General features: G+C 48.3%; 12 protein-coding genes and 1 long non-coding RNA gene across 16 annotated transcripts in view; 7 read left to right on the top strand and 6 right to left on the bottom strand.

The window, feature by feature from the left end:
• Positions 1 to 2296, top strand: part of LOC120673559 (NEDD8-activating enzyme E1 catalytic subunit-like) — a 10705-nt gene extending 8409 nt beyond the window's left edge. Inside the window, exon 10 of one of the 2 annotated variants that reach the window (XM_039954451.1) lies at positions 2254 to 2296. The gene's annotated coding sequence lies outside the window, so the exon portion shown is untranslated. Of the gene's footprint in view, positions 188 to 2253 lie in introns of those variants that run through there. The other variant, XM_039954453.1, reaches the window with a different exon arrangement.
• A 923-nt stretch (positions 2297 to 3219) lies between these two features.
• Positions 3220 to 5460, top strand: LOC120674417. The gene is made up of 3 exons (XM_039955605.1): positions 3220 to 3569; positions 3695 to 3747; positions 5002 to 5460. Exons 1-3 carry the CDS (start codon positions 3479 to 3481, stop codon positions 5119 to 5121), a joined length of 264 nt encoding a protein of 87 aa, XP_039811539.1. The 5' UTR covers positions 3220 to 3478; the 3' UTR covers positions 5122 to 5460.
• Positions 5461 to 6552: 1092 nt separating this feature from the next.
• On the top strand, positions 6553 to 9393 carry LOC120676805 (hydroxyproline O-arabinosyltransferase RDN2-like). Its single transcript, XM_039958131.1, has 8 exons — positions 6553 to 7082; positions 7419 to 7486; positions 7713 to 7914; positions 8082 to 8179; positions 8287 to 8356; positions 8446 to 8517; positions 8664 to 8777; positions 8935 to 9393. Exons 1-8 carry the CDS (start codon positions 6645 to 6647, stop codon positions 8998 to 9000), a joined length of 1128 nt encoding a protein of 375 aa, XP_039814065.1. The 5' UTR covers positions 6553 to 6644; the 3' UTR covers positions 9001 to 9393.
• Positions 9394 to 12879: 3486 nt separating this feature from the next.
• Positions 12880 to 13958, top strand: LOC120676678 (early nodulin-like protein 1). Its single transcript, XM_039958006.1, has 2 exons — positions 12880 to 13228; positions 13353 to 13958. Exons 1-2 carry the CDS (start codon positions 12994 to 12996, stop codon positions 13736 to 13738), a joined length of 621 nt encoding a protein of 206 aa, XP_039813940.1. The 5' UTR covers positions 12880 to 12993; the 3' UTR covers positions 13739 to 13958.
• A 128-nt stretch (positions 13959 to 14086) lies between these two features.
• LOC120673159 lies at positions 14087 to 16963 on the bottom strand. Its single transcript, XM_039953880.1, has 7 exons — positions 16460 to 16963; positions 16175 to 16228; positions 15874 to 16083; positions 14997 to 15136; positions 14799 to 14896; positions 14584 to 14708; positions 14087 to 14502 (listed from the first exon to the last, which is right to left on the bottom strand). The coding sequence occupies exons 1-7, from the start codon at positions 16946 to 16948 to the stop codon at positions 14350 to 14352; spliced, it is 1269 nt and encodes a 422-aa protein (XP_039809814.1). The 5' UTR covers positions 16949 to 16963; the 3' UTR covers positions 14087 to 14349.
• A 179-nt stretch (positions 16964 to 17142) lies between these two features.
• On the bottom strand, positions 17143 to 21143 carry LOC120673160 (protein DELETION OF SUV3 SUPPRESSOR 1(I)-like). Its single transcript, XM_039953881.1, has 3 exons — positions 21009 to 21143; positions 20821 to 20932; positions 17143 to 17518 (listed from the first exon to the last, which is right to left on the bottom strand). Exons 2-3 carry the CDS (start codon positions 20918 to 20920, stop codon positions 17391 to 17393), a joined length of 228 nt encoding a protein of 75 aa, XP_039809815.1. The 5' UTR covers positions 20921 to 20932; positions 21009 to 21143; the 3' UTR covers positions 17143 to 17390.
• Positions 21144 to 25697: 4554 nt separating this feature from the next.
• Positions 25698 to 26916, top strand: LOC120672709 (ubiquitin-conjugating enzyme E2 20-like). Its single transcript, XM_039953248.1, has 3 exons — positions 25698 to 26257; positions 26364 to 26423; positions 26526 to 26916. Exons 1-3 carry the CDS (start codon positions 25810 to 25812, stop codon positions 26567 to 26569), a joined length of 552 nt encoding a protein of 183 aa, XP_039809182.1. The 5' UTR covers positions 25698 to 25809; the 3' UTR covers positions 26570 to 26916.
• Positions 26917 to 27541: 625 nt separating this feature from the next.
• Positions 27542 to 31040, bottom strand: LOC120672708. Its single transcript, XM_039953247.1, has 8 exons — positions 30873 to 31040; positions 30701 to 30767; positions 30535 to 30592; positions 30352 to 30410; positions 29151 to 29380; positions 29006 to 29039; positions 28800 to 28928; positions 27542 to 28069 (listed from the first exon to the last, which is right to left on the bottom strand). The coding sequence occupies exons 1-8, from the start codon at positions 30909 to 30911 to the stop codon at positions 27894 to 27896; spliced, it is 792 nt and encodes a 263-aa protein (XP_039809181.1). The 5' UTR covers positions 30912 to 31040; the 3' UTR covers positions 27542 to 27893.
• A 102-nt stretch (positions 31041 to 31142) lies between these two features.
• LOC120672707 (BSD domain-containing protein C22A12.14c-like) lies at positions 31143 to 33456 on the top strand. Its single transcript, XM_039953246.1, has one exon. It carries the CDS (start codon positions 31178 to 31180, stop codon positions 33026 to 33028), a length of 1851 nt encoding a protein of 616 aa, XP_039809180.1. The 5' UTR covers positions 31143 to 31177; the 3' UTR covers positions 33029 to 33456.
• A 1936-nt stretch (positions 33457 to 35392) lies between these two features.
• Positions 35393 to 39191, bottom strand: LOC120675594. Of its 3 annotated transcripts, none has more exons than XM_039956793.1 (6): positions 38930 to 39191; positions 38680 to 38823; positions 37239 to 37494; positions 36556 to 36633; positions 35843 to 35944; positions 35393 to 35703 (listed from the first exon to the last, which is right to left on the bottom strand). In XM_039956793.1, the coding sequence occupies exons 1-6, from the start codon at positions 39005 to 39007 to the stop codon at positions 35663 to 35665; spliced, it is 699 nt and encodes a 232-aa protein (XP_039812727.1). In that variant the 5' UTR covers positions 39008 to 39191; the 3' UTR covers positions 35393 to 35662. The 3 variants fall into 3 exon arrangements, with proteins under 3 accessions (XP_039812727.1, XP_039812726.1, XP_039812728.1); XM_039956792.1 differs by having other exon boundaries at positions 35393 to 35626; positions 35766 to 35944; positions 38930 to 39190; XM_039956794.1 differs by lacking the exon at positions 35393 to 35703 and having other exon boundaries at positions 35806 to 35944; positions 36530 to 36633.
• A 1055-nt stretch (positions 39192 to 40246) lies between these two features.
• On the bottom strand, positions 40247 to 41871 carry LOC120676230 (phosphatidylinositol 4-kinase gamma 1-like). Its single transcript, XM_039957461.1, has one exon. It carries the CDS (start codon positions 41809 to 41811, stop codon positions 40474 to 40476), a length of 1338 nt encoding a protein of 445 aa, XP_039813395.1. The 5' UTR covers positions 41812 to 41871; the 3' UTR covers positions 40247 to 40473.
• Positions 41872 to 49014: 7143 nt separating this feature from the next.
• On the top strand, positions 49015 to 50140 carry LOC120676403. The gene is made up of 3 exons (XR_005675801.1): positions 49015 to 49134; positions 49506 to 49708; positions 49937 to 50140. It is a non-coding gene; the product is annotated as an uncharacterized LOC120676403 (long non-coding RNA).
• Positions 50141 to 61981: 11841 nt separating this feature from the next.
• Positions 61982 to 65315, bottom strand: LOC120674291 (cationic peroxidase 1-like). The gene is made up of 2 exons (XM_039955456.1): positions 64871 to 65315; positions 61982 to 63016 (listed from the first exon to the last, which is right to left on the bottom strand). Exons 1-2 carry the CDS (start codon positions 65147 to 65149, stop codon positions 62267 to 62269), a joined length of 1029 nt encoding a protein of 342 aa, XP_039811390.1. The 5' UTR covers positions 65150 to 65315; the 3' UTR covers positions 61982 to 62266.
• Positions 65316 to 66123: the final 808 nt, after the last annotated feature.

Genomic DNA, 66123 nt, shown 5'->3' with positions numbered 1-66123 from the left:
AAAAATTTGGACATAACCATTATTTTTCCATTTTCTAAGGGGTGCATTAGCACCCGCTAATCATCATATAGCTTTTTCCCCTAGCCCCACCGCTATATCCGTTACTGATAAGTGCATGTTTCAACACATTTATGCATGTAAATATGTATTTTGTATTTGTGCTATAAGTATTATTTATCTTTGGACATGTGTATGTAGAATTGTATCTTTATTTTACCTCACTTCTGCGTGTTTAACTCATATTTTCACCGTTAGCTCACTTACACAGTGAAAGTTTAAATAGTTTTTTTAGGGGCGAAAGTTCAAATAATTAAACTTGGAAAATAAATGATATGCCTTTTTGGAACGGTTTTTTTTTATAAAACATACCTGTATTAACCATAAAGATACCGTACAAAGACGAGAACGCTTATAGGTACATTCTGGTAGAATACGGAGGACAGCTGTACCACCAGACTACTTGCACAAAGGCCCTTGTAAAAAAGTACAATTACAAAGAAGCCCCTAGAACCTTTGGACGCCAGATTCCGCCGTCGTCTGCACCTCCGACGAACATCCAGCACGATTGCCTCCAACCCCAGATCAGCCGGAACTCCATCGCAATGAAGCTTTGAAGGGCTGCAGTAGACACTCGTCGTTGTGGACGAGCTGAAGCTAGCGCTGCACATCCATCGACCGCGGACACGCCCCGAGCTCCGGAGATCCTGGAGGCAGATCCATTGGCGACGACCGGAGCCACCACAGGAAGACTGGATCTGCAGCTCCATCCTCCAGACCACCGCGAGACCCCAAGCTGCCTCTGTACCCACGAACCAAAAGCCAATCGAACTCACCTCCCTCACGGGTCGACGAGCTGACGGTGAAGATATCCTGTACATGAGCTCCACAGCGGGAGCACTACCTCCACGAGCTCACCGATAGCGCTGGAGAGAAGCACCACCGGGGCGAGGAAGAGCCCGAGAGGACTTATTCCGTCGCAGCATCGCCGCCGCCACCACCTCATCGGCGATGCCCGGAAACTTAACCCTAGATGTACTAGGACCTAATACCCCACAACCTCCACCCACCGGCAAGAGGCCGGCGGTCTCCGCCCCCTCCCAACGACACATAGGCCATCGGAGGCGGAAGAGACCACCGCCTCTGCCGGGGGCGACCAAATCGCCTTTCCGCCTCTCTCTCTCAATTGTAGCTGTGCGAGAGAGTTCGAGAGAGCGCACGAACTGCATGCCTCTGCCTTTTTAAATTTATGCAACTAACACTGACCTAGTGTTAATCCCAGACAAGTCCCGGAGCATGTCCTATTTATTTTAAATTTATGCAACTTATTGTTATTTCTATCTACTTGCGCATTTAAGTTTATAGGAGTTGCTTGGAACCTTAGCTGCATGATCCTAGGTACCTATGCTTGAAGCTAATATGTGTAGGTCGCTAGTTGGCTAGGCTAATGGTTCGGTAGAAGTCGAGTGATTTTCTGTCACTCGCGAGAACTATAGGCGTTGAATGTTTACTACATGCTGCAACTATAAGGCTCACGAGCGGGGCTGTGGTACTTATGATACCCGTCTGTTTAGTGAAAATGGATAAGGCCGCAGTGTGTGGTAGTGGTGGTTAAACGTTTGAACGTACTAACCACATGCCGAGAAATATGGTAATCAGTAAACTTAAGTACTGGATTGCACCGATGCCGGAACATACTCCCCACCGTCTTTGAACGTTGTTCTCATGCGGCCACATGTGGGTGCAAGGAGGCTCACGACTTGGCGTCGTATCGTGGCGTGGATTCTCGTAGTCGAGGGCGGTGGGCCTGTTCTGTACAACGGAAATTGAAGGGAAAAGTCGCGTGGGCGAAGCGAGACGTCGATCCCCATGCGTGTGTGTTAGATCTGTCTGGCCAGGTTAACAAATTCGATTCGAATCGTCCACTTCTCACGGTTTGGGACTGCTTGACCCTTTTACCACATAGAGTAAGAAGTGAAAGATGATGATGATGAATATGATTGGTTGGATGATAAAAGATAATTGTTTCCCACCATGTATGCTATTGGATAGATGCTCACTTAGAATGGTTAATTGAACTAGAATTTGGAAGCTAAAATCTGAAATTAAGGATCTACTCTTTACTGCTTTTCGGCAAAACAAACCCCTCAAGCCAAAAGCCTTGCATGTCTAGATAATGGGCTAAGTATACTCTTAGTCGGGTAAGTCTTGCTGAGTATTAGTATACTCAGCCTTGCTTGTGATTTTATTTTTCAGGTGGTACATCTGAGGATGTGATTGACGTCATGTACGGGCTTCATCATGACGTCTTCTATCGTCGCTAGACTATCATGTATTTTCTGCTGCACTTGAACTCTGTTGTACTTTTATAAATTCAAACTCGGTTTGTAATAATAACAATTCAGTTTTACACTCTGTATTGTAAAATTTGTGGAATGTTACATTCTCTGGACTGCTTTGTCGATTCTGTTTCAAGTGGTTTAATCGGGATTTTACCCGACAGCACTGCCGGATTACTCCGTTTTAAGTGCGTGTTAACCTTGGTTGAGGGCTCCTATGTGTCTTCCGGAAGATGGATAAACAACTTATCTATAAAGCACACTAAGGCCCAACTGATGACCCATTTAATATTTTTTTGAAAAAAATATATTAAATCATCATCTCAAAAATATTGAACCAGCATCTTAAAAATGTTGAACCAATATCTCAAAAATATTGAACTAGCATCTCAAAAATGTTGAACCAATTTTAAAAATGTTGCACAAATATTTTTTCCTCCGTCTTCTTCTCCGGTGCTGGCGGCTGGCGGTGGCGCGGGGTGCGGGCGACACGCGTGGCCCGCGGTAGCCGGCGGGGGTGCGGGAGGCGCGCGGGGCCCGCGGTAGCGCGCGTGGCCCGCGGCGGTCGGCGGGGGCTCGTGCGACGCGCGAGGCCGCGGCGACGCTTGGCGCGTGGTCGGCTGAGCACGCGGAGGCGCGCGGGGCCCGCGGGGCACGCAGGACGCCGGTGCGTGGAGCACGGCCGGCGTTGCGGCAGTGCGCCGGTGCCGCACAGGAGGAGCTGGGGAGAGAGAGGAAGGAGGAGGGAGGGAGAGAGAAGCTAGGGTTTAATTGGATCCAAGGACTATAGTTGTTTGCATGAATCTCAAACACTGGGAATTGGATATAGAAAAATTTTGTGGAAGATTATATGATTCACGACCCTGGTCGGGCCAACTGACAACGACTTGGGCCTGACAACGTTAACCTCTTTTGTGCTCCATACATCGCGGCCTTCTCCGGCCCACAGCCACCCACCCACCCACGCGGAGTCCCAACCCGAAGAGTTGAAAACCCTAGGCGGCGGCGGCGGCGGCGGCGGCGCAGCAGCAGCAGCAGAGGCTCCGGAGCAGAGAGGTGTTAAGGCGCGAATCGTAGGTTCCAGCGGGATCCCCAACAGCAGAACCAACACAGGCCGGGGCGTGCGACCGGAGGCGAGGGAGATGACGCAGAAGCAGACCCTGTTCAAGGGGCAGAGCAAGAAGAAGACCGTCCCTCCCAACCGCCACGGCAAGGCGCCCCACGTTCGCAAAGGTATGCGTGCCGGAACCGACTGCGGCGCCCCCCACTCCTAGATTGAAATTGGCTTTGTGTTGCTTTTCAGTGTTGATGCCGTCGATTGTTCGCTTGGATGATTGGTTTGTTACTTGGTGTTGCAGGGAAGAGGGTCGTGAAGCCGACCAAGTTCACCAAGGACATGGACGCTGACAAGGTATGCCTTGGGAGTACGAGTGTAGCATAGCGTAGCATTACCAGGTGCCTGTGTCAATCGACACTTGCCTTACTCAATTACAGCACAAGATTAGTCGAATTCATTGCTCTGGTTTATTCAAGTGTGAAACTAGGTGTTTGGATGGTTCAGTTTAATTGGGTGCTGGATATGACGGGAAGTCAGCTCAATTTGGTCGCCACGATTCTGTTCTGTTTCTTAGCAATAGCGTGTTTTTTTCTTGGTGTCGATTGAGAGGGTACTAATTTTCAATCATACATCGATTCCTTAAGAGGTTACTAGATTTTCAATCTCACAAAGTATAGGCTGCAGAATTTTGTAGAACTGGATTACTGTTTATGTTCGTGGATAACTTAGAAATCAACCCTGTTTTGGTTTCTTCCCTTGTTTCATGTAAATATCACTTGTGATGGTATTTTGGTTGAATGTCAATCAATGTTTTTCGTAGTATCATTGCTCTGAGCTTTCTACAAAGTTGTGCGGTAATTCTGTCCTGAGTTCTTGAAAGCTAGGACATACATTTTGATCAATATAGTCACATCTATTAGTATCTTGTACGCTACTCCCACTGTCATTAAATATAGGTCACCCTGGGGTACATGTGGTCAACATTTTAAGATCTTATATTTCCTGGAGTTTAGTACTAATGTACTATCATATGCCAGTACAGTAGCTAATGTGAATCCTATTATCCTGCAAGGGGCTTTGGCAGATAATGATCTAATCTTTCATAAATTGCTGCACTCTTTGTTGGGATGCCAAGTTGTTAATCAGATATGATTTAGTTTTGTTGTATTCTTGCAGTGATAAATAGCTTAAAAATTCGAATATTGAATCGAAATTACTATGAATTTATGTTCTGAATTTCCTGTGAGTTCGCCCAGCCTTTTATGGTTAGATTTATGTACTTTTTCCTATTAGTAGTGTGTACCGGTTATATAATGCAAGTACAGACATGAACTCAGAGCTTAGTTTACTTTTTTCCATTGAATTATCTGTATTGTGTATCATGTTCGCCATTGCTTTCGTTCACACTCGGAAACCCAGTATTACTATGAACTGAATTTTTTAGAACTAAATTTGATATGTACTGCAGCTTGCATGCCAACCCCTAAGTTTTGGTTGAAAGACACAAGTAGTGTCACGAAAGTTATGAAACATATTTAACCTCCTGCTGCCTGTCCTTATTTCAATTTTCGTGCCCTTAGCTCCTATGAAAATTTTGCATTGCTGCAGGAACTCACCAAGTTCATCGACCAGTGCAACGAAATAAAGGCTGCTAATCTTGCTAGCAAAGAAGGCGGTGACCTCAACATAGTGAAGGCGGACGGTGATCAATCTAATAAATCAAAGTAGGAAGCCAGAAGGTGACCAAAAACTGAAGATGATTGGGTGCAGTGTGATCTGTGGTAATGCTGTATGCTGGTTGCTGGGTTCCTGAATGCCATATGGCTGGGTAGAAGGGCATGTTTACTACAAAGCTTTGTTCTGTGGTGTAACTTGCCACATGGCATACAAGTTTTGTTCTTTAGCAGACTTTAAATTATGTTGAAAATGTTGGTATGTAATTATCCGATCGTTGCAAAATACTTTTTGTTTTTTTGGGCCGTGGGCCAATGCGAGCGTCACTGTAAAAGCAGTATGTTGCAATCATCGCAAGCATAGAAGCTTGTTCTATGCATGCCGTTGCAATCATGCCTTCCTTGCTTTTCGCATTGTACGCTATTCGAAGCAAATCGAACTGTGTGCTTGCTTGCAAGCAACAAACTCGTCCTGCCATTCGTTTCTATAGAAGCCCGTTGGACTCGCACTGCATTCTAAATTGAACTTCAGCTGTGATTCCATTTTCAATATTTTTGTGAGCTTTTTCAATGTACCTATTATGCTGTGGAAAAAAAAAGGAGAACCAAAGATCGTAAGAAAATGCTACTAGGTCAGGCTGTAGTTTTTTTGTTGTGAAAGTAAATCCACCTACTGTTAGTGTAATTTATCTGTCAACGGTTATGAATGCTACATGTACCAGAACAGTGGTTTACATTACTTGTATGGTTGATTGCTTATGAAGCTATGAATTTAAGGGTACAAATTTTCGGGAAAAGAATAATAGAGAACGGGTTCAAATAACCTGGTTATAATAGACCTGTGCAGATAAGACATTAATATACTTAATGTATTTTCCTTTATATAATTGGATTGGAAAAAAGAAGTAACTACTTTGAAACATACCCATTTTTAAAGAAAACGACCATTTGCCTGATTTTTTTCCAATCCGTGACTTCATAAAAGCAAGTGCACGGAACATAGCTCGATTTGTTAGACATTACTACTATTTATATTTAGTAGATTTATATTTTAAACTAACAACTTATTTAATTTAGTGATATACAACGTGCCGTCGACTTGGAGTCTCAACACCTATATGAATTGTTTTTTTTTGTAAAGTTAAAAAGCAGTTTGTTTCTCATATGAATTCGTGCTAGATCATTTGCAAACCCATCTCGAATAGGTAAATCAGCTCACCGAAACCAGTCAGAGGGCTAGGGCAGCCGCAGGACTTCGATAACGCAGCGGCGTCAAAGCTCAAGAGGGGGCGCCCGTTGACTCGACTCATTGACCATCTGGCTTCCAAGCCGGCCCCACGCCAGGGCGCCTGGCACAGACGGGCCCACCTGTCAGGGAGCGTCGCCGGCGCCGCCACGCTTCCGCCGCACTTCTCCGCAATTTTCTTTGAAGGATTCCACGTCATTAATTCTTGGAATTGCGGGTGCTGTGAATTCTTATTCCTCGCTTCCCTCCCAACCCGAACTCGCACGCCAAGAATTCTAGAATCTCCCTCCCTCTCTCTTCTGGAGAGAGAAGGGGAGAGAGAGACTGGAGAGATGAACGCGGCGGCGCGGAAGGCCGCTGCCGGCGGCGGCATGGGGCGCGCGCCGGCGCTGGTGCTGGCGCTGGTGGCGGCGGGGGCGTTCCTGATCTCCTACAACTTCTTCGCCATGCTGCTCCGCGGCGGCGGAGTCGGCGCCGGCGCGGCGGCGGGGGCGAGGGACCCGGTGGTGCCGATGCCGGCGTGGATGCGCGAGGCGGCGGGCCGCGAGGCGCGGCGGCGCCCGTTCCACGTGGCGCTCACGGCCACGGACGCGGCCTACAGCCGGTGGCAGTGCCGGGTCATGTACTACTGGTACAAGCGGATGCAGGCGCAGCCGGGAGGGGAGGCCATGGGCGGGTTCACGCGCGTGCTGCATTCGGGGAAGCCCGACGGGCTCATGGACGAGATCCCCACCTTCGTCGTCGACCCGCTGCCCGCCGGCAAGGACCACGTACGCAAACCGTAAACAAACAACAAAGCCACCTCTTTCTATCTCCTTCGCCCTGTTTGTTGTTCGCTCCTGCTCATCAACGTGGGGGCAATGTGGGGCTACAGAAGATTTTTATATGCATTTGTTTGATATAAAATTTGCTGCCGCCGTTGAACTTGTAGTGATAAACTGAGGGTAAAAAAAACTTTTTTTCGTACATGATTTGGCAAAAAACTTGCTCGCGGAATCAAATATCACGGTAGCATGTGCTCTGCAATCTGTCGGTTTCTCTTGATTCATTTGTCTGACATTTTGTCTTGATAGTTTGTGCCCTGACATTTCAATGTCCTTTTGCAGGGATATGTGGTCCTGAATAGGCCATGGGCATTTGTGCAGTGGCTTCAGAAAGCAAAAATTGAAGAAGAGTGAGTTCAGATCATCAGATGGGCCTATGTTTTTGTTTTGTTACTTTATGCTTCGTTGCAAGTTTAGCCTTCCACCCAAATCTCACGATTTAGCATCCAGCCAGGCATGACTTCAAAATAGCAAGTACTCCTTCAATAGTTTTCGTCCTCCATGCTTAAATAACAAGGATTTGTAATCTAATGTGTATAACTGTATATAACTGTTCTGCTTTGATGAAAATGGCAGGTATATACTAATGGCAGAGCCAGATCATATATTTGTCAAACCTTTACCAAATTTGGCCAATGATAACGAGCCGGCAGCATTCCCCTTCTTTTACATTACACCATCAGAACATGAAAAAATTGTAAGGAAATACTATCCTAAAGAAAGAGGTCCCGTCACAGATATCGATCCTATTGGGAATTCTCCTGTAATCATTAAGAAGGTAATTTCTCATCGCATATATAACATTGTACCTGCAAGTGTCATGAATTCGATAAACTTCCAATTGATGCATTTCTTGGCACATCTTTTTACTTTTTTTGTTTGGAGTTTGCAACTTCAACAGACCTGATTTATCTGTATCTCTTATCACCCGAGGGAACTTTTTAGACACTGCTTGAGAAGATTGCCCCAAAATGGATGAATGTGTCGATACAAATGAAAGAGGATGAGGAGACAGATAAAACATTTGGTTGGGTTTTGGAAATGTAAGAATTACCTTGTCTTGTATACAGACTATACAAATTCATCTGTTTACTACTTGTTACTTTGTTATGATTCCAGCTTTTCCTTTTTGTTTTTCTTTAACATTTAGGTACGCATATGCTGTTGCCAGTGCATTGCATGGTGTTCAGCATATCCTTCGCAAAGACTTCATGGTTCAGGTACTCCACTTGCTCAAGTTCTTATGGCCATAGTGTTATTCATTTCGAACGATGTGTTTGAGTGACATGATGAAAAATAATAAATGCAGCCACCATTTGATACGAAGCTTGGGAGCACATTTATCATCCATTTCACTTATGGATGTGATTATTCACTCAAGGTATTACAATCCCAAATTGCAGGATTTCTTCTATATATCTCTTTTCTATACGAAATTATTTTGTTCTGAGTGCATATGGTAAATAAATATGTTACTGCTCCTGTTATTCTACTGACATAAAGTATTCAACAATAATAATCTTTCAGGGTGAACTGACCTATGGGAAAATTGGTGAATGGCGATTTGACAAACGGTCATTCCAAAATGGGCCACCACCAAGGAATCTGACGTTGCCCCCTCCTGGAGTACCAGAAAGTGTGGTATGTAAATTGGAAAAATGGACAGCTTATTCGTTAGGATACAAATAAATGTATTATTAGTTGAGGTGTTTTTTATTTTCTCACCATGCAATTTTCTTGTGACTGCTTCTGTATTTGGCAATCTACTCTGGCCTTCCCTAATATTTTTTCATTGCAGGTTACACTAGTAAAAAAGGTCAATGAAGCTAGCGCAAACCTTCCTCGCTGGGATGATGGAATATAAGCTGTGGCCGATGTCAAATTATGTCCCTTGTTTTGGGAAAATGCCAAAGTATCAAGTGCACTCGGCCATTGGGGCTCAATCAGTTTGCACCCAAAATAGCTGCTCGCACTTGCATAGTTACATCATACATTATAGAAAAGATATATAATTTTCTCTTTATACAATAGAAAAGAAAAGTAAGTTAGCGCTCATAGTTTCCATTTAATTATCTTTGTAAGTGCTACTGACTGCAGAAAATCTCGGTACAAATTTTCGTGCGAGTGCGATTGTGCTTGCATTTTTGTGAGAATGTTATAGGTGATTTGGTTGTTCATATGGGGCTCCCCCTTCCATTCCAACTTTCTAGCTGTAAAATTCTGTGCTCAGTTGTAAGGAAATGTGTAATTTCGCCGACCCATGCAGAACATATCCCCAAAAAACAAGAACTTGCGAGTTCTGAATTTGGATCAACCAATTTTTATGAGAATTCGAATTGGCTCATAGATTGATGTCAGGTGATGCTGTTTGTTGGCTACAGGATCATGACGCTATAGTGGAAATTCTTGTGGAGTTATATTGGTCTTAAATTCAAAGATTCCTCTCCAAAAAGCTTCCGAATCCATTTGTTGCTTGGCAACTTGGCTAGGCATAACTAGGGGTGGTAATGGATCATCGTAACCCTAATGAGCAGATGTATGTCCCGGATAAGTATGTGCTTGACGACATTGATTGACCAGGAGGCGAAGGAGCAGGCATAGTGAGAGGCTGGCAGTTGCAAGCATATGGTCTGATTAGCACTCCAGCAAGGACTCCGCTTCGCATCATTAAGAACCTCAGGGTATGCGGGTACTGTCGCAATGCCATGAAAATGGTAATCGCTGTATTCGTTTGGCTTGTTAGTTAACCAGCCAGCAGTACTGTTCTCTCATACTAAATCAGTACCAGCTACCAGCCAGTAGTATTGTTCTCTCATAACAAATCACACAAGCCATCAGCCACAGCCAAACGAACACAGTGAATGTGATCATATCGTGGATTGTTGGGAGAGAGCTCATTGTGAGGGACAACAAGAGGTTTGACCATTTTAAGGATGGAAAGTGCTCTTTTTTTCGCGACCGTGCCTGAGCACGTATTTCATTAAGAAGGAAGCAGTTTACAGACATTTCTTGCAGTAGGCCAAATAGAGATTGACCTACCCAAGTACACAAAAGGACTAAAAAAAGAGAAAAAAACGAAAAAATGCCAGAAAAACAAACGGCCTGCAAATTAGCTGAACAAAGACCACAGAAGAGGGGGACTGAGGGGGACTCCACTCAACCCACCAAGCCAAACCAAGCGACAGAAAGCATCTGAACCTACACAAAATGCGCCATCACCAAGTCGCCGACTGAAACCTAGTAACAACATGAGGGTGGCAAGCATCCACCGGAACATCACCACGATGGCAAAGCATCCGTCGAAGACGACCAATAAGTAGCAAGCATGACGGCAAAGCATCCGTCGAAGTAGGAGAGCAACGGCGGCAAAGCATCCGCCAGACGAACGAAGCAAGGGCGGCAAAGCATCCGCCAGCACAACGACGGCAAAGCATCCGTTGTAGTAGTTGCAGCTCCAACGAACATGGTGATGATGCGTCGATAGAGCACAGATAGGTTATACAGATGATGACGACCACTCACGACAAGCCGCAAAGATATCAGATTGCCAGCAGCAATAGCATGAAGGAATCCAAAAACGATGCCAACATCGCCAATCCGAAGCATCGGACATAGTTTTCTCCGGGAATCCAACCCCAAGCCAAGGACCACTGAGAGCCGAACATGAAGCACCGTAGCCGTGCCTAGAAACACGCCGATCCGGGAGGAGGGGTCACCGGGCTGGGCTAGCAGAGGAGGCATGAAGGTGTCGCGTGGCGACGCCCCCAGCAAGGACATGACGCACAGATGCCATCGTCGCCGGTCCGGAATACTGGACATGGTTTTCACCGGGGAACAACCTCCATGCCACATCCCCGGCCACGGCGACGCTGTCGCGGCGAGCAGCAGCGTTGGCGGGAGCGCGCACCGACGCCACGGCGGCGCGCATCGAGTGGAAGCCCACGCACGGCGCCAGGGCGCAGCGCGGAACGCCGCCCGCCGTGGCGGGTGAGGGGCCACCGAGGCAAGCGCGTCAGCGCACGCCCGGCCCCCCGCCCAGGTAGCCGTCGCAGGGGCCCGCCAGCTCCATAGGTGCGGCGCACGCGAGCCTGAGGCCGGCCACGCGGCGGCACCGACGACGCCGACGCCCATGAACTGCACCCGTGGGCGGAGCACCACCGGGACGCGGCCGAGGAAGAGCAGCTGGAGGATGAGGCAGCCGGCGCCGTCCCGCGCAGAGCAGGAGGATGGCCGCCCGGGGGGCCGCCGCCCACGCGGGAGACGGAGAGATAGGCGGCGGCGGCGGGAACCCGCCAGGGACCCCCCGGCAAGGAGGAGCAGCGGTGCGGGCCCACCAGCGACCCCCGCCGGAGACCGCTAGATCCACACCGGGGAACATCAGATCCGGTGTGGGGGAAGCCGGATCCGGCCTCGACGGCCGACCGCCGGCAGCCATCGCGACCTCGGTTTGGAGCTCGGGGGAGGAGTGCGGAGGGAAGAGAGAGGGAGGGGGAGCGAGCTGGCCGGCTTCAGCACAGCCGCGGGCCGCCGCCGCCGCCCAGACGGACGTCGGCGACGGCGGCGGCCACCGGAGGTGGCTCGAGGCGGGGCTGGACGGCGGCGCCGGGTTTCGCCCTGCGAGTCGCCAAGAGCAGCGACACGGGGGGGGGGGGGGGGGTTTTGCGATATCGATGGAAAGTGCTCTTGTGGAGAGTATTGGCAAACATGGATCCTACCATTGCAATGTGGTGCACTGGTGCGATACTGAAATTTGCTGCTCATCAGGATGCGCTGCCATCCTGTGTGTAAATATGTGTTTACATCGTGTCCTTATTTTTGACAATAATTGTGGCTGTAACACCTTGAGATTTGCAACTGACTCGTTGGCCCCCTGCAACCCCAGCGGAGCCAGACTATTCATTCACTGGGGTCGATCATTCCATCATATCGGCTTAGAAGAAATTGCTGTTGTCAAAGACGATTAGTGGTAAAACAAAAGTTGTTGCAGTCAGCTCTCAGCTGACCCTGACAGAAGCACATAGCCTCTGCTCCTTGGCCACTCACCACTCATTGTTGCGGTACACCACTCATTGTACTTGTGAACTGGGATTAATAAGTTCAACAAGGAATAGAGTGGTAGAGATTAATGGCCATCAATCGTGTTCTGTCTCGCTTTAACCTGTCCAACTCTTGTGTCCTTCATTGCAGGGTATATATATATATATATATATATATATATATACATATACTAATGGTAGAACCACCAACCTGGCACCAAGCTTGGCCCTGACAATAATCCAGCAGCATTCCCCTTTTACATCACACCATCAGAGCATGAAAACTTATCAGGAAATACTATCCAAAAGAGGTCCTGATCTGACGAACGTCGTTCTCCGTTCCATTCCAATTTGCATAAAAATACGTTTTTTTTTGAAAACTTAAAAATACAATTTCCCAGCGGGAAATTATCAAAACACGTTCCATGTTGGCAGCCCGGCCACAGCGCCGCGACGGCGTGGCGTTCTGCTAAGCGCGGACGCACCCACCTCGCCGGCTCGTCAGGTCCTCCCCCACGTCCCCTGCACGAACCCACGTCACCACCAGGCACAGCCCAGAGCGCGCGCGCCGGCGCGGTCAAACACTCAAACTGCAACCGGCGAAGCGACGCGGCCCGACCTGGCAGGTCGTGGCAACCGTCCGGCCCTGCCAAAGCCTCTCTATAAAGCCCCGCCTCCGCCGTCGCGCACCCTGCAGTTCCACTCCCACTCCACGCGCGCGCGCACCGAGCCGAGCCTTCTGCAGACTGAGCACGGCGACCGGCGCCACCGTCTCCGCTCCTCGCCCGCGCCGCGCGCCGCCTGCCGCCGCTGCAAGATCCATGGCCGCCGCGTCGACCTCTGGCAGCAGCTCCCGCGCGGCCCTCCCCGCGCTGGCCTTCGCCGGCTTCGTCCTTCTTCTTCTCGCCCCCGCCGTAGCCGGCGAGGAGGCCTCGGCGCCGCCGGGGCCGCTGGAGTTCCACGTCGGCGGGCCGCGCGGGTGGCGCGTCCCGGACGGCAACACCAGCTACGGCTGGTGGGCCACCAACAACCGCTTCCGCGTCGGCGATCGCCTCCGTGAGTTCCATATCTTTCCTACTCCCAAGTGCTTGGTTCTTGAGACCTCGTGCGCCGATGCAGCTGCTAACGATGGCGTCCGCCGCCGTCTCCGGCGCGCGGAATGAACCCGATCCTTTCGCAGTGTTCAGGTACGCCAACGACTCGGTGCTGCTGGTGGAGCGGCCGGCCTTCGACGCCTGCAACACCACGGCGCCGCTCGCCGCGTTCGACGACGGCGCCACCACGTTCGCCCTCGACCGCCCGGGCTTCTTCTGCTTCATCAGCGGCGAGCCGGGCCACTGCGAGCAGGGCCAGAAGCTCGTCGTGCGCGTCATGGTGCACCTGGCCGCGTCCGGCCCGGCCTCCGCGCCTGGGGCACCGGCACAGCCGGGCCACGGCGGCGGCGGCCGCCCCGGGCCGCCGGGATTGCCCGGCGCAACCTCCGGCGCAGCCACAGCCGCTGCCACCAGCGTCGCCGTCGCGGCGGCGCTGGTTGTCCTTGCCAGTCTCGTCCTGATGATGGAGTGATCAGCAGTTTGCATGCGAACTCGCCTGCGTAGTTTGTTAGGTTTAATCTGCCTGTGTTTATTTCTGCTTAGGATCCATGACTCGTCTAGTGTTGGTACTGTATCGTGTCAAGACAATTTGCTTGTTTTACTGAGTAATCGTGTACTATTTAATTCCTATGTAATGTGATCTATGTATGGAGTTACTGTGATTCCCTTGGTTAGTTTATTCGGTAAAAAAATGCTAGGTTTTGCACTGATTTCGTAGCGCTGTTGATGATCCATCCATCGTCGGTAGGAAAAAGGGAACACATCCCAAAAGTTTAGAGTGACCCCGTAGACATTCAACGAGAACTTGTGCAGTATCTGATGATACTTCTGAAATACATTTCACTGCATTGCTACAAATTGTAGACCTGAGATGTAGATTTTTTTTTGTACTGTATCAGAACAATTTATAAAATATACAAAAATAATCCCTGTAGAGTCCAGACAACGCGTTCGACATCTCAACAATGTCGCAGTGAAATCTGATGCAAACAAGGACGATCCATCTATGTACAACATGGCTGAACATGATATATATATACATTCTGTAGTTATCTGCTTCACCTGCAATGATGGCCAACTAAACTACCACGGCTCGGAGTTCTTGGTCCAGTAACTTGCTGCTGGTCTGCGGCTGCTCCAGCCATCCTCTGCTAAAATTAGTGTTACCCGTGCTCTGAGAGTATTCACGGCTTCGTCCTCTAAGATCTCCAATCGGTTGCTCAACGACTGTCCAGCCTGAAAGGGGACAGCATGGAGAACGTGAGTCCTACAATTTCTGGATTCCTCCCGTGACAGGGTCGTGCCTGGAAGACATACCATGGCTGTTTGGTATGATGATAAGTAGTGTAGGCACTCTTCATAGTACCCACAGTGGTACAGAAGCGCGGCGTAATCCCTCAGTTCATGTGGATCGTGTTGCAATAGTATCAGTCGCTCACAGGCTGAAACCAAAAAGGCACAAGATATGAAACTGGCCAGGAACTGATGATCCATGGTACATGAAAAGTTGTTGCGGAACAAAAATGCAGTACCTGCTAAAGCACGACGCATATCACCAAATCGAACATTAGTCCATACTCCCCGCATCAGTCTATGCTGAGCAGCTTTAGCAGCAGCCATCTCTATGGAACTGTTAACCAAAATTAAGATCACTCCAGGTCTCCAGCAGCAATCCGTGTAAAAAAATATGGCAAAAGAAAATGATAAGGTAAGCAGTTAAGAGAAGGTACCTTATATTGCCATGTGACCTCGTTTGGTTGTCACCTAAAGTACCAGGGCCATGGTGGTTTGCAGCAACAGCATTCAGAAACAAACTACTTGACTGATGAGACTGGAATGGCCAAAATGTAGCCTTCAGAGTTTTCAAAACCTGCAAAAGGACTAATCAAAATAAGACCAAATAATGAATAGAACCACCAACAAATTATCCTGCCTGGTTATACCATCGTTTACATAAGAAAACTGAACATGATGATTTCTACAAAAATAAGGAGTTCTTAAGGCTGTAAGGAATTCAAGAACACACATCATGCATGTATACTTTGGTATAAGTCAAGACTTAGGAAGTCTAAGGTTAAAACACAGGATGCAGAAACAGAAGTCTGTTAGAAATAAGTTGCTGACATTACACTGAATATAATGGATGAAGAAACCATAAAACTGACCACAAAAAGGGTGTTTATTTTATCTGTCTGATCCATGAGAAAAAGCTTGTACAGAAAAGAATGAAACAAAACAAAAAAAAATCAGTTTACACTAGGCCTATCCATCATTGATGTACGAATGAATCGTCAAAAGTGGGCCCATAGGAAAACAATGTTAGTGGAATTTGTACATAGCATAAAACCAAACTGTTTTATACAATCCAAATATCATAAGGAAACATGAAACCTAAAAGGAAATTATCCTTCTTCTGGTGAACATGAAGGGCAGAAGCAGGTAAAATTACAATGTTCCTGTTCTATGATGACAACCCAAAATTTACATCTCGGACTGCAACGAATGTCTTAGCTTTAACACTTGTTTCTCACTACTAATATAGATATTGAGGACAGAAACTCAATGCAGTTAAAAAAAAATGAAGATTGAAGGTAAGAATAAACTCACCTCAACCAAAAATGACTTTGAAGTCATAATATGTGGCTCATCGCCCAACTTGCTTTTTTGTTTGTCAAAGCCCCTAGGGAGGCTATTGAGATCAGTTGGAAAGAATATCTCTGCATCGAAATCCAGCAAGCCATATATCCGTACAGTCTTCAGTATCTCTGAATATATCAATGCAAGCATTAGTGCTGATCCTGATCTGCATGTCAAGACCTGGACATTGCAAAACACATAGAACACCAGATGAGTCATAGATAGCAGATTAATAACATCTAAATGGGAGAGAAGCCAGAGCCTAGCATACCGAATGAAGATACATAGCCCGCACATCAGACACTCCATTTGCTCTTCGAAAGCCCTGGATGGAAGATCCTAGTAAATTAGCACCAATTCTTGTAAGCTCTGCATGTGGAACACAAATTCGCTAGAATACAGTCTTATCTGAGAGACTGGGGCCCTATACGGCATGCTAAGACCAAAGGACAGCTGAAATGACCTCAAATTGCAGCTGTTCGTGTGCGCATGGATAGTAGTGTCCCCAATTCGGGTAGCAAGAGGACCAGAATAATTCCCCTCCCCAATTGTGTACCTTGTGTACGTAGAGGTAGCGTTCGAGGTAATCGAAGAAGACCTCGGGCGGCGCGTGGGAGGGCGGGAAGTTGCCGCCTGCGCAGAAGCCCGTGGAGAGGTCGTCGAGGCGCGCGATGAAGGCGTCGACGGGGAGCGGGACCGAGGAGTGGGAGACGAGCGAGTCGTCCTCGGCAGCGACGCAGAGCGCGGCGCGGGCGAGGTCCGCGCCGCGGCTGATGGCGATGCTGGTCCCGGCGCTCACCCGGGTTAGCCGCCCCACCTGCGCCGCGAACCCCTCCCGCGAGGACCTGGCGTGAGCGGTGGCCACCCCCGCGGCGTCGAGGGAGTCGTGCAGCACCAGCCGCGGGGCCTCCCCGGCGCCGCCGTCGCCCTCCGGCTGCTGGCCGGCAGCAGCCGCCGCCGCCGCGCGGGGCTGGACGGAGGAAGAGGAGGAGCAGGGGCGCCTTCCGCCACGACGGCGACCAACGCGCCTGCGCTTCACTAGCATCGTTGGTCCTAGGCTCTATACAATCTTTCTCAGCTCGTGTTGATGATACTGGGTTCTCCATCAGGACGTGAGCTCACGCGTCCATGACACAGCAGCAGTAAAGGCCGGTCAAGGGAGCGTCACACATTACAACGTAGTGTTTCGACCGTGATATCGCAGAAATAATAATTGAAATTGAAATAAAGAAGTGATCGTTAGCTTCAACTTGATTGAGGGGCAAATTGCCGCATATTTATAAACTTTCTGGTATCATACTCATGCCGTTCATATAGAAATTCACTGATAATATGGAAACTACAGCACGACCATAAACTTCCCTGTAGAAATATTCCGCAAATTAGGTGGTGCTCCCAGACGCGCACCCATAACTGTCTGAAGCACACAGCGGTTCAGAAAGTAACGGCCATACAAGAGTAACATTTATACTACGGAAGAAAACACTTCAGCTCTTCTGGGCTCCCTCCAGTTCTTTCCTCAGCTGCTGCGAGAAATCATCATTAACGTCATCATCATCCCAGTCGTCCTCCCACTGCTGGACAGCTTCATTGCCTTCTTCCTTGTCGTCCCATTCTGCATGATAGGAATGTGTGGAAAACAAAGCCTTCAAACCATTTTTAAAAAAAAAACACACGCAAAGCGTTCAAACCACTGGCCTAGTGGCTAGGGAACTGAGTTCATTAATGTTATTTGTCACATAAGAAACATCCCAAATCAGGTTATTGGGTTAGATTGGTCCATGGTATTTTATACACCTCTGTTTTCAGTTTTGACGTGCAATGGCTGACAGGAAAGCTCATTTAACCTATCCTTTCTCCGCTCCTCTCTACCAAGCGCCCTACTTCATCTAGTGTTTTCCACCTTCAAGATTACATGGTAGTTTTCCCTCTTAGTGAATGCGGTTCATGATTACATAGTATCAGATCCTCTAATAGTGAACGCAGTTCATGATTACATGGCATCAGATCCTCTAATACATTAGCATCATTTTTATTGTCCATCTATCTGTGCTGCCTCTGGTTCCGCCGTTTTCTATTGAGATTAGGGGCCTAATTGAGATTGCAACAACAGAACTAGCGGCAACATGGATAGATGGAGGCAGAAGCAATGGAGGCATGGAAGGTTGTCAAATCTGACACCAAGTTGTCATAAATCAAGTTCACAACTGAGGTCAGTACCATCTTACACAGGAAGAGGCTAGATGGCATGATGGCTGATCCTGGAAGGAGAAAACACTACATGGAGGGGTTCTAGGTAGGTAATAGACTGAGATAGATTAGAAGGGGACTCTGTATATTAAAAGCTTGCCAAAACAGATAACGGATCATATCATAAATAGCCATGCACATGACTGACCTAATACTAACCTGTTTGGCTAATCTAGTTCAACTGACAAATCGAGCTAAGCATCCATTACAACAAACAAGTATCCTGCCTAGTCTTCCCCCATTCACATGTTTGCAATACTTTCTATACACCTTTTTATAAACATGAACAGTGAAAGCGGCACAGAGATATTATTGAGAAAACTTTTACCATGGTGGCCAAAATTAATAATGTCAGCTAAGCATCTATAGTACTAATAAATGTAGTCCCTCTTCTTCAATATTCAGGGGTTTGTCATCCTAAATATATAGCTTTTGGAAAACCCATCAATGAGAGAAAAATCTGTAATAGCAATATGTTTAGCATTGTAACACAAAATGTAATCATACCATCAGTTTCACATTGTATTTACTAAGGTTGCCCATGATGCGATCACTCCAAAGCAAATGCAGCCGCAACCAAGAGCACACCCAAAGTCATACCACAACCAAAAGATGAAGAGGAGAAAGCAAATTCAAGCGTCAAGCTAACTTCGAGAATGTACGTGTCTTTACTACCCATACAAAATAGTAACTCTATGTAGAAAATATGTGCATTCCATCTTTATTGGCTAAGAACTAAGAGAGAAGACAACCAGCAGTTCCCATACTAAAAACCTTCCTGTGAAAATTTATAAAAAACATACATAACAGTTAAGCGACATGAGTTATAATTCTGTGAGTAAGAAAGGAAAAGGAAAACGATACTAACTGATTGTGTGAAACAATAAAGTTTTACTTACTGCAGGACAATATAAGTATATAAAGTGTCATTAGTTACATAGAAAAACAACACTGAATAATGACAAGTGGAAACTGTTTATTTTGTTAGCCAGTGAATCAACAATCAAGCAACGGCAGCAAGCATATTCAAGTGTGCACTCACAACCATGCAAGTGTCGTGAGGGCAGAAAAAAGAAGATAACAGCAAGGTCCAAGAAAGCCCCATAATTATCATCTCCATCAACACAACTTATGGCACTGTTTCTTTGCAACTTTGCCATCTAAGTGATTAGCATGGAAGAAATTATTGTTACTGAATATTTGACATAACAGGACTTAGCTAACTAGATGAAAAGTTGGAATCAGAAACCCATACAAAAATTACCAATATAGTATCTGGTTTACACTCGTCACATTCAACATAACAATTGATCTTCAGTTCTGCACATTGTCTTCAATATTCAGGATTGGTCTATTCTAATTAGTAGTCGGGGAGATGCGTCGAGGAGAAGCAAAGACGCGACTCGACATGTAATAAAATCATCATTTTAAATGACTAGATCATTTCAATCAGAAAGTTGCAAAACATCAGAAGGCCCCATTTGTAAGTAAACACTCAAGCACCTAACTGCACTAGTTTAAGGACAAGGTTTATTGTCAAGTGCCAAAGTAAACGGGGAAGAATACAAGGGGAATTTTTTTTAAGACGGAGCTGCATGCACCAGGCCACTTAGAGCATCTCCAAGAGTTTCCAATATTCCTTCCCCATCCTTGTTTTTTTAGGAAAAACGAAAAAAAACTCTCTCCAATAGTTCCCTATCCAAATTCTCTATTTAAATTCTCTATTTGCTAACAATTGGCAAAGTGGACTCTTTTGTGCTTAAAAATGCGCACGCCTCCATCGCTCCCTATTATTTTCCCCGTCCGCCGCATCATCCGCCGCAGAGGCTCTGTGCTTCTCGTCCGCCGCGCCACCATCATGGAAGGCATGCGCCTCCTTTCCGCCGCGCCGTCGCCGCACAGGCCGTCCGGCTCGGCCTCGATCAGCCCGCCGCAGAGGGCCTGCGCCCCCCTTCTGCTGTGCCGTCGCCGCACAGGCCATCATAGCAGGCTCCTCAAACAATTAACGTCAAGTCGTCAACATAGCTCCTACGCATAGGCAGCACAATGATTTTGGAGATCGTGCCTGAGAGAGAAGCCCCCCTCCGTGCCTAGCGCTTGGCTCCGCGACCGGCTCTTCTTTTTTCAACCCATTCACCGTGCCGCCACCATGCAGCCGTCCAGCCTCCGATCTCAATTCATCTCACTGCCGTTGCCGAGAGCCAGTGGAATTATCTTGTAGTACCACAACTTCTAATTTTGGGAGTTAAAATAGAAAACTATTGGAGATAGACTCTTTTTTGTCTTCTCATATCTATTTAGGGAGTTGTCAAATAACAAGTTTTGGGGAGAAAAAATTGGGAACTCTTGGAGATGCTCTTACAGGCTAGATGATGCAAAGAAAACTTAACTACTTCAGAACAATAGTCCTGTCCGAGCAAATCCAGGCGCCAAATTAACAGCATCTACAGTTATGAAATGCCAGATCGATCTGAGATAATTGAGATTCCACATAAAAAACTGACCCCTTACAAATTCCCCCTAGTCTCGCTAAAATCACTCCCCTAACAAATTGGAAGGAAGGGACGCACAGGATGCAAGCAGCACATGGATTTCCATCTAATCAATTAATCATCCAAACCTTTCCGCCGAATCAATAGAAACACGGAAACGAAAGCGAGGGCGCACCTTGGTCGATCTCGAACTCCTCGAACTCGTCGTCGTCCTCCAGGAGGTCCATCTTGGCCGCCTCCGCCTTCGGGTCCGCCGGCGCCGGTGCCGTTGCCATCAACGCTGCGCCCTGCGACGCGGCCGAGCGGATCAGAGGGGAGCGAGTCGAAGCGGGGGTACCGGGTACCGGGGCAGAGCGCACCAACCTGCTTCGCGTGCGGGGAGAGGAAGCGGAACGGAAACCCTAGCTAGACCCGGAGGCGGCTTGTCCAGTTGTCCGTCGGTGGCTGTTCTTTGGAGTCTTTGCGGGCCGCGGTTCCTGGCTGTTCCTGGCTGGCTTGGCACTTGCAAAAGACTACCCTACGTTCCTTCCAAAAAAAAAAGGGTTTTTTTTTATCCATGCCATTACAATTTTCTAACTTCTGAGATACGCCATTACAATTCACCTATTTTGAAACTTGCCATTACAATTCTTCGTTTCTTTGAATCGTGCCATTTTATACGTCTTTGATGCCCTTGGACCCACCTGCAGACTCTCGTATTTTCGTATGGCCTAAAATGCCCCTACTGCTTCTCTCCCTTCATCTCACTGACATGTGGGCCCCACATGTCAGTTTCTTCTTCAACCTCTGGGCGCTGTTTCTTCCCCACACGGATCACTTCAGCCCTCCCCCGCCGCTGGCGGCGGCCTGCTCCCCTCCGCCCTCACCCCCTCCCCAGCGAGCTCCTCCCGCCGCTGGCGGACTGCTCCCCTCCGCCCTCACCCCCCTCCCCAGCGAGCTCCTCCCACCCGCTGGCGGCCTGCTCCCCCTAGGGCGAGCTCTTCCCCCGCCTGGCTTCGCGCGGGCAGGCCGCCGCCGCGCCCTCGGGCGGGCTTGCCGACGCCGCGCGAGGAGGCTAGTTGCGCGGGCTCCCCTCCGCTGGCGCGCCTCCTCCCTCCCCTGGCTCCCCTCCGCCGGCACACCTCCTCCCTAGCATCCCCCGCCGCCCACACCCCTGCATCCCCCGCCGCCTCACTACCCCGCATCCCGCACCGGACGGGCGAGCTCCGTGGGCGGGCGAGCAGGCCGAGCGGGCGCGGCCCTCCCCTGCTTCGGCCGTGGGCGGAGCGTGCGGCTGCCTGCACGGCGGAGCGCGCGGCGGAGCTCGCGGCGGCGGCCAAGCGCGTGGCGGGCCGGGCACCCCCCTCCCCTGCTCCGGATGGCCCCGCAGCGTAGGGGAACCGCCTCCCCACTCCATGCCCTCAGCGGAGCGGCGGCGGCGAGAGCGGCATGCGGGCGGAGCAGGGGATGCGAGCTCGCCTGGGGGCGCGGCGGCGGTGTGCCCGCGCGAGGGGCGCCGGCGACAGCATGCCCGCGCAAGGCCAAGCGGGGGAGGGGCTCAGCCGCGGGGGAGGGGGCTCTCCCGGTGGGGGAGCATGCCGGCGGCGCTCGTGGCGTGGGGGGGGTGCAGAGGTGAGCAGCCCATGGAGAGGAGAAGGTTGAAGGAGGAAGGAGATTGAAGGAGAAGCTGACGTGTGGGCCCCACACGTCAGTGAGTGTAGAGAGAGAAGCAGCAGGGGTATTTTGGGCCATACGAAAATACGGGGGTCTGCAAGTGGGTCCAAGGGCATCAAAGACGTATAAAATGGCATGATTCAAAGAAACGAAAAATTGTAATGGCAGTTTTCAAAATAGGTGAATTGTAATGGCATATCTCAGAAGTTAGCAAATTGTAATGGCATGGATCAAAAAAACCCAAAAAAAAAAAGCGCCCGTGTGGAAGGATACATCAAGGCACACTCCTATTTGCACTTGCAGAGATAGGTACAATTATATAACGCATCATATGTAATGTAAGAGTAGTTTTAAAACTTTAAAATATCATAAATTCAAAAGCAAGCATCCAAGTAAATTCCGACAAGATTACTTTGTACCTCTCAACGACACCTTCAAAATAAGGCCACATTTGTATATACTTAGATGGCAATTCCTTCATGGTAGAAAATGCTTTGTCTTGGTTCTAATCTGCTTATGATTTTTTTTTAAAAAAAAATATGCTTATGTGTTTCTAAAATGTTGCTTATTATAAGTTGGTTGGGGAACTGAGATAACAATGTCCGTGATGTGAAGAGCGCACTAGTGATACGAAGGTATTATAAGATGACCGGATAATTAAGTGGAACGAGTCAATGTATTTTGTGTTACAGATGTAGGTAATTTTGTTGAATAATCTAGGTATTTTATTTGGTTTATTATTGTATTTATAGTTTGGTATAGGCAATTCTGTGTCCATTTAAAATATACCTTCACACTATGTACAAATTAGTTTTGTTTTGTTCATAAAAATCTAAAAATTATAATGGTGCTAAGATCCTAAATCTGACATATGATTTAGGAAATATAAGCATTTGAAGATGATTCAATCATTTTTTATCACATTCACACTTATTCCATGGATGCACGCAACTCTTTATATGGTTAAAAATAGGGAAAAATGTATGTTTGTGACATCAATACTTTCTAAATTTAGGTGTGCCTTAAAGAAAGATTAAAATGCGGCCGGTCGTAAATTAGCTAGGTCTAAAAACCAAACCCAGAAACCAAAGCCAGTTGAACCCTTCTGGTTAGTCCCACCCTAAGTTCAGATTTCTGAGTAGTCTATTTGGATTTGTATCTATTTGTTCAGATGATAAAAATTTATATGTACATAACGAGTAAAACTATCTACAACGCGAATTCGACAACAATTCACTATGCTGGGTTAAAAAAAATAGACTACTCTCATGACTAAAGAACTTGCCTACAAATGTCTAAGAAATGAAATTAGAATATACTTTCTTCATTCCAAGTTATATGTCGTTTGACTTTTTTACCCTAAGTTTGACCACTCGTCTTATTCAAAAAAATATGCAAATATAGTCAAATTTAAGTCATTCTTGAAGAACTTGTATTGATAAAGTAAGCCACAACAAAAGAAATAATATTTTGCATAAATTTTTAAATAAGACGAGTGGTCAAATTTGGGGTAAAAAAAGTCAAATGACCTATAATTTGAAACAAAGGGAGTATATAAATGTTCTCCACTTTGATAATAGATCGTGCAAGGCTCATATCCAAACTAAGAGTTGTGAATTGGTTTGACGATTTGATTTTGATAAGGCAGTGATCATCCTAATTGAGTCCAACATAAGCCAGCACTCTCATTCCTTAATATAAAAAAACCATGATTGAGTGAACCAGTAAAATGGTCCATCTTTGGCGAGTTAGCAATCTAACTAGTTATCTGGATAGTAAGATTGATCTGAAGGGGCGTTGGTGCTTGGTGTTTTGGTATTTGGGCATGGATGAAATTTTGTAAAGCGTGGACTCATTTACTTCTCTATTATTAAATTTTGTGATAAAAACTTCCCACACAATATGTGATTTGTAACTAAAAAGCCATATAATCAAAATATTAAGACATGCTATTTTTAATGAGATTTCATTCTTGTCAATTAACATGCCGTATCATCAAATTTAAGAAGGGAGAGAAGGAAGTGGTTTTCGTCTAGCTGAACCATTTAGAATTAAATGCTATATAGAGCGAGTCAAATGACAATATGAAATTATATTTGGAAGGGTATTCTAGATATTGATTCTAAATTTGTTGGTGAGGCAGCTATGTTCAGGTACATCAGTATAAAATCATATTAACATTAACCTATCAGCGTAGAACCACATGTACCATCTACGAATACACCCCTCTAAGGTCTTGTCCCGTGGCCGGCGATGTTGCTGGCTTGGGCTGATGTGGCGGTGAGAAAAACCGTAAAAAATTTCACGCTAGAGAGTATCTCATCGCTAGCTGGTGGCACAACTTTCCAATCTTTGAGTGAGCGGATGAAGTAACAAAAAAGCGCAGAGAATCATTTTGAGCTTTTCTTTTATTTTTTGGATCCACGTTAGCTGATAACATCGCCGGTACCTTTGGAGGTGGCTAAGAGCAAATATAATAATTGGTTGGGAGCTGAGTAAATCCTATGTGGAGGAGAGTGAAAGAAGGTGAGAGAATGGAGCGACCGCTCCGCGCCTGCTCGCGGCCGGCGAAAAGACTCCTGATTTGTTGCATGTCCGCAGCACTACTGCTACCACCAATGCACCAAGGACAGCAATAATTGCTGGCGGGTCCCGCCACCATTGACGTGGATGCTCTCAGCCGACCAGCGGGCGATATTACTAGCCTGCTCTAATCAATTTCATTTAGGCTCCATTCCATAAACGCAAAAACGCAAAATTTTGCAAAGGAATCTTGCTAATTTGAAGTACTAAATGAAGTCTATTTACAAAAATTTTTGCATAGATGGATTGTAAATCGCGAGACGAATCTAATGATCCTATTTAATCTATAATTTGTAACAGTGATGCTACAGTAATCATCCGCTAATTATTGATTAATTATAGATTAATTAGCATCATTAGATTCGTCTCGCGATTTACAACACATCTGTGAAAAAGTTTTGTAAATAAACTTCATTTAGTATCGAAAAAAATTTTGCGTTTACATCTCACGGGAACTAAACACTGCCTTAAAGATGTTGTATGATGTATCCTACGTGCTGTCCTGACAGGAGATTTGTCTGTACCACCGTTAGGCCTCCAATTCCGAGCCCTTGATTTGACACGGCTGTGATCGTCGAGCAAGGTCAACAGCCTACCACCGTCCACCGCCCACCCACCTGCCACCCCCGAGCCCACTTCGTCAGCCACCCACCGCCCCCTGCCGACGTCGTGTGCCCGGGATCCCTCCCCCGAACTAGCCGTTGGAGCCAGCCAGGTCGGCGGCCGCGGCCTCTCAGCCAGCCCGCTGCCCGCAACGGTCACTAGAGACTCGCATCCCCACCCAATCGCCTTTAAATCCCGCTCCCCCACCGCCGCCTCCTCTCCCCCACCCCTCTCTCTCTCCTCCGCTCTCTTCCAATCTCTCTCCCTCTCCGCGTCTCCAATCTCTGGGAGAGAGAGGAAGCGCACCCCGGGCCGATCGCCAGCCATGGCCCGCGGAGAGAACCAGGAGTCGCAGAGCGGCAACGTCCCCGCGGCTTCGGCGTCGGCGGCGGGGCCGAAGCCGGCGGCGGCGGGGGCCGGGAAGGCCGCGGAGGGCCAGTCGGTGGTGCGGCGGCTGCAGTCGGAGCTGATGGCGCTGATGATGGGCGGCGACCCGGGTGTGTCGGCGTTCCCGGAGGGGGACAACATCTTCCACTGGGTGGGCACCATCGCCGGGTCGGCGGGCACCGCCTACGAGGGCACCTCCTACCGCCTCGCGCTCGCCTTCACCGCCGAGTACCCCTACAAGCCGCCCAAGGTGCGGTTCGACACGCCGTGCTTCCACCCCAACGTCGACGCGCACGGCAACATCTGCCTCGACATCCTCCAGGACAAGTGGTCCTCGGCCTACGACGTCCGCACCATCCTGCTCTCCATCCAGAGCCTCCTCGGAGGTAACGAGTCGCGGCCGATTTGCTAGATCCATCCACCCCTTTGTGCTGAACTGCTGATTGCGTTATTGGTTCTGATGGATGGATTGGTGGGTCGCTTCCTGTGCAGAGCCGAACAACGACTCGCCGCTCAACACGCAGGCGGCGGCGCTCTGGGCGAACCAGGAAGGTACGCAATTCGACATCTCACCGCGGATCGGGTCAAGGGTTGAACAATACATCGAGTTCCTGTTCTGAATCATTTGCTTTTTCCTCGTCCTCGATTGTTCAGAGTTCAGAAAGATGGTGGAGAAGCTCTACAAGGCCGCCGCGTAGAGGAAGGAGGCCCGAGAAAGACGTCCGGCGCCGATGCCGCGGCTTCGCGGGCGGGTGGGGTTGCATGGAGAAGCTCTGCAAGCAGTGATCTCGCTTCGATGATAAGGGGTTAGGTGCATTCTTTGGTGGGGTTCGGTTTCCTGGCGAGTGGCGAGTCTGTAATTGTTTTCTGAGTTATGGATGTTCAGTGGGCAGTGATTCGTTTCACTTTCACAGTAGTTGTTTTATCGCCTCTTGTTGTTTCAATCTGAGATGGGAATGACATCTTGATTTGATGGCGACCAATTCCATCTCAAAAATACTCAGAACCTGCATCAACATGATCTCAAGAATGCTCAGATTGCAAATGGGCTCTGTCCACCAACAGGATGGCATCCAAAGCCAATTTTTCTATGAGCTTTTTGGATTTAAATCATCCTTAGAGTTGGGCTTTCGCTGGAATGCCATCGTAGAAGTCCAACTCTGTGAGGATTGGTGGGAGGGGTAGAGAGGGAAGGAATTTGTTTTAGATGGGTCCGATGGCATTGTAGCGTGGGCGTACAGTTTCATAATGGCATAGTAGCGAAGCACACTTCTACGATGGTATTTCAGCGAAGTCCAACTCTGAGAATGGTTTAAATCCAAAAAACTCATTTTTCTATAGTAGCGGTGATGAAAGATGTGTATGGGCATATATAATATTGTTTCTTCCAAACCTTAACAGGTGTAACATATTATTTATCAATTTCATAAAAAAGGTAGATTAACTTCGCAAAAGAAAAACACCAAAATGTTTTGATCTAAAAAGCACCAAAATGTACGCTCACCCTATCTAACAGTTTCTGCTCTTGTATAACCTACACTGTTATTTCACATCATTCTACAATTTCATTTCCACATCACGACATGGAAATATTTTGAAATTGCCTCGGTTCCATTTGAACTGGAGATGTTCAAATTGACCACGGGAGCAATATTTATGGGACAGTTCCAGGGCAAAAAGGAACAGCTAAATATAATATGGAGATCCCAAAGTCAAGTTTCCTGCCAAGTCACATTAGGTGATTAACATCTTGAACAATGAACTGACGGTCACATTTGGTGACCCAATGAAGGGCTATGCCATGGCACCAACTGTCACCTATGAACTAGTATTTGTAAGCTCGATTAAAGCAGGCAGACAGCAAAACAGTTCTGCCACAAGATAGCACTTCAATTTTTTTTCTTTTTACATCCAGAGATCATTTTTACACATCCAGAGGCATGCAGCTTCAAGTTCAGCAGCTTCGTTTTACACATCCAGAGGCAAGCTGAAGTAGCTATAGCTCTAGTGAACAGCATGCTGTCACCCTTTAGTGATGATGTTAGATATCCGCTCAAAGAACAGACGGCACATGTTCATGCTGAATCTTATGTCTTGCTTCATCCAATTGACGGCTATCCTTTCCAGGGTGCCCAATGAAGACAGCTTATATGACCATTCACCAGGTTTCTCTAACCATGTGAGGGTGAAACTATAACCTGCATCGATTTGAACAACTCCATAAGGATTATAATCAGTTCATTTACACAACATGACTTGAGAGTAAAAGTAACATCCTGGAATGAAATGAAACCCATAAGACAGATATTACTTTGTTAACATGATAGCTGTCGTAATCTTAGGGTGTATTGACTCTACATTCTTTAATGGAGGCCAACATCTTGAACTACAAATCAGTACTTACCAAGAAGGCTTACACCTCCACCTCATCTGTCACTAATATTTCCAGAAGATGCTTGGAGTATACCATTGAAAAATAAGTTGTATATCACCGTATTATAAATTTCAGATCCTGATGATTTGTAAGTATTGCATTTAGTCCGATAATTCACGCTCCAGCATCAGTTTTACAGCCACCATGAAATTATTACACATTTTTGTTACCCAATAAGGTCTGTATGCAAGTTATTCCATATGAAAGAAAGACCAAACAACAAAGCAACAAAAACTTATGTTTTTTTTAACAAAGATAATATCATCTGTATTTGATCATCTAATTCAGTTTCAGAAAAATATTATTAAGGCTTAAGATGCAGCACCGGTTCCTCAGCATAATTACAGTCTGAACATTTACGCTGGCAACAATAAGTAACATACTAAATCACATACTGATAGTAACATGACAATACAAAATATAATGCAGAGCAGCTAGTGCTATTCTAGAATTGAGCTGCAGTAAAACAAGATGAGATTCGGGTGAGCAAGCACCAGTAGCTTCATGGTAGAATGAAACCGAAAATCTTTCTGTTCCATCATCTACTGTGAGCTTCATGCGAGCTAAAGATTGAAGCAGCAAATGAAACATATGAGCGCTGGGACATTCGGTTATCTCATTCCCTGAATCAACAAACACACTGGTTAAATAATTTGAAGGCATGCAGCCAAGTAGTAACAGCATTTATATTTTCACTAACCTGTCATGCATGTATATCTTCTAGAGCATTGTGGCTGCAGGACCAGATAAATTCAAGCCACAAGAAAAAGTATTAGTAAACCAAGCTAACTCAAATATTTTTTTTATATTACAAGGAACTAGTTGGGCTTCCATAGACAACTGACCTCTTGAGATTCCTTCTCAAGGCTACTGTGAGGAATGACATTACTTTCACTCAATTGTACCCTCTTTGCCTCGATGTTTGATTGTGGTGTCTTCCTTCTAGGCGATATTCGAGTTGGATTGTCATGGATAGCTTCAGGTGTTTGGTCCATAGATTTAGTAGCAGTAGAATTGTTTTTTTCGGTCTTCTCATCCAAGAGCTGCTTAAGCCTCAGAATTTCACTGTCTTTTGCTGTAAGAAACAAAAATTGAAATAAGTAAACTGTGGCACCTAAAATCAACTTCGTTGACACCAAATTAATAAAAAGGATTGGAAAATGAAACATTATGGCAACATTAAAAGTAAAGGTGATGCCAAAGGACTGCTCCATCTCAAAAATTGTGATGAATTATACAGTCATGTCCAGATTATTAACCAGGTGCGTGCAAACTATGACCTAAATTACCACATCAGGACTAATGTAGGATTGCAGCATAGCAAAAGGACAAGTGTATGAACACAAGTATAGATACCATTTCAATGGGTCAACCTGCCAAACACTATTCAAAACATTATGAATGCAAAGTTGACCGGTTGTGTGACCATATTGCAAACAATACAAAATAGTTCAATTCCAATAAATGTGCACAGAATAAAGTTTTCTTAATTTATCTGATGCTAATTAGCTATAGCCAGCAATCCAGTAATGTGAAACAGTAAAGTTGACCCACATCAAACTTAGATGCCCTACGGTGTCCACGGTGACAGTGACACACATCAAATTAAGGAGAATCCGCTCACAAGTACATCATAGCAAGGAGAATCAGCTGAAAAGGATTAACTCAATTCATGGCTACTTGTCATGACAAGCTAGAAATAAAGAAAAACAAAACATGGTTGCAAACAGTAAGACTAGGAGAACGAAAGGTTATTTAAGAAACCAAGCTGATCAGACTCGACAAGTCGACATGTAAGCTTCAGTAGTATTTGCACCGTTCATCATTAGTCAGATATTTAGAAATGCACACCAAGATGTTTCTGATGCAGAGCATAACCAAGATAATCGCTAGCAGTGCGGAACGTGTTGATCCATAGGTAATTTTAACCAGGATGCATCACTGCCTCCATGTCCCAGAGATGTGTTTCAGTCCATACATGTGCCAGACTAATAAGCGTTTCTATTCCAAGAGCTAAAACAGGTCCAACTAAAAAGAGATTCTTACCTCGAATGTCTGCAAGGAAATCCTGGCGGGCCTTCTCGAGCTCATCCTCCTTGTCCGCGCTGGAATCATCAAATTAGCAAAAATAAAACGACAGAGAAGGGACATAAGTAACGGTGTAGGTACCATTTCCACCCAAAACAAGGAAACCCTAACCCACACTCAATAGTAACAGGCGCATCTTACAGCTTCTCAAAGAGCTCCTCTTTATCGTTTTCGAGGCCGCGGACCCAATCCTTCATGGCTGCATCATCAGAACGAGAAACAATATCAAAATGAAGCGAAAAGGAAACCGTTTCTCCCAAAACCCTCCCTCCCATAACCCAACCCAAATTCAGAGGCCTAGCCTTACCATCGTAAAGCTCCTTGAACTCCGCCTCCCGCTTCCGCTCCAACCCCTCGTCCAGCAGCTTCCGCTTCTGCGACGCGGCGAGGGATCCAACCGGGAAAAAGGCAACTGCAGCATCAAGCCAGCGCGGGCGGGGGCAGAGAAACGCGGCAAGGAAGAAGCGGGCGAGCGGTACCTTGAGAGCGGTGTACTTATCGTAGAACTTCCGCTCCATCCGCGCCTGGGGAAGGATCCAGAAGCTTCTAGACGCAGGTCCGAGCGAGAGGCGGCGGTAGTGGGGTGGAGGAGAGCGGAGCGGAGGTGGGAGAGAGATTTGGGGGAAAATTCAAACACCCGGTCGGTCGGCAGGTCCAGATCGCATCGCGCCCAACCCCACTAGCCAGCCACCGCCCCCTACTCTCTCTGCGACCGGGCCCCACGCGCGGTCCCACTCGTCATTGTAACGGACAGAGCTATGATTAAATCACGTGGCAGGGAGATATGGTTAGGCGAAAATTGCTCGTCGTCGGCTGGTCCCCCGACGCCACCGCCGCTCCCGCCGCCTCGTCCTCGCCCAGATCCAAATCCGAGCGCCGATCCGCGCGCGCGCCCATGAATTTCTTCAGCTCCGTCTTCTCCGCGCCCGCCGAGGAGGAGGGCGAGGGGCAGCGGGAGGGGGAGGAGCAGGAGGAGGGCGAGCGGGAGCCGGCGGCCGAGCAGTCGGGCGGGGGGTGGATTTTCGGTGGGCTCATCGAGACGCTCAAGGAGGAGATCGAGGAGCAGCGGAGAGTGAATGAGTCGGCCGCCGCGGAGGATGAGGAGGAGAAGGAGGAGGCCCAGCGGGGGGCCGAGGGGGAGGCTGGCTCCGGCGGCGGGTGGATCTTCGGAGGGCTGATCAAGACGCTCGCGGAGGAGATCGAGGCGCAGCGGAAGGAGCAGGAGGCCATTGCAGCCACCGCGGCGGAGGGGGAGCGCGAGCGGGGAGCCGAAGATGATGCGGCAGTCACATCGGAGGAGGGGGAGGGTTCTGGCGGCGGGTGGAGCTTCGGCGGCCTGATCAAGACGCTCGCGGAGGAGATTGAAGCGCAGAGGAACGAGCCGGGGGCTACTGCCGGGACGGAGGATGAAGAGGGAGAGCGGGGAGCTGATGCTGAAGCGCCGGCGGCGGATGGGGAGGAGGGTCCAGATGGTGGGTGGAGCTTCGAGGGCATGGTGAAGACGTTCGCGTCGCGGTCGGAGACGGTGCTCGGAGGCTACCGCCGCGACCTCCAGGACCTCGGCTCGGGGCTCCGCCTCGAGACAGCCGCGCTCCGGGCCGCCGCCGCGCGTGCCGCCTCAGCACTTCCCGGCGCGCTGGAGGCCGGCGCCTCCGCCGCCTCCGACAGGCTCGAGTCCGTCGGCCAGGCCGTCGACGACCTCGGTGCCGCCGCCGCCGGCCTCCTCTCGCATGCCAACGAGGCCCTCCGGTCCGCCGAAGCTGACGGCGAGGATGGTGACGGTGCTCCCCGTCCCTCTGACGCCTCTGCTTCTGGGGCTTCCTGGCGTGCCTCCCTGCCATCCAAGAAGTATACCAGGTTCGAGGCTCAGGTCTTGGCACTGCGGGCTGATCCCGCCACGTTCACCGAGGAGCCTGAGGACTCGGAGGGCTTTGCCAGATGGAATAACTCGTTCTCAATTGACGAGATGAGGGAGCAGATAGAGGGAGTGCTCCGAGAAAGCCCTGGATTAGAGAGCTTTGTGGAGAGGCTTGTGCCGTCAGTTGTGGATTATGAGACATTCTGGTCCCGGTATTTCTTTGCAGTCGATAAGCTCAGGCAGGCTGAGGATGTCCGCACTAAACTCGTGAGCAGGGCGATGTCGAAGGAGGAGGATGAAGAGCTCAGTTGGGATGTCGATGATGACGATGAAGAAGAGACAAATTCCAGTGATCACAAACAAGGCACAAACTCCATGGTAGATAAGAAAGAGGAGCCTGTTAACCATGAAACAGAGGGCAGTGGGAAACAAGAAGCAGCGGTTGAAAATGATTCAACAAAAGATAAGGAGGCAGCAGCAATGGATGGTATTGGTGAATCCAGTGTTGAAACATTGACATCAAAATTGAGCGATGGAGTGGGACAGGAAGAGAAGACTGATGCTGGTGACTCATCTAAGGAGAGTGATTTTTCAGTGGTGTCTCGACCATCAGTGCAGGAGGAAGACCTTAGCTGGGAGGAGATTGAGGATGTCGACCAAGATGAGAAGAGAGGGTCCAGCGCACAGTCAAGCTCTGCTAACAAAGTAGAGGATCTCCGAAAACGTCTTACTTCCATGGAAGATGAAGAGGACCTAAGTTGGGATGTTGATGAGTAGGAAGAACCTGAGCAATCCTGGATTGAGTGATTTGATGGCCAAACTTTCATAGTTTTGCCACTTTTAAGCATGAATTGGATCTGCATGGTGCCACGCTAGATGGATTGGCATATGATGTTAATATTGTGATGGTACACCAGTGATTCAAATTCGGCGGGGACTGTATGTTTGATTAGCCCCCTAGCAAGAACTTGATAGAATTGTAGTGTTTTTGTTAGTGCTGGTACTTTGCTTCCACTTAGTATCCATTTGTTGCTAGTCGAATGTACCACTTTTGTGTTTGAATATGACACACTTTTGTGTTTGAATATGACACATTCAGATCATTTGCATAAGTGTACTCATAGATTCGCATAGTATAAACATTTAAATTACGAAACTATTCATCCAGTGGGACTGTAGTTCATTAAGAATATTGTGGAGGTGGATATGTAGTTTCTGTGTGCTTACTCAACAGTATTAACCCATGAAGTTCCCAGATTGTCATGCAGGTCCTTTGGTTGGCTTCTTCTCAACTTAAAAGTGTTTGCGCTGAAGGCCATCACGGAATATGGTTTATTTTGATAAAAATCCTTTTTCCTGTTCTATGGCTATCTACCTTCCTGTATCTCTTTAAAACTGTAGAGATTTTGTAGTTAGTTGTATTAGTGATCTGTATATTTCCTTGTGGCAAGGTAGTATATGTAGTTTCTGTTATATTGATATGTGATTCATAAATCTCTCTATCCATGAAACAAGCACCTCGCTGTGGTTGTCCGCTCCAAAAAATATAAATGATTCATAAAATGAACTTTTTAATTGGCAACTGGAAACGATCGAGTCATTGGAATCTCCAGTTATGTTACTGTTCTATGGTTATCTAGCTTTCCAGTTGATTGAACTCTGTAAGATTCCATTAGATTTTAGGGTGAGTTGAACGAGTGACTTGCATCTATTATATGTTTATATGCAATTCGGAAGAGTAATTTCATTTCCATTTGGCCATGGGAAACGATAAAACCCTGTTAAGTTTATGGTGCTAACAATTTGCGGCGCACCGTAATGTACTGATGCCAGAAATCAAACAAAATCAAAGGCAGCTAGACTGACCTTTGGGTAGGCTATAGTAATTCCTTTTCACTTTCCCTTTTCTGCGCCCATTGATTTGGAATCTGTTGGCTGAAATTATTGGCAATTTGGTCAGAGATTTAGCAAAACCAGCAACTTCGTTCTGAATTTGCTTCAAATACAATGCATGGATTCGGACTAATATAGGACGAGCAACAGCCTCTCTTTTTTTTTTGGTGTATTAAAAAGACTATCCGCTTTTAAAACAGGCCACCATGTATAGGTGGCGAAGTGGAAATCTACAAAATCTGAAGGAGGTTTGAGGGTTTCCTCTCTCGTTCTGTCGTTCCGCATCGTCTGTCTCCCATTTGTTATGAACTGAATGGTCATAAAACTCAATATGGTATCTCTTACCTGTATCTAGTTGATTATTTTGTTTGTTGAAGAACAAGCCCAAGTGCTGAACTCTTTCCTCAACAGCTCAATATTTGTTTTGAACTGAATGGTATACAGTACTCAGAAATCTTAAACTCTTTTAGTGAAGTTGGCAATTTGCTCAAATTTCATTCAGTATTTTATGTCATGGTGCATGATGTTAGAAAAGCCATCGGGTGGAGCGAAGGTTTCTTGAATGAACAATCTCTTTCATCAGTCCATTTATGCTATTTATTCTATGGTTAGTATCATCTACTTTTATGTTAAATCCTACTTTCTGGCTTCCTTGCAGTTGGAAAGGGATGATGACTTTGTTAAATTTGTTAATCCTTGCACACGGCGAGAAACTTCGGCTCTTGGAGACCCAAACATGAGGAACCTCAAACAGGGAGAGATCATACAGCTTGAAAGGAAAGGGTACTACCGATGCGATGTTCCATTATTCGGCCGTCCAAACCCATTGTTCTTTTTGCAATACCAGATGGCCGACAACAGCCCCCAGCAAACTAGGAGTCCTGTATGGTTTCTGGAGCACATGAATTACAAGATACAGTTCGTTAGATTTCTGGACATCGTTGGTTGAATTACGTTGTTATTCAAGAATCTTGTAATGACCAAATCTTGGAAGTCAGAATGCGAGATATCAGTGTTTCAGTGTCGACTGTTATGCTTTCCTTTGCATGCTTGTCTGCCAACTGCTGATAGCCTGAACTGTTGCGTGGATTTATGCAATCAATTCTCGTTGTGACAATTATGTATGACGAAGTTGCTAGTTACAAAATATCTCCTTATCTTAGCTCCACATTTGATGTTAAGATTCACGGTACGTGTTGATACCGTTTCAGTACAAACGAATATATTTTCCAGCTTTTGAATAAAGTAAAAAAAAATATCATATTTTGCATTTCCCGATCTGTTCCGACCGGTTACTACGAACATTAAACTTGTGTGAGATACAAATTACCAGTGCTATAACGACTGCAAACTTTACGAAATGAAATTGAACGCAGAGCAACGCAGGCCAGGCAAGTCCTATTCTACATCAAATTTGATAACATAAGAAAGACAGCAATAGTCGGTGCAGCCCTGTTCTTTTAACTGCTACATTTATGGAACCAAAACGAAGATAAAAGGGCCATCAATGTGTAAATCTCACTTCTTCAGACTACCCTCAAGTCGCTCAATAGCAGCACCAACACGGCTTTGATTTCCTTTACCCTCCGTCAAATCAGATGACGGTTTCAAATTATGGAACCAAAACGAAGATAAAAGGGCCATCAATGTGTAAATCTCACTTCTTCAGACTACCCTCAAGTCGCTCAATAGCAGCACCAACACGGCTTTGATTTCCTTTACCCTCCGTCAAATCAGATGACGGTTTCGAATTAGCAATCTCAAGGTTGGCCTTTTCGGTGAGCTTCAACTGTACCCAACCTGTGGATGAATGGGCAAACAACCATTGGAAACTAGCAACAGATTTTGCTGGGTTAAAGCAATGTACAGCGACCATGTAGTCAGTAAAAACCCGGTCCTACAAAACAAAGTTTGTGCAACTGGCTCTCCTACTGTATGCATGCATTTCCAATATAAACAATATTTTCAATTCTTGAACATTCTAACATCTTCTATAATAAAGAAACAGTTATTTGGTGCCAGATGAAAAGGGTATTGGTCTATTGGGAGATGGGCACATCACACAAATGTCCACATGTTGAGGAAGTAGTGCCTAATTGCCACACCAGTAGGCTGAGCTGAAGAACTGAAATCACATACTAAAGGTTGACTAGCGTTCAGCTAACAGATCAAAATGGAATTTAAGTACATTAAGGGTTTTCTGAAATGTGGAGTGAGGCAGTCACCATGGATGCCAATGCAATCATTTCATTAGCAGGGTTCGATGCGTTCTATCACTGTCACAGAGCACTAGGTGGCTAGGACATCTATGAATATTCCATCATCAGGCTCATTGTTAAGGAAGTAAGCTGACAAAAAAAATTAGTGCAGAGTGCAGAGACGTGCTTGAGTTCATGATGAGATGAAAATACCAAGGGGAAAGCAGATTCCAGCACCAAGAGCAGATCCAACCAATACATTCCTTGCGCGCCACATCATTGAACCTGGCACTGAAGATGCACAAATATCAGTTCCACTGAATATACCATCCCAAATTAGTACTGATTATTGCATGGTAGAGTGAAGTAAATACAGATAACACAATAAGATTATTCATTTATGCTCGCCGATACAAATAATCACTGAGATAATACAGACTACAGAGGCCAATTTTTATGAACTTCTTACTCGGTTTAACTAATATTTTATAAAAAATAAATGTCTTCGTAGTCACAAACTAAATTAAAACTATATTGCAATGTCTATTCCAAGCTAGGCATTAGCTAGCAATAGAAGGCCTCCAAAAGCAGAAACATAATAAGACAAATAAAATAGACCGAGGATTTGACATGAGACTACATCAGGAATCTTGTAATAAATAAAAAAGGATTAAGTATCAATAATATGCTACTTTTTATTCGATTGTACATTTTTAACATAATTGATATTACTTTTGAAATTTTACATATTTCATAAGCTTACTCCAAATCATACGATGTTAAATCTGAAGTTCTGAACTATGGGCAATGTGTCTTTATGTAACTAAGATCCTCAATTCTTTAACCAAGTCTGATCACATAATACAGCCCAAGGCTGAATATGGTGAGAGGCATACATATAAGCCCAAAAGCAGCTGCAGTAGCAGAGCCAGCTCCAGCAATATTGAAGATATCGTGAACCCCACGAGTATCAATAAGAAGGTTCTGTATGCCAAAGAAAGTCGCAGTAAACATCCCAAGTCGAGCACCACCGACTAGTGAGCCTTTGGCAACCCGGATGAACCTTTTCTCCATTGCATCTCTCATCAATCTATACTGTTCACGCTTGTCCGGGGTACTTCCCATCTTCAGCATCACCTCTGCATCCTTGCTCTGTGACAATATATGATACATGCATTGTTGTCAGAGAAGACATTTATCCCCTAAAGAATGCTCCCAAAACTGGGAAGAAAGAACAAATAGGAATATTTTCCGGACTTAAAGTAGAGACAGAAGTAAGGTTGTATTGTATCTATCAAAATTCTGGAGGTACTGAACTGTTGATGTTATTTCCACTTATTTGGATCCTACATTATTCAAGTCGAACCAACTAAGAAATGGGAGACCATATGACCCTGTTACAGTCTAGGAACAGTGACGGAGCCAACCGGCAGCAATGCCCTTTAGACATCTCTTTCTAGCTCTCAAAGCCAAGTCTTGTGCATGAGGAAATATGCTATAGCTCAAGAACTACTCTCAGCCATGCATATTTTCCCCCCTCTTGGGCTTGTCTTTTGGTATCTTCCCTGCCTTTTAATTGGCTTCATCAGTTGAATTTATCTTTAATTTGCCTGAACAAGCCTTCTCTGTTGTACAACTTTTGTTAACCAATCCTAGTCGATTGCTAGAAAATCTACAATGAAGGAGATAATTATAAAATCTACAATTGATGTAACCATGTATGATTTCAATGCGGAGAAGCATTGGCTGGTACACTCCTTTTAGAAGACGGAAATAGTTCAAGCCTCTGAAACAATTGGCTAGTAGCCTAGTACTTGACTTGTATGTTGTGTTTTCTACAACAATTGACCTTAGAGCATCTCCAGCAGTCCCCCAATAAACATCTCCCAATAATATATTATTGGGATATCCCATTACCACTTTCATGAATTACTGGGGGAGAATTTTACATTTACCCAATAATCTCATCCTAATACATAACATATTGCGAGAGCTATTATTCTCCCTTTATTTGAGGGGAGTTGAGATGAAATATTGGGACAACCAATAATTATTGGGGAAAGAGAGAGATATTGAGGAACTGTTGTAGCATATCTTTTCCCAATATTGACAGATTATTAAGGAAATGGAGACTGTTGGAGATGCTCTAATAATTTTTCCCCAATGCCGTTAGGTGAATGAATGCATTGCAACTGACCCGCCCGGGCGTTTCTATGTTGAATTCCCAGGTTCGTTACAGCAACATGCTTCCACTTTATCATTCCATCAATCGCGAGCTAGCACACACAGCTGTAAAAGCAAGAGCGGCAGGGAGACTAGAGTACAGTAGCCACTTACGACAGAGGCGGAGGCCTCCTTGCTCCCGCCGTAGAGTAGCCCCGCGAAGACCCCAACGAGGGTGGCCGTACCCCAGTTCACCGTCCCGACCGCCGAACGCTTCGAGTACGAGCCGCCCGCCGCCTCCACCTCTGCCTCGGACCCCTGGATCATCCATCCCCAGTCAAACACGCCAGAAGGGGAAGATAAAGCAGAATAAATCAGGCGTCCACAAGCATCGGAATTAGAAGAGCGAAGCAGCGTGGCGAACCGTAGGGTCGGGGGAAGCCGGAGGAGGCCCAGGCGGCGGCGCCGCAGGCTCGACTGGAGGAGACGCCGAGGCAGGCATAGCGACCGGACGCGAGGTGGCGCCCGCCGGACAGGGTGTCGGCGCTGTAGAACAAGAAAGGGAGAGGTAAAATTGGGGACGCACGGATGTTAGGCGACTGGCGGCCCTGGCAGCGGAGCGTCGCGGCGGCGAGATCGCCGGTGGGCGGCGGAGGCAACGGGAAATGGGGCAGAACTCAGAAGAGGACGGAGCGTGGGTTTTGCTCGTGGGCTGGGCTCGACTCATACGTGTTCTGGGCCTACAATTGATCCGAAAGGAAAGGCAAACAAAAAAAAGAAGGATGAGATTCACGAAAACTCGTATCTTTCCTTGCCACCCTGAGCATCCACCCGATCGATCAGGATGCCTCTTTCAGTCTTTCTAATTTAAAAATATAATTCCTCTCTATATCAAAATATAAGACATTTAAGTTTGCCATAATTCAACGTTTTAGAAAATTGAACTAGGTTATAGGAAAATAAATGCGCCAGCATCTACAACATTACATTACATCCACCATGAATGTATACAGTATTCTATTCTGGTATTATAGATGTTAAAGTAGATTTCAATGATGTCGGACAAAATTTGAAAGGTTTGATTTGGGATAAAACTAAGACGTCCTAATTTTTAAACGCGGGGAGTAATAATTTTCATAAACTTATAAAGACTTAGGAAAAAGAGCATTTGCTTGGTTCTTATTTTAATCTAAAGAATTCTTAAGCAAAATCTGTCCAACCACGTGCTAGGGGTGCAGGTCTTATTTGTTTGGGTGTGATTGCGGGGTTCCCTCAAAACTCATTTAATTGAACAGATAATCCGAATTTGAAAGCAAATGTGTGGGACCGACGGGCCAACCGATGATGCAATTAAGAAAAATAACAGAGAAGAGGATTGTTATAAGAAGTGCAAATGGGGGAGAAAGGCCTTGAATTGTGCACGCACAGTCTTGCTTTATCAAGTCGCAAACCCTTCTAGCATCAAGCACAAAGCTACTTCTAAAGTTTCTTCCTTGTAGACTCCATCAGTATCTCCCTCCATATATTTCAAAAGGTAATTTTACATTTCTATGTCCTTTCTAAAGTAACCCCGTCGAAAAGCACGGGTTTTTATTCTGTGCGACCGTAAATGTGTGTGGGGGGGGGGGGGGGGGGGATTCCACACAAATCGAACTACGCTAGATACATTTTCGCGGTACTTCCCGTACGTGTATAGATAATGGTTTAAAACTTTAAAAGAAAAACACGCCTGCCTGGGGAAGAGTCGTTGTTGCATTGCTCGACACGTCAGCGTCTCTGTGAAGGGTGTTCCAGGGCTGCTCCCAACAGCATGCCACCGTACAAGCTCTGGATCGTCTCCTCTTTTACACGGCCTCCTCGTCGTACCCTACGCAGACGCAAAGGCTTCCAGAGACACGGTAGCTAGTGCGTGCGCGTACAAGCTCGGTGCTAGTAGACTAGTAGTACGGTGCGGTCAGCTGCCTTCGATCAGGGTGAGGTCGTCGTCGTCGGCGGCGGCGGCGGCGGCAGTAGTGCAGCGCGCTTCTTGGCCTCGAGCGCCGCCGCCAGCAGCTGCTCGAACGTCTCGAGGAACGCCGCCCACTCCGCGGAGCTCAGGTCGCCGAACGACACGTGCTTCCGCCCGCCGGAGGAGGCCGCGCCCTCGTCGACGCCGTCGCCGTCGGGTGGAGGGCACGGGAGGACGACGGAGTCGTGGGCCTGCCTGCACAGCGCCTCGAGGGTGCTCAGCCCCTCCTCCTGCGCCATGAACTCGCGGGTCATCATGTCGCCGATGTCGGCGAGGCAGAGCCCCGCCGCGGCCGCGCGCTTCAGGAAGATGGTGCAGAGGGTGAGGATCCGGATGGCGGGCTCCTTGAGGGACGGCAGCTGGGCGCGGAGCGTCTCGGCGTCCTTGAACGGGTCCAGCGACGCGACGTACGCCAGCTCGTCGTCGGAGAAGGGCAGCGAGGCCTGCGGCCAGTGCAGCCACTCGAAGTACGGGTCGTCCAGCTGCTCCGGCAGGCAGAGGCCGTGGTCGATCGGCACAAGGTCGAGCGGCGGCGGCGGCGCGGACGCGCTGCGGCTGCTCCTCGGCGGGTTCTTGACGAGGATGTTGCCCGCGTGCCGGTCGATGTTGAGGAGGCGGACGTCGAGGATGCCGACGCGGTGCACGGACGCCACCGAGAACCGCGACGGGCCCAGCTCGCCGGCGTCGTACTCGTGCGCCACGAAGCGCTGGATCGACGCCATGGTCGCCGGCATCCCGGGGCCGCGCGAGATCTTGATCAGCGCGGTTGGCTCCACGCTGGCGAAGCCGTCGTGGTCGAGGAGGAAGGCGGCGACTTCCCGCAGCACGGCCTGGCTCTCGTACCCGCCGTTCCCGGCCGCGGTGTCGTCGAGCTGCTTGATGACGGCGACGTGCTCGCCGTCGCGGCTGCCGGTGAGCAGCAGCGCCCCGCCGAGGCCGCTCTGCGCGGGGACAAGCCGCGTCCCCGACGCGATGGCGGCCGCGGCCTCCGCGATGAGCTCGCGCACGCCGCGGGCGTGGCGGCCCGCGACGATCTCCACGCGCTGCACCTTGCCCTCCGAGCGGTCCGCGTGCTCCGCGCCGGCGGGCGCGACGGTCGTGAAGCACGGGGAGGACTGGCTCCGGCGCCGCGGGGACAGGCCGGTGTGGCCCGCTCCGGCGGCGGCGTCGCCGTGCTCCCGGTGGTCCCTGCCGAGCAGCGGGCTGTCGAGCTGCGCGACGGAGTGGAGGCGGCAGTGCCGGCCCCGCACGTCGGGGGGGTCGACGTTGTGGAAGTGGCCGACCGCGATTGCCATCATGGGCTGGCTAACGAGCTGTGGTTGCCTCCGGCGCCAGTGCCGGCCGGTGGCGCCGGGCGGCTAGCTGCCTCGCATTTTCCATGCACGCATACAAGGCCACGAGATCAGATCACACAATCCACACACAGCAACAAGATCGTGAGTTGACACCCATACCTTCGCTTGTGTTTTTGGCTTGTTAGAAGTTAGAACAGCATGTCAGTGGAGAGGTACCTAGCTACATCCAGAGCGATCAGTCAGCAGCAGCCGTCGCAGCAGCCCAGCGACAACGTCGGCGGCAGCACGGCGGCGGCGGCAGGGGCGGGCTCAGGCATGGATCGAGGCTCGGCGGCGTGCAATGCAAGACTTCAATTGTGGCCCGGGCGTGGTCTCGAGAACCGATCGAGCAGAGATGATCGAAGGCAGGGAGATCCAAGGGCGCGTGCTGCTCCCCCCCGGCGGCCGGCCGGCCTCCGCCCACCGCGCGCCGCCGCCCGCCCACCAGCCGACCCTCCTTTTGGTTTTTTTTCCTAGTTTAGATACGGACGAGCCAATAATGTGGCTGTGTTCTTCTCCGTCCCGCGTCCTTCTAATCTCTTCTTTCCCTTCCCTCCGCGCGCGCGGCTGGGAGGAAGGAAAGGAAGGAGAAGAGGGAAGAAGATCGGAGGAGCAGCAGCGACGACTGTCTATTTTTGCAACCGGGGAGGAGCCCCGGTGTAGATATAGATCGGACGCGGCGGTGGCCTCCGTCGCCGCTCCGCCAGGAGGCTAAATTTGGCCGGCCCCCTCGCCTCGCCCCTCCGCCACGGCCGTGCATGGCCACGCCCGAGCGCCGCGCCGCGCATGCCCAGCCGCTGGCCCGTTCCTCGCGAGGAGGGCCGTGCATGTGGCGACTGGCGAGCCGAGCTTCGTGGGGGGAGACGGGAGGGCCCCCTCGCCTCGCCCCTCCGCCACGGCCGTGCATGGCCACGCCCGAGCGCCGCGCCGCGCATGCCCAGCCGCTGGCCCGTTCCTCGCGAGGAGGGCCGTGCATGTGGCGACTGGCGAGCCGAGCTTCGTGGGGGGAGACGGGAGGTAGGCTTTCCGTTCCAGTTCCTTCGGTTTGCTCGGGCGATTCGCATGAAGAAATCAGTTGACCAATGATCCGTTTTTTTTCTTTTTTGAAGGAAGGTTGATCAATGATCGCTTGATCTTGAAATGTTGATCGCTGCAGCAATTGCTCGTTGCTTCAGGTCTCGCGTACGAATGTGCCAGAGAGGCCCAGAGTGCGTGGCTGTCAGCCCATTTACAGCCCGCATGGTCGCATGGGTAGTAAACAGCCCACATTCAACAAAGCCATTTGACGTTGATTTCTGTTTTGTTGCTGCCATTTTCTTTTTGAGTAGACTGTGACAGAACCGCCCAAATTAAACCGGCTTAAATGCTCTAACTATTATTTTAAGTATTAATCAAGCCACTGCGCACTTAAAACGGTGTAATCTGGCAGCATACTGGGTTAAGGATCGAAAACACCGGAAGTCTCACCCGAAGGCGAGCACAGATGATTACATGCAAACAAAAGTTTCTCAAAATTAAGTTTACAAAGCAAAGTATTACAATTAAGTTTAAATAAAAATTATCAGAGTTAAAAGTGCAGCGGAAATTTAGAAAGAAAGTTCAGTTTGAAAACCACGAGATCTACGAAGTCGGGAGGATGTCACATCGAGCCCACCGACGTGAATCCTGGTCAGCTTCCACCAACAATAAATACCTGAAAACAGAATAACAACAAACCCTGAGTATACTAATACTCAGCAAGGCTTACCCGACTAAGGGTATACTTAGCCCATTATCTAGACATGCATGGCTTTTTGGCTCTGGAGTTTGTTTTGCTGAAAAGTTACTAATACTGGATCCTTACTTTCAATATTTTAGTTCAATTTAAATTTATCAAGCCCCAACTAGATTTGCCTGACATCTAAGCAAGCATGGTTGATCACATTAATCTTTACAGAGTACCACAAACATATCTCATCACATTTCTCTTCTTATTTTCACTTCTTTACTACGATGTGACACAGTGACCAAGGCTCTCATATCCGCGAGTCACGGCGAATCGATCCGATTTAACCTTGCAAGGTGGACCTAACCAACACGACACATGTAAGCCTCATCGGGCCACGCGCGTCAACTGTTTCCATCATTACCACGACATCCGAACCACGCCTGCTAAAACCCAGGTGATGGGCCCCTCCCGGTGAACTCCCAGAGAACCCGAAGGCGGCATCCTATCCAACACCCGCCAACTCCCACGCCCAGCATAGCAGGTCGGAATTCAAACTATCGTTGTAAAGCGGTACACAGCTTACCGGTTTCGACTACATCCTACTTCCGGCATGTCGTTAGTACTGTTCAATCCTCAATCAACAATGCCAACAACGGTACGGTCCTCAATCGACACAGGCGGAGGCTAAATTCCATCCATTTTATATCCAGAACCCATTTCATCTCCGCCCGGTCTCCATTTCGTTTTCCTCATTGATTCACTCTCAAACCACATTGCCACAAGCAACAAGATCTTAAATCTCGCGAGCGACAGGAATCACTCAACTTCTACCGAGATCCTACTTAGCAGAGCATTTCTATCGACATCTGCATACTAGTATTGACCCTCGGGTACCTAGGGAGAACATGCATACTAGATTTCCATACAACTCCTAGAACGTAAATGCACAATTACTTAATTAAACATTGAATACTTAAATTAGGGTTATGCTCCGGGGCTTGCCTGGGATTTGACACAAGGTCAGTGTTAGTTAGATGATACTCGCTTGGCGAGCATCTGCCTTCGGTCATGCACATCAGGATCCATCCATCCATCTTCTGGATATGTCAACCAAACATCATCTTCGGGTTCGGCTCCAACTTTATCCTTTAGTTCCACGCGTCATGCATCTAGCGTACCTATATGATATGCAACGATGCAAATGCATGAATGTAAAGAAAACAACACACGATGCATTTAAAAGGCATACAAGATAAACCGAGTCACACCACACCGATTTAAGCACCAAAAAGTGTTTAATTAGATACTACTCAAATCTTTCATAGAAAGATAGCAAGGAACATCAAGTATGGTAGGCAAAGCACGAGAGAGCAACTAAAGACTTTATTTAGCTAACAAGCCAACATAAGTAAGTTTTATAAAAACCACCAACATACTAGTTCTAAATGATTTCACAAGGTTAGCACATGAACAAAACAAGTTGCCGCAATTATCTATGCGGGAAGACATTTCTTAGCAATAACAAAAGAAAAACTATATCTAGGAACCATATAAATGTAAAAACTTGACATGCAGCAAGAATCTGATAGCACAAATTAAATAGCATGCTAATATAAAGATAGGGAGTGTAAAAACAATTTGCCAACATTTGTTGATAACATAAAGTATTTATTTTGGTCTTAGCAATACAAGCAGAATAAAAATAGATTTACAAACATGCACATAGAGTTTGGATCTGAAATTTTTACAGTGAACTAGGAATACAAGGAGTAAGCTACTGCACAAATTTCATAATTTTTGAACAACCAGAACTACAAATATTAAATAAACAAGTAAAACAAGCATTAACCATGATTAAACCAATACATCACAGAAACATTAAACAACCAGCATGTTAAATATTTTTCTTAAGTTCTACATGGCAAAACAAAGCTAACCCAACAAGTTTTACATTTTTCTCATGCTCCTAACTTTATTTAGGCAATTAACAATCTACAAAATCATTTATCTAGCATAAATAAAACTGCACAGAAAAAGTTGTCAAACAACACATTTCATGGTTCTATCTTATAGAGCATAAAAAGATGAATCTAACAAAATTTGTTTTGCATTTTTAGCATTTTCCTACTATTTACTATGCATTTTTAAAGTTTGCAGCAATTAAACTAGAAAGAAATAAAGAAAATCGAGGTCATATTGCATATAGGCCCTTAGATTTAAAGTATTTTGTGCTTGGTCCCTGGATCTTTTACTTACCCCCTAGAACTTTTTGTTTCTCTGCGAAAAGACCCCTGGCCGGAGTTAAAACAGAGGAGGCGTGTAGGGGCGGCGGCCGGCCAGATTCCGGCAAGGAGGCTCGCCGGCGGCGAGGGCCCCCTGGGGGAAAAGGAAGAGGAGGTCGGCGCGAACCTGTAGCTGGGTTTGGAGCGCGAGGAGGTGCCCGGAGGCTGCCTAACCGCGGCGGCCGGCGGCCGCCGGCGGGTCTGCTCGGCAACGGCGGCGCTCCGGCAGGAGAGGACAGCGATGGTGGGGGTGCGTGAGCTTCTGGAGATGGAGTGGAGGGTGGTGGCGTGCTCGATTTGGGTGGTGGGGCACGGATGAGGGGGCTCCGCGGCGAGCTGCCCGCGGCGGCGACCATGGCGTGCGGCGGTGGCGAGCTCGGCCCGTGGCCGCGGCGACCATGGCTCAGCACTGGAAGGCAGGGCGAGCACCGCGTGGCGTGCGCCAGCGACGCAGGCGTGGGCGCAGGCAGGCGGATGGCGCGCGGCTGCGCGGGACACGCGCGGCGTGCAGAGCAGGCGGCCAGCGAGCGCACAGAGGTGGTGGCGAGGAGACGAGCTTGAGAAGAGTCGGGAACGGGCAACGCGGCCTCGGGAAGAGGATAAGGACGCCCGAACGGAGAGCGAGGATCACCGGCGCGGCGATGCGTGGAGTCGCCGGCGGGCTGTCGGTCGCGGTATGGGCAGCACAGGGGAGAACAGGGAGTAAGAGTGACTGATTTTGACCAATTTTTGGACTCGATTTGACCAGCCAAAACTCAAAATTTCATATAGAAACTCGAAATTCGGCCAAAATTAAAGTTGCAGAGGAAGAGAAGGTCTACAACTTTTGTTTTGGGCGAAGGTTGATTTGGAGCTCGGATTAGGGAGAAAAACAAGATCGAACAAAGCTAAGTTGATGAACACTATGCGTGCCTAATTAACTTTAATGACCAAATTAGGATCATGATTAGCAAATGAAGCACAAAATTAACACCGGGGTGTTACAGCCTCACCCCCTTAAAAGAATCTCGTCCCGAGATTCAGAACGAAAGACTTCCAAGGAGAGAGGAGCAAACTAATCCTCAAATGCGGTAGAAAACACTTATTCCAGAGAAGATCAAAGTTGATGGCAGGAGCGAGAAGGTCACTATTGATGGTAGGAGCCGTTTCAGATAAGGATTTGAGAACCTAAAGAGTGATTAAAAAGCGAAGTGCAAGAAACACGATATCTACCACAATTTCCTTTGCCCAACTGGCAACTTGTCCAACTTCAATTATTGCAGGTCCTCTTGCTTCAACAGTAATGGCATAAGTAGCTCGATCATCCCAACATCTTCAACAAGATCACTTGTCTACCACCTCTTAATGACGACGGCGCATTCAAGAAGACATCCGAACTCGATTCTTGCACGGCACTTCAACTAGATTGTACAAGCACGCCATGCACGATTTCCAGGTCCAGAAAGAAAAGGTAAAAGAATAATCAATGACGATGAGACAAAGTGGTCAAGTTCTCGCAGAGCCGAGATAAGAACATCCTTTAGTGTTGAATGTTTGCAGCTCTCGATGAGAGTTATTTTAAGATTTATGGATAGCAGAGGAAGATAGTACTAACGATTGCCTTAAGAGGAGTTTTTGGAACATCCTTGCTCAGGTTTTTGCTATCTGAATTTGTTGCACGATGCTAATTGCAAAACATGCTTGTTTATGCCCATGCAATGCCACTATGCTTAGGGATAGTGACAGAATGTTCAAACTCATGATGCATATGCTCAATAACCACGATAATAATGGACTCTTGAGAGGGATGATTGCAGGACCAATGCAATGCAGTAATGGACTTCTCCATGCGAATGAAACGGTGCATGTCATATGATGCATTTGCCATGATGCTGGTTCAATGATGCATACACCATGATGCAAGGATGACAATGCTCTCGATGTATGCATGTATGAGATGCATAAGCATGATGCACACATGCATGAGTTGATGATGCATATGGTCCGTACCCCGTAACCGTTCTCTCGTGACTAACACCTTGTTAGCTCTATACCCTCGAGGAAGGATCAACAGATAGGACACTAGTAAGGTTGCATAAAAGGGAATCGCAGTGAGTTACGTCAAACATACCTTGGCACCAGCGCGCTCCTAGTGGCTCAATCATGTGGCTGCAGCACACATGAGGCCCTAGGTTCCGTCGCGGCATCAGAGTCATGCAACTAAACACCACCACAAGAGAAATCAAGAGTAGCAATCCAACAGGCCAGAAGAGGCAAGATAGGTTCGAGGGAACCCAAGACAACCCATGATATTACACTCGAACCCAAGACTAGCAGGGTTTTTCATGAACTACGATTTCAAATCCATTTAAAAATATTATGGCTATTTATTTTTTAGAAAAATGTTTCCCTAATACCTCTTGAAACATTTCCTACACGTGCAACTTTGTAAAAGGACGTGGCACGATATTTGCGAGTTTAGCACTAATATGCAAGAACATATCCTTCCATTTTTAAATATATGACGTTAGCTTAACATCATCTCTATCTCTATCTCTACTACTAAAAAGAATGATTGGGAGAAAAAAACTTGTGCGACCTTAGCTCTCTCTCCCGTGGTGGCTCTGCCAACTAGGAATCTCACCCCCCCCCCCCGTGCGATCATCGCCTCCCCCTGCTGGTTTCCTGCCCGCCTGGCCTATCCACGCCCGTCCGCTCGCCAGCCCTACCTTCGTGCCCTCTCTGATGCCATCGCGACTCCACTGTCGCCCCGCCGGGCCATCCCGCCGCACGGCCCTACATTCACCTCGATCCGCCCCCGCGCCTAATCCCGGCCGCGCCGCTGCAGTCGCGCCGGCATCGCCGCACAAATGGAAGCCGCCACCGCGCATCTCGCCTGCGCTGTTGCGCAGCACCACTCCTCAATCGGCGGCATCTCGAGGGCACACTGAGGCTCGCGGAACACCCCGCGGCCACACTACTCGTTTACCCTCCACACCCTCCGATCCTCACTCGTTGCATCAGGAGGGACGCCAAGGCACCGGAAGTGCGAGAGGAGAATAAAAAGTCGGCCAGCCAATCCATGAGTCCGCCACTCCCTTAGCTGCGTGCAGGGGATGCCGTCGCCGAGGCATGGTCACGGGCCACCCCGGCAAGTAGCGGACTAGCATAGCGCAGGCGTGCAGCGCAAACCGCAAAGCTCTCATCATCTGTCGCAACACTAACTGTCAGCCCCCTGCGAGGACATGCTAATCCTGGACTTCGTCATCAGCCCTGCTGACGGAGAAGCTCAACCCCGTGTCTCAATTTTCATTTAAGGTGTGTTACTGTTTTACATATGCTTGTCGATTTGGGAATAATTTACTCCTTGTAACTGTGATCTTCTAATTAAATTTTGGCATGGCAGATCGTGCAATAGATAAGAATCGCGTCCCCTTGATTAATGGTAGAAATTTTGATCTGTTACGTAGTCAAATAGCAACACATGCACATATCAGACTGTTTGGGCACTAATGAATAAGTACTGTTTGAGAGAATGTCAACATATTAAAATGGGTAGCCATGGATACAAATTCTGCTGCATAGTTATTAGGTATCCATGCTGAATCTTGTTGTGAAATACTAATTCTGCTGCATAGTCAAATAGGTATCCAATTATCCTTGCTAAAACTTGCTATGAAATACTGCAGGTCACCAAAGCTTGACCAGACAATCAAAAGTAGCAGCAAGAACGTCAATAAATATTGACCGGAGAGAGTAATCAAAACATTTGAAATCAGATTGTTATTCATTCTTTACTCCCACCTTGCTTCAAGAATTCTATCTGGAAATGATAGTAAAAGAAAGGATTATACAATGAATTTTGATCAGGTAGCAAAGAATCTCTTTTCAGGTGAGCATGCGCTTTCATATTGGACTGTAGTTTACAAAAAGTACCCATTGTGTGTGGTGGTCTCAGATTGGAGACTTCAGTTATGTGTGCTAGAACTGGACTTCAGTTAAAAACATAATGTTGGTGCTTGGTGACTGCAGACTTAATATTCATATTTTCTTCACCACTTAAAAGAATACAAAACTGAATGCTCATATGAATTCTCTGGATTGTTCATTTTGTTTGCAGAGCTGAAAGTCTGAAGTGTCCATCAACATACATACCTCACCTGTACCATCAATTATTCCATTTTCTTATCTTAGTGGCACGCAAAGGTACCATAAAATTATTGTACTTTTGTGTTTTCTTCTATTACGTTTGTGGTTGCCTATGCATGCCATAACTTGTTTTTGTTGTGTAAGTATTTAAATTAATTCGGCAAATCTTCCCTTCCGCGTGTGAGGACTATATGTGTGTTTTTTGAAGCCGTGAGAGAGCTTTGTGTTAGTAAGCCAATTTGTGGAGTCCATAACACATTTCAAGAAAGGTGTAGGGAACCATGCTCTAGCTGTAGCTCTAAGAACATTCCTACTGGTACAACCCCTGCCTGGATTATTTTTTTGAGTTGTATGTATTCTCGCTAAGATAAGCCGTTGATAAGACACCAACCTTCTTAAGTCACTATTATCGTTATCAGAGATTGTCTACGTCAGTATAGATGTATTGGCGCTTATCAGTAAATTTATTGGTGCTTATTAGTAAAATTCAGGGATGGTCTACAACTCTACATCGGTATATCCATATTGGTCCTTATATGTAAATTTTGGACTTTGCACACAAGTCATTTAGTGTTCTTTTTCTCTTCTTTATAAATGAAAATTATGATCAGGATTATCAAACAATAGATGCTCAACTGAAGCACCAGTTCCCACTTGGAAGGCTTTCTGTTCAGGGGTGGTTCCCGTGGAGGCGAAAGTAGAGAGCGAGATGAAAAGCAATAAAGTTGCACCGATTTTTACTTTTGTTCTATTGTATCACTTATCTAGCTATTTGTTTGCTTACTTTGGAATGGTGCACGAATATTTTTCATATCAAAGAGTATGTCTTTATTGTTGTATGAAATTGATGCTCATTCTCCATTGAAGCAGCAAATGGGTACCTATCTATTCATAGAAATAAATATATGATTGTACTTAATTGAATTTCCACATGACTTGTCAAGCTTGGTTTGAATGTAATACATTTGCAAGGTATTTGTATTTAACAATAAATATTTTGTCCGTAGCAACGCACGGGCACGAACCTAGTATATTAGAAATGGCTAACTAGCATGTCATAATGTTACATGTGAGACAGTGGAACAAGTGTTTAACATTTCCATAATGCCCATTGGAATGTCGTATTGAGTATATGTTGGAATGAAATATGTTAGAGTCTTAATTTCAGAGTGTCTCGCTGAAAACATTATTTTGATCGAATCAAAGCCACATGGCAAGTGCAATACCACTGAGGCCAAGTTGAGATGTGGAGCGCCATGATGGTTGGGCGTGCATCGTGTTGCTGATATGGTTGCATGTAGCATGTGACTTTGTCGATCTCATCCTAGTTTGCACCTTTGCTAGGTTTCTTTCAAACCCTGAAATTGGTGGTTAAATTCTAATACTTTTAAGGACATGTTTCAGGCACTCCAAAAGATCCAAATGAAATCCTCGCTTGGAGCAACTCGAGGATAGAGAGCTTTCACGTCAAGGTCGCCCCGCCTGTTTGCCTGCCGGCCGCCGCTGGCACGGAGCGCAACGGAACCGCCGTCCCTCCCCCGGTCGGTCGCGATTCGCAACAGCTGTCGAGCGCCGAAGTGTCGAGCACACTCCAAGGCAAGCCGCGGCGGCGGCCGCGCGCGACCAGCGAACAGGGCGCCGGTTGCCCGGCTCAAACGCGCCCCCATGTGCCTCCCCCCACGCGCCGAGAGCGAGCGACGGCGCGTGCCCGCGGAGCGAACGAACCCGCGCGGCCGGGGCACGCTCGGACGCTCAGTCGATCGGTCGCGGGACGGCGGGGAGTGGCTCCCAACTGTTAAAATCAGTTAGTGTTCTAGGATCGACTAGACACGGATCAAGAGGGGTATCTTCCATCTTTCCTTTTCACAAGTGCAAAAGAGTTCCTAGATCTAGAACACAGAGAGTATATTAGAGTACAGAGAGAGGGAGAGAGAGACCATCACCACCGGAGGAGCTTGAGGCAGACATCGCAGGTTCGCTGATGAAGATCTGCTCTAGGGCAGCGGCGAGCGATGCAGCAGCTGCACGGTCGTGGTGGCGTTGTCGTGGACGGCGCCGACGACGACGAACCAGGGTTGATGGTGGCGGCGGTGAGACTTCCCACTGCTCCAGCGCCTCTCTCTAGATCGGCTAGGGTTAGGGAATCTGAGTGAGGGTGCTGGCGGCGCGACGAACCTCATGTCATGTGCCCCGGCCCATCACCCCCTTTTTATTTTTGGCGCTGTGCAGCGGGGGCCCACCAACCATTAAGGGTTGGGCGCCCCCGATCAGGGCGCGGATTAAGGCCCTAATAGACCGTTGGGTCTATTAGGAAGGAGATCAATCCAACATTCTCTCCTTTGATCTCACTTTGTACTTTAACTTTATACTTTAACATGAAACTTTTTCCTTTAGTTGTTCCATCACAGATTGATAAATAGAGCATGCTTTATCGTCACGGTCCAAGACCGATAGACTCAACAGCTACCATATACATCACTGTTTTGAAACAAATTCTTTATCTTTTGGGCCCTTTTTATTCTCCAGAAATCACAGGCTTTCCCTTAAACCCATGCCGGCTATGTGTTCCATGAACACATTGGGTGGTAAGCCTTTAGTTAGCGGATCCGCAAGCATTTTCTTTGTACTTATATGCTCGAGTGTAATAGTGTGATTCTGGATTTTCTCCTTCACAACATAAAACTTTATGTCAATGTGTTTGGCAGCACCACTTGACTTATTGTTGTGAGCATAAAACACTGCTGGTTCATTGTCGCAGTACATTCTGAGTGGTCTTTGAATGCTGTCTACCACTCTTAAACCGGGTATAAATTTCTTTAACCATTCAACCTGCCCCGAGGCCTCATAACATGCCACAAATTCAGCGTACATGGTCGATGATGCAGTGACGCTTTGTTTGGAGCTTTTCCACAATATAGCTCCCCCTGCGAGTGTGAACACATAACCGGACGTGGACTTTCGGTCATCGATGTCCCCCGCAAAATCCGCATCTGAGTACCCTTCTATCTCTAGGGAATCGGATTTTCTGTATGTTAGCATGAGGCCTTTTGTGCCTTGCACATAACGTAATGCTTTCTTTACCATAATCCAGTGTGCCTGTCCTGGATTACTTTGATATCTGCCAAGTATCCCGGTAACAAAAGCTAAGTCAGGGCGTGTACAAACTTGAGCATATTATATGCTTCCTACAGCTGAAGCATATGGAACCGCTTTCATTTGATCGATCTCATACTGGTTCCTGGGACATTGAAATTTCCCAAATCTATCGCCCTTGACTATTGGAGCAGGTGAAGGCTTGCACATATGCATACTGTATTTCTTTAGAATTTTTTCTAAGTATGCCTTTTGTGACAGTCCTAATACACCCTTTGTTCTATCTCGGTGAATTTCAATTCCCAATACAAATGAAGCTTCACCAAGATCTTTCATATCAAAGTTTGAGGACAAGAATTTCTTTGTCTCCAGTAGCAGACCAACATCACTACTAGCAAGTAGAATGTCATCCACATATAGGATCAGGAAAATAAATTTTCCACTTCTGAATTTTGCATAAATGCAATTGTCCTCCTCATTTTCTTTAAACCCAAATTTTCTTATGGTTTCATCAAACTTTAAATACCACTGCCTAGAGGCTTGCTTTAATCCATAAATGGATTTTTTTAAGCGACACCCCATATGTTCTTTTCCTTTCATGACAAAACCTTTTGGTTGTGCCATGTAAACATTTTCATACAAATCCCCGTTAAGGAATGCCGTCTTTACATCCATCTGATGTAACTCTAAGTCATAATGTGCCACCAATGCCATTATAATCCTGAAGGAATCTTTACACGAAACCGGAGAAAAAGTTTCGTTATAGTCTATCCCTTCTCTTTGCGTAAAGTCTTTTGCCACGAGTCGTGCTTTGAACCTTTCTACATTCCCTTTGGAGTCATGTTTTATCTTGTAAACCCATTTACAACCTACTGTTTTGGCTCCTTTAGGAATTTCCTCTAAGTCCCAAACACCATTGGAACTCATTGATTTCATCTCATCCTTCATAGCTTCCAGCCATTTAGATGAGTGAATACTTCTCATGGCTTCTTCATACGAAGTGGGATCACCCTCCATATGAACCTCTTCTGTATTATAAACTTCATAGTCGCTAGAAATAGCCGACCTTCTTTCTCTTTGTGACCTTCTAAGAGCTACTGCTTGTGGCACATTTTGTGCCTCAACTTCTGGCACATTTTCCATAGGGGGCTGTAGCACCACCTCCTCATGTCCAACCGCGGGTTCAGGCTGTTCCTGGATGACAGGTTCCAAACCTTCGCTCACAGTTGGTATGGGTGGAGTTACGACAGGTGTTGACACCGTAATAACTGGAATAGTTGGCGCAGCAACAACCGAAGAAGGTACTGACGTCACTATTTCAGGAACTTTTGGTGCAGCATCAACAGGTAGTGAGAAAAATGGCTCTTGAATCATAGGAGTAGGCACATACACCCGCTTCTCCTCAAGGTCAATTTCTCTAGGTACCATGCTCCCCCTGATCATTTCACTTTCTAGAAAGACAGCATGTCTCGTTTCTACAAACTTTGTATGTCTGTCTGGACAGTAGAAACGAAAACCTTCCGACTTTTCAGGATAGCCTATAAAATGGCAGCTTACAGTTTTGGAATCCAGTTTTCCAATATTTAGATTAAACACTTTAGCCTCAGCTGGGCTCCCCCAGACCCGTAGGTGAGTCAGTGAGGGTTCTCTTCCTGTCCATAGCTCATACGGCGTTTTGGGCACCGATTTGCTTGGCACTCTGTTGAGAATATGGATGGCGGTTTTCAACGCCTCCATCCACAGACTCAATGGCAATGAGGAATAACTCATCATATTGCGCACCATATCCATTAGTGTACGGTTGCGCCTTTCAGCTACTCCATTTTGCTGAGGCTCCCCCGGTGTAGAGTATTGGGCAACTATTCCATTTTCCTGTAAAAACCTCGCAAAAGGTCCAGGAACTTGTCCATAAGGGGTATGTCGACCGTAGTACTCCCCTCCACGGTCTGATCTTACTATTTTAATTCTTTTGTCAAGCTGATTCTCAACCTCAGCTTTGAATATTTTAAATTTATCCAATGCTTCAGATCTTTCTTTGATTGGATAAATGTAACCATAGCGGGAGTAATCGTCTGTGAATGTTATGAACGAATCATATCCATCCACACTTTTCACAGGAAACGGTCCACATATATCAGTGTGAATTATTTCTAACGTTCCTGCACTTCGTTTGGCACCCTTTTTAATTTGCTTTACAAATTTTCCTTTAATGCATTCAACGCATTGTTCAAAATCAGAGAACTCTAGCTGTGGAAGAATTTCACTTTTCACTAATCTTTCAATTCTCCCCCTCGAAATATGGCCTAAACGACAGTGCCATAATTTCGATGAAGTATCTTGAGTTCTCTTTCTTTTCTTTGTTTCTTTCTCTGACAAGGATTCATTCACATTCACATTACATACAGAATGCACTTTATCACGCATAGATAATAAATAAAGATCATTGTAAAGGACAGCATCACCAATACAATTATTATCAAACCATAGTTCACATTTGTCATTCGCAAAATGACAACCAAAACCATCTGTGTCTAAGCGTGATACACTGATCAAGTTTATTTGAAGCGAAGGAACAAATAAAACATCTTTTAATACAAGCATGAAACCATTAACTAGCTCGAGGGAGACATCGCCAACAGCTTCCACATCTGCTTGTACTCCGTTCGCGACTTTAATTTGTCTTTCGCTTCTTAGCGTAGTCCTTGTCGAACGGAATCCCTGTAAAGAATTTGCAACATGCACAGTTGCACCAGAATCAATCCACCAAGTAGATTTAGAAAACTTTAAATACAGGGATTCATTAACAAATGAAATTACATTCTCACCATTCTTTGCCATTATCATTTTTAAATAAGCGGGACAATCTGCTTTGCGATGCCCCTTGTCAAAACAGTGGAAGCACTCATCTTGTGCTGGAGTGCGCTGTTGCTGACGCTGTTGCTGATACTTCTGTGGCATAGGGGCTTTGTCTTTAGCTTTAGAGGAAGAAGCAGCTTGGAAAGGCCTTTTCTTGTTATTATGCACAAAATTGACAGACCCACCATTCTGTTTCTTGAGTCTATCTTCCTCTTGTGCACACATTGCAATTGTCTTTTCCATGTTCCACTTCTCTGGCTGTGAGTTATAGTTTACAACGAACGTTGCAAACTCTTTTGGCAGAGAGGCGAACACCAGGTGCACCATAAACTCTTCTTTGAGATCCAAGTCCATTGGTTTGAGCTTGGAGTTCAAAGCACACATCCCCATGATATGATCTCTTATCGTACCGGCATTGCCATAGTACCTTTTTGTGACCAACTGCTCTATGATCTGTGTGGCATAAGTCTTTGAAGAACCAGTAAACTGATTCTTTATCTTTGCAAGGTATTCTGCAGCTGAATCACACTCTCCAATTGAACCCAAAATATTAGGATCAATTGTGTTCTTTATAACTGCCACACATTTTTTGTTGGCGTTATTCCACTTTGTCTTTTCGAGATCATAAGCCATCTTTAAGGGAGCATAGTCCCTTTGCTTTTTCTGCCACTCAGCATCAGTGTCAGAATCTCCTCTCACTGGAGCCGGTGGCTCAGTGGGCTTTGGAGTGGTGATAATCTCATCCACTTCTCCACAGACGAAAGCAAGATCAACTTTCTTGATCCATTCACCATAGTTATCTCCTTTTAGTGTTGGGATGTGACTGATGAATCCCATCAAATTCATCCCCGCTGAAAATTTCAAAAAATAGTGAGAACATAATAACAATAATTGCATGTAAAATTTCAACGTTGGTCAAACCCTAGTTCATTCTTTCCCTCCCCTTTCTCTCTCCTCGAAACGGAGGCGACGGCCGCTGGCCATGGTGGCCCGGCGGAGTGGGCAGGGCGGCGCCACTGTGGCTTGCTCGCCGGCGCGCGCGCTCGCCGGTGGGTGAGCGCGCCGCCGTCGAGCTCGCCATGGATGGCGCCAGGCTCTCGAGCCCCGCATGCGCAAAACCCCAGCGTCCCGGAGCGGCAAGCCGGCGGCTTCTCTGTGCCGAGATGTCCGGCGAGCGGCGGCGCAAACGCGTCCCGCGCACCGGTGGCGGCAGTGGCACGCGGACCAGGTTGGCCCCGCGCCCTTTCACCTCTAGGGTTAGGGTTAGGGTTGCATTTTTGAGTTCGATTTGCAATCGATTCTCTCTGTTCTTTTCGATTTGCATCGAGTTCTTTATTTTCCTTCGATTTCTTTCGATTCACAGACTGAATCCGTCTTTGCCCCTACTGGATCTATGCACTAGCATGACGTTTGATACCATTGTTAAAATCAGTTAGTGTTCTAGGATCGACTAGACACGGATCAAGAGGGGTATCTTCCATCTTTCCTTTTCACAAGTGCAAAAGAGTTCCTAGATCTAGAACACTGAGAGTATATTAGAGTACAGAGAGAGGGAGAGAGAGACCATCACCACCGGAGGAGCTTGAGGCAGCCATCACAGGTTCGCTGATGAAGATCTGCTCTAGGGCAGCGGCGAGCGATGCAGCAGCTGCACGGTCGTGGTGGCGTTGTCGTGGACGGCGCCGACGACGACGAACCAGGGTTGATGGTGGCGGCGGTGAGACTTCCCAGTGCTCCAGCGCCTCTCTCTAGATCGGCTAGGGTTAGGGAATCTGAGTGAGGGTGCTGGCGGCGCGACGAACCTCATGTCATGTGCCCCGGCCCATCACCCCTTTTTATTTTGGCGCTGTGCAGCGGGGGCCCACCAACCATTAAGGGTTGGGCGCCCCCGATCAGGGCGCGGATTAAGGCCCTAATAGACCGTTGGGTCTATTAGGAAGGAGATCAATCCAACACCAACCTGGCAAAAGCGACCGCCGGCGTGGCCGGTGGCCCGGGCCCGTCCGTTAGACGTGAAGTGCAGCAAGTGCTCGTGCCTACCTGATGCCTATAGTTAGCTACTCCCTCCGTTCCAAATTATAAATTATTCCAAAAATCTTAAAGAGTCAATTTTTTTTCAAATTTAATCAAATTTATACAACAAAACAATAACATTTACGATACCAATTAAATATTATTAGATTATTTATTAGTTATATTTTTATAGTATACCTATTTGATTTTATAATTTTTTGTGTTTCTCTCTATAATATTAATCAAACTTTGAGATGATTTGACTCTCCAAAATTTTTAAAATGACTTATAATTTAGAACGAATGGAGTACTAGCCTACTAGTCCTGTAGCATCAACCATCAGGTTAAAGAGTGCTCGTGTTAGCTGGTGCGGGTGATGGGGATCGACGCGTCCAAAACTAAGAACCTGCCGATCAGGACGAGCTAGCCTTAGCTTTCACGACGCGGACGCGGGGAAAACGATGGGCTCGGTACTGATCTGATCAGGTCCTTGGGGCACGACCGCACGACGGCCTCTCGTAGTAGGCTCTCCTGCGCCGCTGCGCGTGAGCTGGCCACGCCTGCTGCTGCACGTTGGTTATGAACTTATGATTGATCGCATAGCCCATCATGGTGTCTAACGGACACGGTTGGAATCCCACTTGCATGCCGGATATAAAGGGCAGAAATGGGTACACGATATACGTACACCATTAACCGAACTGATAGTCTTTGTTAACAATGGCCACCGATGAGTTGCTAAACAATGTTATTCTAAACGCTAAACGGTAAACAGTCGGTCACCTTCCGTTTAGCCCATTATTCAGGCAAAACAGGTGTTTTAATGGGGAAACGGCCATTTAAACGATTAAAATAACGAATTAAACGGAAACAGTGTGCCACTGTTTAGCATTTAAACAGTGTGTAAACGGGCTAAACGACCGTTTAGATGAACAGTGCTGCTAAATCATTCCTAGCGATATGCAGGCCCACAGAACACACAACTCAAACAAAAAAAAAGGCTCGCGATCTCTCGCCAGGCAACGCCGCAGAGCTAAGCCAAATTGCGGAAGAGGGGGCCTGCACTGCCATGCCACTAATCGACGGGTTTACATAATTAAGTAGTTAATGGCCTACACGGCCACGACAAGGCCGCCGCTGTTATCCTATCCCGAACCCCCGTGGCGCGCTGGAGCAGAGCAGTGGCCTCACCGGGAGATCCAACACCGGAACATGGGGTGCGCGCGCGCGCTGACCACTCACTCACCCGCCGGCCGCCGCTCACCAGCGGCCGCCGCCGGCCTGCCTGCCTGCCTCATGCTCTGCCCGCGGTCACGGGCGCGCGCGCGCTACCTGCCCGTCGGCGGCATCTATCCGGCCGGCAACATGGCCTTGACAGGCCGCGGCGCGCGGCGCCCTGATTGGTGATTGCTCGATCCGACGCGGTGAACGGGGCCTACCCTCCCGGCCGGCGAGGCGGCGAGCCATACAAAAATGGGCCGCGGGGCACGGCCATCTCGAGCTGTCGGCGGTCGGCCACACGGCCGGTGGTCCGCCCCGACGCCGCCGGCTCGCGACCCGAGGAAATGTTCGTGGGGAGGGAGGATAGGAGGACAGGAATCTCTGAGGGCGCTGTCCTCTGCATCTCGGCGCAAAGGACAAGCAGAGCCTCGGGGTCCTGCCGCGAACTCTTTTTCGCTTTTGTCGAGAGGGAATATGGATCGTATCTGATGATCTAGGGCGGTAGAAAGATCGGGGGAAATGTCGTAGCGGACTCGTCGTATCGTAGAGTAGAGTAGAGTAGAGTAGAGCGGCGTCTCCTCCGTGAGCCTCACGCGCCGGCAACCGGCAACACCGCGCCTTTTCCTTTTTGTAAGCGTAGCTCAAGGCTTGAAGCTAGGCTTCCAGCGCAAATTTTTTTCGTTGGAATTTTACTAATTTGAATTACTAAATAAAGTCTATTTATAAATTTTTTTTCATAGATGGGTTGTAAATCGCGAGACGAATCCAATTGTCGTGGTGTGGCAAACCACAGCCGGGTGGCGGAATGCACCCGCCTAAGTCCAGAGGGTGAGTACTCGGGGGTTAGCTAGCGACCAGTTCGATCTCGCTCAAGAACACGATGAACACCAAGGATTTAGAGTGGTTCGGACCGCCGGAGCGTAATACCCTACGTCCACTATGTGTTGTATTGCCTTGCCTCAAGAGAGTCTGCGAGAGCTTGGGCGAGCTGAGTGTGTGATCTAGGAAGCTCGTCCTGTACAGCGAGTGCCTCCCTTTTATATCTCAAGGGAGGCGCGTACATGACTGCTGGGTCCCCGACAAGTGGGCCCAACCGGTGTAGTATAAAATAACGTTTTGTCCATACATTATGATGTCGCAGGCAAAGGAGATCTCTCTCCCAGATATCCCTGTCTGCTCCTGGAGTCCCCCGTTCAGCATGTCCAGGCACTGTCTTGTCGGAACGACGCCAGGTGTAGCCAGCGGCGTCGCCTGCCACGTAGCTGGACGGGCCGTGTAGCTTGCGGCGTAGGCGGCATGATGAAAAAGTATCGTGCCGTCGTATCCAATTAATGCGGCAGACGGGCTCTGCGCGGGGTGCGGCTGCACTGTGTATCTTGGTAATATGCGGTACACAGTGAGGCCTGACAAAGGATGTCCCGCGTGCCGCGGTGGCAGAGCACGCCTCAACCACCAGCATTGAATGTGATGGGAGGGCGAGTCTTCCAGTGGAAGGTTCGCGCTTGAGCCCGCGCCCGTGCCTCCGGGACACGTGGCGGCTCCGGACCCCCCGGCGGTATGTTGGTTCTACTGCACGGGAGGTCCGGATGGGTGCGAGAGGTCCCGGACCCCTATGGGGGTCCGATGCCCCGGCTGGCAGTTCGGAGCTTCCTTTCCTCAGGGACACGTGGCGTCTCCGGACTCGTCCCCGAGCGAGGAGCGGGCCCGGGTCCGTTGGCCCGGTGAGGTAAGAGCTAGACCCGTGGGGCCCGGCTGCTCCGCCCTTTACCGCGCGGTTATGGATAACTACGCGGGCATTGTCTTGCTGCAGTAGAAGTCGGTATCCCTACTTAAGGGTACCGACACTAATGATGCTAATTAATCCATAATTAATCAATAATTAGCGGATAGTTACTATGCCTGTGTTCGGCTGGTGAGCAGCCCACCAGCTCTACAGTTATTCTTTCTCACGTTCCTCCAGCTCCGGCCTGCCGAACAGTGTTTTTCTCTCACAGCACTTCAGCTCCAGCCTGCCGAACACGGTGTATAGCATCGCTGTTACAAATCATGGATTAAGTAGGCTCATTAGATTCGTCTCGCGATTTACAACCCATCTATGCAAAAAAATTTGTAAATAGACTTCATTTAGTACTCTATGCATGTGTCGAAACATTCGATGTGACGGTTTTTTTGTGTTTACGGGGTTTATGGGGTGGGAACTAAACAGCACTTGCGCAATTTTTTCACGTGAAGAAAAAAGTTCTCGTGACAGCGCAGCAGCACTAGCTATCTGTCTCGTCCGAGCTGAACCCGACGACGAGCTCGTGTAGCCGTATCCGGCGTCACAGGCTAACAGTTGAGCGAACGGTCACGCCGCATTTGGACATGGCGCCACGATCAGATTGGCGCGCCGCCACCGGCCACTTCGCATGCCTGCATAGGATACGCCCTGACCGGGCGTCCTCGTCCACTCTGTATCCAATTCGCCAAACCTGAAGCCCCTGTCCATTCTTCTACTTCTACCGACGTGGCGGATGGGCTACACTGAACTAGTACTGGTGTGTACGCAGACGTAGCATTCAAACGCCACCCGCGCGCGCGAGGAGAACGTATCCACCGGGGGGTTTTTTCGGTACATCTTGCGAGGCGGCAGCTCGTGGTGGGATTTTGATGGGGGCGATTAGTGGTGGGATCAGTGCTGGAAATTGGAATGGTGGCGCACTGATGCGTCAATCCCCAAGATCGATCGATCGCTAGTGGTCTAGTGGATCAGTGGTCACGGATTTAATTATTATTATACAAACTCCTAAATCGCTTAAACTTTGCAATGGACTCTTATCTTACGCACGCTCGGTTCACGAACCAGACAGAAATCGATCACCATTGCCAAGAGCACGAGCGAGCGATCTTAATTTTTTTTCTTACATTTTGCAAGACAACCGAGCACATGACAAACCAATGGATCTTGGGAGGATCGAGCTGATCAATCGCCGGCGCGGAACGGAATATATTGATCCGCGCCGGCCGGTCGTTGTAACGAGAGAGGAGGAAGGCAGGCAGGAGAAACCAAAAGGAATCGCGGAGAGGGAGGGAGGGACGGAAGGAGGAGCTCGCCGGCGGCGGCCGGCCGGCCGGCCGATCAGGAGCTGTTGACCTGGCGGCACTGCTTCCTGATCTGGCCGCTGGTGCCGGTGAGCACCTCGACGCGGCCCATCTTCTTCATGGACATGGAGAAGGCGGCGTAAAACTTGATGGGGTTGGTGAGGTCCTGCACCATCTGCGCCGCGGCGGCGTTCTGCGTGAGCGCGGCGTCGGAGGCGAGCGTCCCCTGCTTGTTGAGCACGTTGGTGAAGTAGCTGCTGTCGAACTTGAGCGCCGTGCCGCCGTCGAGGTTCACGGTGCCGGGCGCCGCCGCGGAGGGGCACGACGACATGAGCGCGCGGGCGTAGGCGGCGTCCAGCAGCGGGTCGACGCTGGTGGCGTTCCCCTGGTACAGCCGCGGCGTGACGCTGGAGCAGCTGGCGACGCCGATGGTGTGCGCGCCGGAGAGCGCGACGAGGTCCGTGAGGTTGAGCCCGCGGTTCTGGAAGCTGGCGAGGAGGCCGGCGAAGCCCGCGAACGGGGACGGCAGCGCGCCCGTGTTGGACGCCAGCGACACGGTGCCGTCCCGCCGCCCGGTCTCCACCTGCCACAGCGACGCCTTGAACTGGTACGAGACGGCGTCGCGCGCCGCCAGGGCGAGGATGTCGGCGCACGACACGACGCCCGGGCACGCCTGCTCCACCTGCGCCTTGATGGCGTCGATCACCTCGTAGCCGCCCACCGACTGGTTCGGCCCCGCCGTCTTCTCGCTCTGCGCGTTGTCCAGCAGGATCGACGCGTCGCACCCCTGCACGCACAGCACAGCACGCGCACACGTGAGATCGGAGCCGGTAGTGGCCAGTCACGAGCCCGGAGCTCAGGCACCTCCATTCACAGCGACGCCAGGAGCACAGCATGGCCGTGGCGAGCGACGACACGGACAGGACGCGGCACGCGCGCACGATGCGTCGCGGTCGCCCACCAGCGGCCGGCCCGGCTGGCCAGATGGGGTTCTGAAAATCTGGCGGGCGGGCGGGCAAGGGTCCAAGGCGAGCGACCGCCGTACGGGGTGCGGCAGCCTTGCTAGCTGTCGCAGCGGAGTCCGGATGGGTGGGCATGGCATTGGCATGGGGCGTGGACACAGCAGGTGAGCAGCAGGCTCCGGCCCGGCGCGCATGTGAGCGGGGGCGGGGGGCCGGGCGGGAAGATGACAAGATTCGCTTTGCTCCCCTAGTCCCTTGCCCTCGCGCTGCTCTCGTCTCGTGCGTGAAATTTTTCCCCCGGATTGCGTGCGTCGCCATTCGCCAACCGGGGGAAAGGAAAGGAGCCAGCCAGGGGTGCCGTAATGCTTACGTATACGGCGGCCAAAGCCGCAGAACACGAGGAGAAGGGAGACTAGTTGAATACTGCTATTCTGAGATACCCCCTGCGGCCCTGCCTGTCCTCGGTAAAACTGACAAAAGGGTGCTGGTGCTCACTCTGCTGAAAGCCCCAAAAAAGAGAGCAGGAAAAACTACTGCCAATGGCAACTGGAAAGGGCGTACCAACCCTCCCTCCCATGGTAAAAATCTGCCGGCAGGAGTACACTGTATCTGTGTATGGGGGCATTATTCCAAAAAAAAAATCTGTGTATGGGGGCATGTATGCGAAGCTGTACTGCTGCTGTATTTGGGTGGCCAGCCGGCGCCTGACCTGAATCTGCATGGGTGGCTCCTGACCAGGCCAGAGCATGGTTAACCTTACCGGTGGGAACCGGTCCGGTTTGACCGGTAACCGGTCAAACCGGTCCGGACCGGTTCCGGTTCCGACCGGTTCCCAACCGGTCCAAATTCAAATTTTGAATTTGAATTCAAAAAAATGAAAAATTCTCAAAAAATTCCTAAAAATATTTCAAGGTGTGATGAATCTAATGGTGTCAAATTTTCTCAAAAATTCGTTCACTTAGTATGGTTTGCGGAATTTATAAGTTAAATAAAAAAAACGTGCATACGAAAGTATACAAATACAATGTAAGAGTAGTATAAAAAAGAGTTGGAGGGTTCATTTAGACTAAAATATGTTGTACAAACATTTATTTAGTATACTTTGTGGGCATTTGAATTTAAACAAAAAAAGAAAAAAATTTGAATTTGACCTGTACCAGTCAAACCGGCCGGTTACCATCCAAACCGGCCGGTATACCGGCCAAACCGGCCGGTATACCGGTCTAACCGACCGGCATACCGATCGGAACCGGTTGAACGGGGAAGTTTGAATTCAAATTTGAATTCCACCGGTTCCGACCGGTAACCGGCCAAACCGGACCGGTATACCGGAACCGGAGGCCGGCGGTTACCGGTCACCGGTCGGATACGTGAACCCTGGGCCAGAGAGCGGGAGACTCTTGCGGATCAATGCGGTTGGAGATGCGGAATTCCTGGAGCCTGGAGGAGGAGGAAGAAGCCGAGCGGGCGGGCAGGCAGGCAAGCAGGCGTTTCTGGAACAAGAACGCCGCGCCATGCCATGCCGTGCCGACAAGAGTAAATGCACAGGCGAACCAACTAGAAACGATTCTCCTACCGCACCGACGGCTGGCTGACGGGCATGATTGGGGAGGCGAGGGGGCAGAAGAATAATGGATGGACGAACGATTGAGGGAGGAGGAGGGAGGGGCGGCACGGACCTTGACGAAGCAGTCGTGGAAGTGGAGGCGGAGGAGGCGGGCGGGGAGCGCGGGGTTGGCGGCGACCTGCGCCCAAGTGACGCTGCGGACGATGGAGTCCACGCTGGGGCAGCTCTTCTGGTAGAAGTTGTAGGCCAGGCCCGGGTTGGTCTCGAGGAGCCCCGCCCGCGCGGGCGCCACTAAATGGCCCAGGACCACGGCCACCCACCACCACGCCGCCGCGGCGCCACCGCCGCCTCGCCACCGCGACCCCCCTGCCGCTTGCTGCCTCCCCACCATCTCCACCGGCCTCCTCCTCTCTCTCTCTCCTCTTAACTAAGCGCGCGAGCAGCCTCCGCGGACCAGCAGTGATCTTGGAGGAGGGAGAGGGAGGGACGGGAGGAGGAGGAATCACGAAGGGGCTCGCGAGTGTTTGGAGATGACAGTGTCATTAACGGGGCGGCTCGGGGGCCGCCATTTATAGCCGCGCGCGCCGGCTCGTCCCTCCACTCCACGACCCCGTCGGGTGCCCGCCTGCGCTGCGCGTCCCTCCTGGCAGCTTTGCGCGAAAGCGAAGTGGTGCCAAGCAATCGCGCAGCCATAGCCAGCCGGGGCAGGACAGTGATGTGGCCGGGGTCTCGCTAGCTAGCTGTGCCTTGACAGCCCCAACTTGCGTGCGTTGTTTATGATTTGGGTTGGAAGCGCGCCATGATCTGTCGGTATCAGGCACAAAGCACGACGGCACAAGCGGGGGCACTGTAGAGGGTTAACTGGCTCGGTGGTGGGTGGACCGTGGACCGGGCCATGTGTTCGTTCCTTGCGACGATGTGTGATGAGATGTGCTGAACCATTTTTCCTGGTGATTTTTGGACTGGTAGTAAGCAAGAAGTACATTAATGTAAGGTGTGCCATCTGTAAGCTGCCTAAAAACAGGCCATTCATCAGGTCATGGGCCGTGTTTGGTTGGCCCGTGAAAAAATTTTCATGAAAATTTTTCGGCCCTTGACCACTAATTAGAGGTATTAAATGAAGTCTAATTATAAAATCATCTACACAACTATGGTACCGTAGCAGTACTGTAACTAATGAGGCCTTTGGACAATGATTAGAGAATGATTAGACGCGGTTACTGTAGCATCATTGTAGCCAATCATGGTGGAATTTAGCTCATTAAATTCGTCTTGAAAAGTTACACCCATACTTGAAAAAATTTCGAAAATAAACTTCATTTAGTACTCTATGTATGCATTCGTCTTTTTGTGAAATTTTTTTCA

This window comes from Panicum virgatum, chromosome 5N (genome assembly GCF_016808335.1).
Source record: "Panicum virgatum strain AP13 chromosome 5N, P.virgatum_v5, whole genome shotgun sequence".
Classification (NCBI taxonomy): Eukaryota; Viridiplantae; Streptophyta; class Magnoliopsida; order Poales; family Poaceae; genus Panicum; species Panicum virgatum.
Note: the sequence above shows the minus strand (reverse complement) of the source record. Positions and strands in the feature narration are given on the sequence as shown.

What these genes read in the sequence shown, in the direction of transcription:
- LOC120672707 (XM_039953246.1), top strand. Translation starts at nt 31,178, where the DNA reads ATGGTTAGGCGAAAATTGCTCGTCGTCGGCTGGTCCCCCGACGCCACC.
- LOC120672708 (XM_039953247.1), bottom strand. Translation starts at nt 30,911, where the DNA reads ATGGAGCGGAAGTTCTACGATAAGTACACCGCTCTCAAG. An exon ending in ATAAGTACACCGCTCTCAAG is followed by an intron (nt 30,768 to 30,872) that starts GTACCGCTCGCC and finishes GCCGCGTCGCAG; the next exon opens with AAGCGGAAGCTGCTGGACGA. An exon ending in TTGAGAAGGAATCTCAAGAG is followed by an intron (nt 29,040 to 29,150) that starts GTCAGTTGTCTA and finishes CTGGTCCTGCAG; the next exon opens with CCACAATGCTCTAGAAGATA.
- LOC120676805 (XM_039958131.1), top strand. Translation starts at nt 6,645, where the DNA reads ATGAACGCGGCGGCGCGGAAGGCCGCTGCCGGCGGCGGCATGGGGCGC. An exon ending in TTTGGTTGGGTTTTGGAAAT is followed by an intron (nt 8,180 to 8,286) that starts GTAAGAATTACC and finishes TTTAACATTTAG; the next exon opens with GTACGCATATGCTGTTGCCA. An exon ending in GCAAAGACTTCATGGTTCAG is followed by an intron (nt 8,357 to 8,445) that starts GTACTCCACTTG and finishes TAATAAATGCAG; the next exon opens with CCACCATTTGATACGAAGCT.
- LOC120673160 (XM_039953881.1), bottom strand. Translation starts at nt 20,920, where the DNA reads ATGGCAACGGCACCGGCGCCGGCGGACCCGAAGGCGGAGGCGGCCAAG. An exon ending in GGAGTTCGAGATCGACCAAG is followed by an intron (nt 17,519 to 20,820) that starts GTGCGCCCTCGC and finishes CCTATCATGCAG; the next exon opens with AATGGGACGACAAGGAAGAA.
- LOC120674291 (XM_039955456.1), bottom strand. Translation starts at nt 65,149, where the DNA reads ATGGTGGGGAGGCAGCAAGCGGCAGGGGGGTCGCGGTGGCGAGGCGGC. An exon ending in TCCACGACTGCTTCGTCAAG is followed by an intron (nt 63,017 to 64,870) that starts GTCCGTGCCGCC and finishes CTGTGCGTGCAG; the next exon opens with GGGTGCGACGCGTCGATCCT.
- LOC120674417 (XM_039955605.1), top strand. Translation starts at nt 3,479, where the DNA reads ATGACGCAGAAGCAGACCCTGTTCAAGGGGCAGAGCAAGAAGAAGACC. An exon ending in GGCGCCCCACGTTCGCAAAG is followed by an intron (nt 3,570 to 3,694) that starts GTATGCGTGCCG and finishes TTGGTGTTGCAG; the next exon opens with GGAAGAGGGTCGTGAAGCCG. An exon ending in AGGACATGGACGCTGACAAG is followed by an intron (nt 3,748 to 5,001) that starts GTATGCCTTGGG and finishes GCATTGCTGCAG; the next exon opens with GAACTCACCAAGTTCATCGA.
- LOC120672709 (XM_039953248.1), top strand. Translation starts at nt 25,810, where the DNA reads ATGGCCCGCGGAGAGAACCAGGAGTCGCAGAGCGGCAACGTCCCCGCG. An exon ending in CATCCAGAGCCTCCTCGGAG is followed by an intron (nt 26,258 to 26,363) that starts GTAACGAGTCGC and finishes CTTCCTGTGCAG; the next exon opens with AGCCGAACAACGACTCGCCG. An exon ending in GCTCTGGGCGAACCAGGAAG is followed by an intron (nt 26,424 to 26,525) that starts GTACGCAATTCG and finishes TCGATTGTTCAG; the next exon opens with AGTTCAGAAAGATGGTGGAG.
- LOC120673159 (XM_039953880.1), bottom strand. Translation starts at nt 16,948, where the DNA reads ATGCTAGTGAAGCGCAGGCGCGTTGGTCGCCGTCGTGGCGGAAGGCGC. An exon ending in GGGCTATGTATCTTCATTCG is followed by an intron (nt 16,084 to 16,174) that starts GTATGCTAGGCT and finishes TGCAATGTCCAG; the next exon opens with GTCTTGACATGCAGATCAGG. An exon ending in CATCATACCAAACAGCCATG is followed by an intron (nt 14,503 to 14,583) that starts GTATGTCTTCCA and finishes GTCCCCTTTCAG; the next exon opens with GCTGGACAGTCGTTGAGCAA.
- LOC120675594 (XM_039956793.1), bottom strand. Translation starts at nt 39,007, where the DNA reads ATGCCTGCCTCGGCGTCTCCTCCAGTCGAGCCTGCGGCGCCGCCGCCT. An exon ending in AGGAGGCCTCCGCCTCTGTC is followed by an intron (nt 37,495 to 38,679) that starts GTAAGTGGCTAC and finishes ATATTGTCACAG; the next exon opens with AGCAAGGATGCAGAGGTGAT. An exon ending in AGGAAATCAAAGCCGTGTTG is followed by an intron (nt 35,704 to 35,842) that starts GTGCTGCTATTG and finishes AAAGCCGTGTTG; the next exon opens with GTGCTGCTATTGAGCGACTT.
- LOC120676678 (XM_039958006.1), top strand. Translation starts at nt 12,994, where the DNA reads ATGGCCGCCGCGTCGACCTCTGGCAGCAGCTCCCGCGCGGCCCTCCCC. An exon ending in CCGCGTCGGCGATCGCCTCC is followed by an intron (nt 13,229 to 13,352) that starts GTGAGTTCCATA and finishes ATCCTTTCGCAG; the next exon opens with TGTTCAGGTACGCCAACGAC.
- LOC120676230 (XM_039957461.1), bottom strand. Translation starts at nt 41,811, where the DNA reads ATGATGGCAATCGCGGTCGGCCACTTCCACAACGTCGACCCCCCCGAC.